The sequence below is a fragment of the Mya arenaria genome, chromosome 16, assembly GCF_026914265.1.
Source record: "Mya arenaria isolate MELC-2E11 chromosome 16, ASM2691426v1".
Classification (NCBI taxonomy): Eukaryota; Metazoa; Mollusca; class Bivalvia; order Myida; family Myidae; genus Mya; species Mya arenaria.
This window is the reverse complement of record NC_069137.1, coordinates 27,882,201-27,933,083: the sequence shown is the minus strand read 5'-3', so window position 1 is coordinate 27,933,083 and position 50,883 is coordinate 27,882,201. Positions and strand designations below refer to the sequence as shown.

The following is a 50,883-nucleotide window of genomic DNA, read 5'->3' as shown; positions in this document are numbered from 1 at the left end:
ATGTCGTACGATTTGGATGACGATGTAACGATGTAGGCGAAGGATGCGGATGACGGAAGCAGATGACTATACGGACCTCGAATGCAGTCGACGATACGGACATTGTATGCAGAGTGCGATGCATACAGTGGATGCGACAGCGTGCATATGCAACATCGGCTTTTAGTAAAATATTGTGTAAAAAAAAAAGGTTTTATAGTACAATATACAAAAACTATGCCTCTAGGCTATGATTTCCATGTGATGCGATGCCATTTGAATGTGTATTGAGCGTAACGTTCCGATTTCATATTCTACGTATCAGGAAAAATACAAAACAAACCAAATTTAATGTCATTTCTCATGCCTCGTTGCCTCATGTAAAATATAATTTTCGTAAAATATTAAGGATCTTAGGTGGGATGCCATTAGATTAAACAATGTTATGCAACGATTTTCTAAAAACAGTTATCAAATAAGGCGAACCTTTGAATTCGACGCCCGAAAAGCATATTTTCATTTATTTTTTGGCGAATGGCTTGAAGCGAATAAGTAGGCCGAAATGAAGTCAATGTTAAGTTATATAAGTTTAACAAATGTTTATTATATCAGAAACTACGCCAGGGCTATTCTTTACGCATGTAGTGTTGAACAACAGGCGGAAACAAAACAGTATAACGTATCCTTATGTTTCAATCCGTTCCAAAATATCATGTATATTACTGTTCAACATATGATATACCGATACAATGTATTTTTTGATTGCAAAAAACTATGTTCAACCATTATATACTTGTTTCATTCGAATATAAGGTTCACACGTCCGTAGTTCGATTCGTGAAACACTTTTTATCTGTACACCAGGCCCGAATTTCTTGAAACTTCTTAAGTCTCTTATAACAGGATAAGCCTAAACCCACTATTTTTGTTTTTCAATATTTTGCGTTTCATATACTCCTATAAATGGTTAAATACTATATATATATATATATTATGCTATGTATAACCGTTACGATTATCAAAATAAACTATTTTTCATTTTGTATCTATAAATATGTATTTTGGCTAATTGAAATAAGCGACTAAAGCTTGTTTAGCTTAAGAAGTTTCGAGAAAGTAGGGCCAGTTCAATATCATTAAGGCCAATTTAAACATTCATTCAAAATCATCGCAGAGAGTCACTTCTGCAATTTCCGATCTCTTAGGTCTCTTCACTCAAACACTTTTACTATCAAAATGACAGTCCTTACTCCAGAAACAAACATCCAGTTTCCTGTACGAGACTTTATTCAAAACAACGCAAGTGTACGTCACGTTCATGCCCACAAAAGGTTGGATCCCCATTGTCCCTACAATCATGTAATGAATGTTCATGGCCATCACAGTCTTGACTCATAACCACTGGTCCCATACTCTGACCAAATGGAATATTAGGCAGGGCCAGCCCTTTTGTGAACCCTGCACCCAGGGTTCTACATGAAACTGTCTCTTCGTCTGCCTCACCGTATGGGTTAGCTGAAGTATCAAAGTTGACATTACACACTGTTCCCCACTCTCCATTCACGTTTACCTCAAGTCGACCCTGAACACCGTTTGTGTCGTAAAGTGTGGCATTGGCAAGCCTTGCCCTGGCGCCTAGTACGTGAAAATGCTTTATACCAATGCCATCAAACCTGTGTAAAAACATCATCTTCTCATTATGGTTGTTAAGACGACCAATTGATTTAACACATTCTAATGAAATATTGTCAAGCCTGATAACGACTTCACCCACTCGATCATCTAACTGTGACGAAATGTTGATCGCGACAGATGACATCTCACTTGACAGTTGCTCCCCGTTTTTGCCAAAGTAATTGAACGTGTCTTGTATTAATTGTGTTGCCTTTAGTGATTCATTATTAACAATCTCTGCGATTTTATCAGAAACCTCGGTCACCAGTGTTCCAATATCGCTTTTTAGTTTTGTTGTTATCTCATTGTGTTTATGTTCAATGCTATCCATGGTATTATTGAAATCTACAAAAATAGCGTCGATGGCTCTCTTTACATTGGCAGTTGTCTCTTTTAGCGCACTTACTTCGTTTAACAACGAAAGTTTTTCTTTTGCAAAACCACGTTTTACTCTGGTTAAAATGTCTGATACAGTTGCCATTTCCGTTCCCATTTCTTTAACGGCATTATGAGTTTTATTAACTTTGTTTTCGAGATCTTCAAGTTTAGCAGCTGATCCTTTTGAAACCCCGGAACCAATGTTTTGGAGATCAATGCGTTCGGAAACCTGTTGAACCACCTAATAACAGATAAAATTAGAGGTTGTGAAGTTTATCCGGTTAGTGCAGTGGTTAGCTTACACTTATCTCACCTTGGTTCGATTTCAGGCCTGGGCGGATATGAGTTTGGTTAGTGGTCACCAAGCAGGACCAGTGGGTTTCCTACGGGTACTTCGGTTTCCCTCACAACACATTACAAGACTCTCACGTAAACTCGAGTCAACAAGAGCGATACATAATATTTTAATAAGTTTTTTCACAATCGATATTAAATAAATCAGTTTGAACTTATCAATAATAGAACGAATATAGTAACATCTCCACTTTATTATTTAAATGAATATTGATGTTCAAGTATTTTACAATGGTTAATTATCTGTGTTATCTGTATTTATCAATTTTATACCCATATATGAATACAGTATAAAAAAAATTTATTACTGCCTTTTTAGGAATGTGTTTGAATGAAGTGGATTTCAGTAAATTCGGAACTACGAAGCGTTAACGGAGTGAAATCATAGTCTGTAAAACTCTACGACATTTATCGCACTATTTTTTAATATTAAGTGTTATGATCGTGACGTCAGCAGTGTGCACTTAGACCAAACTGCACTGGATAAGAATACGGATAATCGAATGAAGCTATATGTGCTGCGTGTGATTTGCGATTGGTATACAATACATAGAGTTTCGTTGATGAGTTTCAATGAGAAATAAAAGCAAAGTTCTTAGCAGGGTATAATTTCAGTAAGATTGGTCTACCAGATATGTTTTTACAATACAAGATGAACAGTCTCGAGAATGGTATATGTACCTTGGCGCTTATTTGTTCTATGTCTCCCTCGGAAATTCCTCCTACACGTTCTGTCGATTGAAGGTTGTCGATTCGATCAAAGAGTTGTTCGAGTTTTCTGTCGGTGTTCGCAAGCTTGCCTTTAATTAATATCATGTCCTGCAACAAATTTAGTCATTAAACAATTCATCTATAAATATATGATCGTTATTATGGAAATACATGATAGAACGCACGTTAAGAATTCTTATTCCCGTTGAAGTGTGACTCTGGAGATGGTCCGACCACCCCTGAGATATGGTATACATTTTGGAGCCGGAATAAAAAAAATCGCTTTGGAAAAAAAAGATTTTGACGGCCTCTTCAAGATACATTTTAATCGAATCTAGTATTGTTAAGCCATAGATCCAAAATATGCGTTAAATGCGTAGCGGTTAGTCAAACTGTATGTTACAATATAAGTCATTTGGTAGATATTAAGTAAGATATGATTTGTTAAGAAGAGGGCTAGTTCGCTACGCTTGAACCGCCTCTTCTTAACATTACTTAATCTATACTAGCTGTTACGTAAATTTCAGGCAGGGTAAAGTACACCGGAATTTTATTATTTTGAGGATGTACGTTCGAGCAATATATTTCCTGGAATTTAATACCCACATTGAACTATACATCTGAATATTAAGTCATCCTTGAATTACAATTATTCTATTATGATAAATAATTTGCGGACAAATGAGTACATACTTGTAGGACGAAAGTCTGCATAGAAGATATCAAGTTCTCCAGGCCTTCTACCTTCATCTCAAGGGAGGTTATATCAGCCTTACTCAACGTGGTTACCGCCGCTAGGATGATTACAAAACGAATGGTGGACATCTTCATCTGTAATACAAGTGTTTTGAGATATAGATGATTCTCAGAAGATTCGAGTCATATCTTCATAAACATATGACTCTTTCTGTTATTACTCGTGTCATTACCACCGAACGTTCAAATTAACCCAGCCACTCATCAACATATGACTCTTGCGGTTTTCACGTTATACAGTTAAATCTATATTTCACTAAATATCACTGAAAAGAACAGTCACGTTGTTTTGTTGAGAATGTTTTTAGTAAATTAAACATCCCTGGCGTAGCTAAAGATAGGCCCAGGCCTGCACATGATGTCCAAAGCTGTAGGGGTAGAGAGTATATGCTTCTGATAAAAATATAAGCCAGTCTATTCTTTGATATTTTTTGTATATATTTAATGATTTAATCCAACTCGAACCTAATCCCATATTGCACAAACATTTATAGTGCTTCATTCCTATCTTCTGATATGCCCAGCCTGTTCTAAATTGATTTACATTCTACTGGTAACTTAACTAGCACACACACACACACACATACATCGGGTCGATGTAGTCGGCATATCGGTTAACCTTGTCGATGTTGAGCATATGTTGGCCATATGTTGTATTGAAATAAGATAATTTCATAATTTTTCCAAATATGGCAGTTTCCACTGTTTTAAGTAATAGTTAGATGACATGAAGATAATTCTTAATGATTAAGAATGGGCGGAGTGAGCGTAGCGAACGAGTCCTTTTGTCGCATATCTAAATACATTTTTACCCCTTTTTATGAAATTGAAGGAAAATAATATGTTGTATATTATGTAATACAAAATTCATACAAAATATATTTTTACTAATTTATGACTGAAGTCTTTTGGAAAACTCGGCATTAAATATTTGGTGTTTAATACCTTACGCCGATTGCAGTGTTACTTTGTTTCCATGTTAAAACAAAAACGTAATATCTTTACTTTAAAGCATTCAACGGTATTTAATGTTTGTTGCAACGTTGGAAACACATCGTCCACATAATTTTATATTGTTATACTGGATATAATAAGATCTTATTAAAAAGCGGTGATCAGTCGGATACATAGCTGTTTCAAGCGGCGAGATAACATAAGCCGATATCGGGCCGAAGTAAAACAAAATGGCTCAATGTCGGCCCGATGTGTGAGTGCTACGTGGGCATCTGCATCTGTTAATTCTAGTCTACTGCACCTCCTTGAAAACCGGGCCTGCATGTAAATTCTGGTATAGATGCGCCTCCTGGCAAACCGGGCCTGCATGTTAATTCTGGTCTACTGCACCTTGAGAACCGGGCCTGTATGTTAATTCTATTTTAGCTGCTCCTCCTGGCAAACCGGGCCTGCATGTTAATTCTATTCTACTGGACCTCCTTAAAAACCCGGCCTGTATGTTAATTCTATTTTAGCTGCACCTCCTGGCAAACCGGCCTGCATGTTAGATCTAGTCTACTGCATCTCCTCGAAAACCGGGCCTGTATGTTAATTCTATTTTAGCTGCGACTCCTGGCAAACCGGGCCTGCATGTTAATTTAAGTCTAGATGCGCCTCCTGGCAAACCGGGCCTGCATGTTAATTCTAGTCTAGATGCGCCATCTGGCGAATCTGGGCTGCATGTTAATTTAAGTCTAGCTGCGCCTCCTAGCAAACCGTGCTTGCACATCAATTTTGGTCTAGCAACGCCCTCGCGATCCCCTAGAAACCGGGCCTGCGCATCAATTCTGGTCAAACTATGCCCTTGCGATCCCTAGCAAACTTTGATTGCACAACAATTCTGGTCTATCTACGCCCCCGCGACCGAAACGTGAACCTGGACTACATATCAATTGTTGTTTAGCTACGCACCTGCGAACTCCTAGCAAGCCGGGCTTGTACATCAATTATTGTCTAGCTACGCCCTGGTGACCTAACAAACCTTCACATAACATCAATTCTGCCCGGTGATGCCTCCGCGATGTCCTAGCAAACCTTTACTGTACATCAGTACTTGGCTAGGTACATCCCCTAAAAAACCCGCACCTGTGCATAAATCATGGTCTAGCTATGCCCTTGCGACCCCCTTAAAAACCTATTCTGGTGATCAATTCTGGTCTATTCTGTCCCCACGACCACTTGGCAAACCTGAATTGTACATCAGTTCTTGTCACCACCTAACAAATTGCACCTGCTAATCGATTCTGGTGCGCCCTTGCGACCTCGAAGCAAACCTAGTTTGCACATTCCTTCTTGACTAGTTATGCCCGCGCGACCCCCTAGCAAACCTGGTCTTCACCCATTTTTTTCTACATTTGCTCTCTCAACCCCTAACAAACCGGACCTGATCTAGCTAAGCCCAAGAAAATGTCGGTATGTTAAAAAAGTTCATTCTGTTGCTTACACAACTGGAAAAAGTTGTATACATTATTTTCATAAAATGTGATACCACGTTTTTTATCCTAAAACTGTAAACCAAAAAATCATCGAGCAATGATGTGCATTTTTTGCATTTATATTTTCTTATAGCAATACAAGCTGAATATGTTATTGATATGATTGCAGGATATGGTGTAATTCTAACATTTGAATGATTAAGGACTGGTGTAAAATACTACTATTACGACAACCCACAAAACACGTCTGTCAAATTATATGTAATGCGGCAATACGAGTTTATTAAAATCATTAAATATAACGAAAATAGCGCGTACGCATAAACAGAGACCTTGACAATAAATAAAAAAAATGATAGAAGACAGACCTACCGTGTGTGTGAATCCAACGAGGAGTTCCAGATTGCTGAAAAATATGGTTCACACAAAACTGTTCTTGTACAACTGAAATTCACCTTTTATCGTGCGTAGTGGCAGATATCTTCTCTGCTCTTCAAGGGATATGACTTTGGAGAATTGTACAGAAGGTCATACGCTCACGCAATATCTGAGTGTTTTGCTGTTTGCTACTTCTGCAAGTTTGCAAGTGTCCTACTTACCGATATATCGCTGCATCTTAACACTTACAGCATAAACAAATTATTACAGACGTGCAGGCGTATTGCAGATTGTGAACCAATGTTTTTTTTGTGTGTGCGGCACTTCAATATCGTTTCTTACAGGAAACAGCCTCTTGCTCAAACATTTATCAAAAATGCATAAATAAAAATAAACTTTTTCAACGAACAGGACAAATCTACGGTGGCGCAGAGGTGACATGTGTATGTTTTTATTTATCTCTTGCGCACGAGATTCTTAAGTCGTGCGCACGAGATACTAAGTCGTGCGCACGAGATTCGTAAGTCGTGCACACGAGATAATATGTCCTGCGCATAATTCACTAAATCGTGCGCACAAGTTAATAAGTCGCGCGCACGAGTTACTATGTCACGCGCACGAGATAATTAAGTCGAGCGCATGATGCTCTATGTTTGATTCAATTATAATATGTATACTTCACCCAAACGCCCACCTGAATAAACCGGCCACCATTACATGTCGGAAGCTTATTTAAATTTCAGTATACGTTTGGGAAAAGTAGACTTTTAAAGGTGTCCGCTTTACTTTGTCACCTTTACCCTACCTCGAGGGTCGAATTTACGACGGATGGTAGCAACGTCGTTGGCCCGACCCCGTAAACTATTGACAATGCAACGTTGATGCATGACTCGGTATCCATGCAGAGGTCCAGAATGTTCATTAGCGTTGCTAATAAATCAAACACAGTACAGAGGGCACCATAGTTCTTCGTCGCAACATTAGCCCACGTAAGACTCTATATAAATGTCTGAGTGATATGTGTATATCATGCTGATCGGCGAAACGAAACCAAATTTCTTCATACGTTAGCCCTGCATTAAAATATAACAGAATAAAGTCGTTTCTGCTATCAGCCGTTTTCAAAAAAAACATTCGTGTATGTAAAGTGTATTCTGATTGGCTAATTATGTCGTGCGGACGACTGAATTATCTCGTGCGCACAACTAAGTAACCCGTGCGTACGACTTAGTAGCTCGTGCTCAGGACTTAGTATCTCTCACGTCTTAACATCTCGTGTTTAGGACTTAATATCACGTGCTCACGACTTAGGTATCTCGTGCGCACGACTTAGTATCTCGTGCTCACAACTTAATCATCTCGTGCGCACGACCTAGCCTCTCGTGCTCACAACTAAGTAGCTTGTGCTCTTAACTTAGTATCTCTCAGGACTTAGTATCTCGTGCTCACGACTAAATATCTCGTACACATGACTTAGTATCTCCTGATCACGAATTAGTATCTTGTGCTCACGACTAAGTATCTTTACACACGACCAAGCATCTCGTGCACACGAATTAGTATCTCGTGCTCACGAATTGGTACCTCGTGCTTACGAATTAGTATATCGTGCTCACGACTAAGTATCTCGTGCACACGACTTAGCATCTCGTGCTAACGGATAAGTATCTCGTGCTTACGACTTAGGAGCTGCTGCTCACGACCTAGTAGGTCGTGCTCTCGACTTAGTATTTATCACGACTTAGTAGCTCGTGCACAGGACTTAGTATTTCGTGCTCAAAACTTAATCATCTCGTGCGCACAACCTAGCCATTCGTGCTCACAACTAAGTAGCTCGTGCTCATGACTTAGTTTTGTCACGACTTAGAAGATCGTGCTCACGACTTAGTAGCTCGTGCGCACAACTTAGTAGCTCGTGCTCACGACTTAAAATCTCTCACGACTAAGTAGCTCGTGCTCACGACTTAGTAGCTCGTGCTCACGACTTAGTATCTCACGCGAATTAGAAGCTCGTGCCCACGACTAAGTATCTCACGCGAATTAGTAGCTCGTGCTCACGACTTAGTATCTCTCACGACTTAGTATCTCTCACGACTAAGTAGCTCTTGCTCACGACTTAGTATCTCGTGCACACGACTTAGTATCACCTGCTCACGAATTAGTATCTCGTGCACACGACTTAGTTTCTCGTGCATACGAATTAGCATCTCGTGCTTACGACTTAGTAGCTCCTGCTCACGACTTAGTAGCTCCTGCTCACGACTTAGAAGCTCCTGCTCACGACTTAGTAGCTCCTGCTCACGAATCGGTATCTCGTGCTTATGACTTAGTAGCTCCTGCTCACGACTTAGTAGCTCCTGCTCACGACTTAGTAGCTCCTGCTCACGAATTAGTATCTCGTGCTTACGACTTAGTAGCTCGTGCTCACGACTAAGTATCTTGTGCACTCGACTTAGTATCTCGTGCTCACGAATTAGTATCTCGTGCTTACGACTTAGGAGCTCCTGCTTACGACTTAGTAGCTCGTGCGCACGTTATAGTATCTCCTGCGCACGATAAGATTAATTAAAACATACACATATCACCGTACAAATCCCCTCACTATTGTATTATTTTAGATACCTATTATGTTTTGGGTTTATGTGGTCTATGTGATACTTGTATCTATCATATGTTTTTGTAAGAGAGGATTAGCCATTGTTTTAAAGCCACAATCTCTCATTTTGGATGCATTCTGCAGCTTATCCTAATTTATAGCTGATAGCTAACAAACAAAACAACAAAACAACTCTAAAAGTGTCTTAAAATCATCGTACAAAGCACAGACATCTTAATGTTGACAACTGTTGCTGCAATGTGTACACATTTTGTCATTATTTAAAGTCATATATATTTGTTCAGTAGGCTTTTGTAAGTATATATCAATGTGATGCCGTGGTTAGGTTTCCTTGTAGATGATGGTTCGGTTCAGTGGATAGAGTACCTGAATGAATGGCTTCATAAAGCCCTGGTTTCGGCATGTAAATGTATATATGGTTCAGTAGATAGAGCTCCTAACCGGTTTCAAAAAGCCCTGGTATAGGCATGTATATGTATATATGGTTCAGTAGATAGAGCTCCTGACTGGTTTAATAAAGCCCTGGTCTAGGCATGTATATGTATATATGGTTCAGTAGATAGAGCTCCTGACTGGTTTCATAAAGCCCTGGTCTAGGCATGTATATGTCTATATGGTTCAGTAGATAGAGCTCCTAACTGGTTTAATAAAGCCCTGGTCTAGACATGTATATGTATATATATGGTCCAGTAGATAGAGCTCCTGACTGGTTTCATAAAGCCCTGATCTAGGCATGTATATGTATATATGGTCCAGTAGATAGAGCTCCTGACTGGTTTCATAAAGCCCTGGTCTAGGCATGTATATGTATATATGGTCCAGTAGATAGAGCTCCTGACTGGTTTAATAAAGCCCTGGTCTTGGCATGTATATGTATATATGGTTCAGTAGATAGAGCTCCTGACTGGTTTCATAAAGCCCTGGTCTAGGCATGTATATGTATATATGGTTCAGTAGATAGAGTTCCTGACTGGTTTCATAAAGCCCTGTTCTAGGCATGTATATGTATATATGGTTCAGTAGATAGAGCTCGTGACTGGTTTCATAAAGCCCTGGTCTAGGCATGTATATGTATATATGGTTCAGTAGATAGAGCTCGTGACTGGTTTCATAAAGCCCTGGTCTAGGCATGTATATGTATATATGGTTCAGTAGATAGAGCTCCTGACTGGTTTCATAAAGCCCTGTTCTAGGCATGTATATGTATATATGGTTCAGTAGATAGAGCTCCTGACTGGTTTCATAAAGCCCTGGTCTAGGCATGTATATGTATATATGGTCCAGTAGATAGAGCTCCTGACTGGTTTCATAAAGCCCTGGTCTAGGCATGTATATGTATATATGGTTCAGTAAATAGAGCTCCTGACTGGTTTCATAAAGCCCTGGTCTAGACATGTATATGTATATATGGTCCAGTAGATAGAGCTCCTAACTGGTTTCATAAAGCCCTGGTCTAGACATGTATATGTATATATGGTCCAGTAGATAGAGCTCCTGACTGGTTTCATAAAGCCCTGGTCTAGGCATGTATATGTATATATGGTTCAGTAAATAGAGCTCCTGACTGGTTTCATAAAGCCCTGGTCTAGGCATGTATATGTATATGTGGTTCAGTAGATAGAGCTCCTGACTGGTTTCATAAAGCCCTGGTCTAGGCATGTATATGTATATATGGTCCAGTAGATAGAGCTCCTGATTGGTTTCATAAAGCCCTGGTCTAGACATGTATATGTATATATGGTTCAGTAGATAGAGCTCCTGACTGGTTTCATAAAGCCCTGGTCTAGGCATGTATATGTATATGTGGTTCAGTAGATAGAGCTCCTGACTGGTTTCATAAAGCCCTGATCTAGGCATGTATATGTATATATGGTTCAGTAGATAGAGCTCCTGACTGGTTTCATAAAGCCCTGGTCTAGGCATGTATATGTATATATGATTCAGTAGATAGAGCTCCTGACTGGTTTCATAAAGCCCTGGTCTAGGCATGTATATGTATATATGGTTCAGTAGATAGAGCTCGTGACTGGTTTCATAAAGCCCTGGTCTAGGCATGTATATGTATATGTCGTTCAGTAGATAGAACTCCTGACTGGTTTCATAAAGCCCTGGTCTAGGCATGTATATGTATATATGGTTCAGTAGATAGAGCTCCTGACTGGTTTCATAAAGCCCTGGTCTAGGCATGTATATGTACATATGGTTCAGTAGATAGAACTCCTGACTGGTTTCATAAAGCCCTGGTCTAGGCATGTATATGTATATATTGTTCAGTAGATAGAGCTCCTGACTGGTTTCATAAAGCCCTGGTCTAGGCATGTATATGTATATATGATTCAGTAGATAGAGCTTCTGACTGGTTTCATAAAGCCCTGGTCTAGGCATGTATATGTATACATGGTTCAGTAGATAGAGCTCCTGACTGGTTTCATAAAGCCCTGGTCTAGGCATGTATATGTATATATGGTTCAGTAGATAGAGCTCCTGACTGGTTTCATAAAGCCCTGGTCTAGGCATGTATATGTATATATGGTTCAATAGATAGAGCTCCTGACTGGTTTAATAAAGCCCTGGTTCAGGGATGTATATGATTCAGTAGACAGAGCTCCTGACTGGTTTCATAAAGCCCTGGTCTTGGCATGTATATGTATATATGGTTCAGTAGATAGAGCTCCTGACTGGTTTCATAAAGCCCTGGTCTAGGCATGTATATGTATATATGGTTCAGTATATAGAGTTCCTGACTGGTTTCATAAAGCCCTGGTCTAGGCATGTATATGTATATATGGTTCAGTAGATAGAGCTCCTGACTGGTTTCATAAAGCCCTGATCTAGGCATGTATATGTATATATGATTCAGTAGATAGAGCTCCTGACTGGTTTCATAAAGCCCTGGTCTAGGCATGTATATGTATATATGGTTCAGTATATAGAGTTCCTGACTGGTTTCATAAAGCCCTGTTCTAGGCATGTATATGTATATATGGTTCAGTAAATAGAGCTCCTGACTGGTTTCATAAAGCCCTGGTCTAGGCATGTATATGTATATATGGTTCAGTAGATAGAGCTCCTGACTGGTTTCATAAAGCCCTGGTCTAGGCATGTATATGTATATATGGTTCAGTAGATAGAGCTCCTGATTGGTTTCATAAAGCCCTGGTCTAGGCATGTATATGTATATATGGTTCAGTAGACAGAGCTCCTGACTGGATTCATAAAGCCCTGGTCAAGGCATGTAAGTGTACATATTGTTCAGTAGATAAAGCTCCTGACTGGTTTCATAAAGCCCTGGTTCAGGCATGTATATGTATATATGGTTCAGTAGATAGAGCTCCTGATTGGTTTCATAAAGCCCTGGTCTAGGCATGTATATGTATATATGGTTCAGTAGATAGAGCTCCTGATTGGTTTCATAAAGCCCTGGTCTAGGCATGTATATGTATACATGGTTCAGTAGATAGAGCCGTTTGACAACAGTTCATGTCAAAATGTTCAGACTTTCAAAAAAACGATAAACTGTGACGAATCGGGGATATCCTTTTATAAAAACTTTTTATATATATTAAAGAAATCTCAGCAATTGCCCAATAAGGAGGGTGCGACTCGCTACTTACGTGCGTGCATGTGCACTTATAGTCTTATTTTTGAGCGCTATGTTTTCAAGATATGGGGACTTGATACAAGTGTAACGCTTTTATTCAATTTTGAGATCACATATTATATGTGTGAAGTACCTTATGTGTAGGCTCGACCAAGGAAATCGGTGATTATATTAACAAAATCACGAGGAAAACATTCTATATAAGCGTCGATCAGCCTTTATGCGTATATGAAAAGACAGTTCTTGTAATTAACTGAAACTTGTACAGGAAGTTACATTTACGCGTACAAGTACTGTATCGCCACTTCTTCAATGTCATACATGTTGGCACATACCACTATTCTTAAACTAAAATCACTTTTGCGTTTGGACGTTAATGTTCCGGTTTCTGTTTTGATTGCCCAAATGTTCATTCAAACAAACAATTATAAATGACATATATATGTATACCATTTAATACAAATCGTTATACCAAATAACATCAATGTCAACAAATAAATATTGATCTGTTATCTAACCTCCGCTGTCGTTACACTTGCTGAACCCTCAAAACATATGTATGGATTGTTTAATGAAACCTGAACCTTTAAATAACACACCACTTGATATTCTGAATCGTTTGTACTTATGTCCTTTAAACCTACTTATGCATTGTGGTGAGTCCTTGAAATGTTTTTCTTAATGTATCTCGCGCGTTGGCATGCAAACATTGTTTTACAAAAACTTATCTTCCTGGCAAAGCTGATAAGGGAAAGGTAAATATATGTCCTCTAAATTGCTGAAGTTCACTTATTTATCCCGCTGGTATAGTGCATCAACTGTTTATAACTGGTAACGTTAGGTAAAAACAATTCTCAGTCATTCTTTTAAATGAGGAGAGAACGTTCGTTGTTTCTATCTGCCTATATTTAATCCCATTTTATATTATAAGCAATGATAAAGACATTGTATTTCCACAATTTATTGTACAAAGGACTCATTATCGGTATAGGTGTATTTTGTAACATGCATTTAAAATTGTAATGATGGCTAGTATTTGAATAAACTTCACATACAGCCTTAATAAATGATAAATTCAACCTGCAAGTTTTTTTTTATTTTGACTATAATGTCTTACTGCTTTTGACCAATACACATCAATTTTATTATATGTTTACGTTGATATATTTTTTATATAGTTTGGACAATTCTAAATGAATTTTCTCTTCTCTTCTGTGCTTAACGTACACGTGTGTAATAAAGAATAGGGTAAACAGTTTTACTTCATATTTCTTTATCAGTCCTAATTAGTTTTAAAGTTTGTAAATAACTCGTACATGTTTGCAGAAACATTTTTCTAAATAAAATGGATGATATAATTGCAAACATATCAAATTATACAATCTGGTTACAAGGTTAACACAAATACCTTGAAACACAAACTGATAATAATATGAGCTGAAATGAAGTTCATCTTATTAGAACAATACACAAAAGCACGAGCATGTGTTGGTTAAGTTAACATTGAATGGAATGAAGTCAAGATGATCATCAAGGGTATATCCACTTACAAACCCATGAAACACAAAGCCTATGATTATATTGTACAACATTAAACTAACTTCTCAAAACTGTCCATGGCATTGTTATATTATATCCAATTTCTAATTGGACGCTTAAAATGTTTATTTTCTTCTGTTTTCAGGGGCCGTATTCAATATGTTTCTTAGTAACAATTTTCAATGTAGTGAAAAACTGTAGTGAAAAACTGCCTTTTTCTTATTTAAATTTTAAGAAAACGAAAAATGTTTGGACTTATGATCACAAAATTACGCTGAATGCAATATTCAGCGTTTCCCTCCCATAATTCTATTTATATATACATGGTTAAACAATAAAAGAATGTACGTACAAAGTGTTTAAATTGTGTGAAAGGAGATATTTCCTTCCGCAATTGAACGAAAGCCACTTAGTACGACATTTTTTTATATCTAATATGAAAGGTTTCCGACTCACAAATGAGTGATTTCGGTAGACTCTGACCCTATATTTTCTCATTCTTTTAAAGAATGTTATGTACAGAAAATGAAAAGGAAAAAAGATCAGTAAAGATAGATTGTTTGACCTTAAACAATTGCAAATATGTAAGTTCACGTCCGATTTCAGTTGATAAAAGAGCAGATATACTCATTAAAATAATTGTATGTTTCAGGTCATTTCATTTACATAATCAATACACGTTTAAGTTATACATGGGGTCACCAGGCATCTACATTTAACATTATGGTTAATGGAGCAACCAGAAGGCTTATTTGTGTGTCGGATTCCTTAAATGCCGAACGGAAACACGCAACAGCTGCGAACAATAGTGGTTGTTTCTGATCTTTCCCGAGGTCCTTGTACTATTTTGATAATTGTGATCATGGCTTTAAGTTTATTTTAACAAACTGTTTTGAAATTGTTGATACATTTCTTAAGTTTTCTCCACATCGTCATGTCATATTTATCTTGTCTCTTAAGCATAATGTTGCGTAAAAATATTGTCCCTCTTTGTTCGGAAATGATACTAGTACAATTGAAGGCAACAAAAACGTTAAGTTAAACCATATTTGTGTTTTTTATGCATTTGTAATGAGTAAGATCACTTTCCTTGTGAAACACATCATTTTAAAGTCCGAGGTAGTCATTATTATAAGACGTTGAGTTGTCAGAAAGTGTTGGTCATGAAAAATGTTAGAAGACATTCATGAACCAGAATATGTTCATGGATAGGCATATATATGATGTCTTAGACATGCATGCTCCCAACTCTGTTGTATACGAAAGACGAAGAAGAAAGTTTATTAAAGGAAATGAATGAGCCTCAATATCTGATCTGTGAAATACGAGAATTTGAATATTTTGTCTGTCACAAGCATAAGCCTCAATATGTCGACTACGATATGCATGATCGTTAATGCATGTTCCTGTATATGTTGTTCAAGACATCCATGTTCCTGGATTTGTTGTCTACGACATGCACGTTCCTGGATATTGTGTCTTAGACATCTTTTTTCCTGGATATGATGTCTAAGACATGCATGTTCTTGGACATCCTTGTTTCTGGATATGTTGTCTTAGACATCCATGTTCCTGGATATGTTGTCTATGACATGCATGTTCCTTGATATGGTGCACGTTCCTGGATATGATGTCTACGACATCCAAGTTTCTCGATATGGTGTCTAAGACATCCATGTTCCTGGATATGGTGTCTAAGACATCCATGTTCCTGGATATGGTGTCTAAGACATGCGTGTTCCTGGATTTGTTGTCTAAGACATCCTTGTTCCTTGATTTGTTGTCAAAGACATCCATGTTCCTGGATATGTTGCCAACGACATGCATGCACGAGTCTGTTGTCTACAACATGCATGAGCCTGATTATGGTATTTAAGATATTCATGTCCCTGATTTTGATATTTAGGACATACATGTGCCTGATTCTGTTTTTTTACCCCTCCTCCATCACCCCAGTCTTTTCACACTATGTCATGACAGTTTTTTATCGGACCAAACATTAAATAACTGGTATACAAATACAGATAACTGCTATCGCTCGAGGACGCCGGGGTACGATTTTAAGCCTCGAGTGATCCGATGTTTCGTTACGACCATTTTTCCATTTTAGTCTGTTATGAATTGTACGATTTGGATGACAATGTGAAGGATGCGGATGACGGAAGCAGATGACGATACGAACCACGCATGCGGTCGACGACGCGGAAATTGGATGCAGAGAGCAAATGCAGAAGGCGGATGCAGACAGAGTGCATATGCAACATCAGCTTTTAGTTAAATATTGTGTAAAATATTTGTTTTATTATAGTACAATATACATAAACATTTAATCACTATCCAAATCACAGTCCTCACTCCAGTAACAAACGTCCAGTTTCCACTCCGAGACTTTATTCAAAACAGCGCAAGTGTACTTCCCTTTCATGCCCACAAATGGTTGAATCGCCCCAGTCCCTACAATAAAATAATGAACTTTCATGGCCATCACAGTCTTTATCCATGATCATTTTCCCCGCACTCTGACCAAAGGGAAATTCGGGCAGGGCCAACCCTTTGGTGAACCCCGCACCCAGGGTTCTACAGGAAACATTTTCTTCCTCTGCCTCACCATTTGGGCTAGTTTTAGTATCAAAGTTCGTATTACACACTGTCCCCCACTCTCCATTCACGTCAACCTCCAGTCGACCCTGAACACCGTTTGTGTCGTACCTTGTGACATTGGCAAGCCTTGCTCTGGCGCCGGGCACGTAGAAATAATACTCAACTGATGGTGAAACAGTGCCACTCAATTCGGTATAACTGTAATACAGGTTATTTCCAATAAACCCATAGTTCATTGTAGTAACTTCATATACCATATTTAACTTGATGCTATCGCTATTCGTGATTAAGTAAATATCATCAAGTCGAGAATGAAGTAGCTGTATTTCCTGTATTTGGGCAATTGTTAAATTGTTGAATTTGGTCTGATACGTTTTCAGTTCTAAGACATTTCCTATCAGATAGTTTCCAGTGTCGTTGATAATTTTGACAACATCTTGAGATATATTATTAACTGTTTCTCTGAAGTCCTCTTTAACAGATACAGCCACAGTTTGAAACTCTAGTTTCATATTATTGACAGAAGTTGCTTGTGTCCTGTTCAACGCTTCGATAGCAGTGATGACATCTGTCATGATGTTTTTGGATACTGTCCTTAACGTTTCTGATGTTTCATGAAGGGAACGAGATTCCTTAGCCAAGATAACCTTTTCGTGCATAAAGGCGTGTTTAATTCTGTTCAACGTCATTTCAAACATCTTATTGTTAGAGTTAATTTTACTATTTTCAAATTTGTGTTCAAGATCTGCAATTGCCTTCGTTTGATTCGACAAAGTCTGTGCTAATCCACCCAGTTTAGTCTCAAACTTGTTTGTGAGTTCTGTGAATCTCTGAAAGGAAATATATGACCGTTATGTATTTATCGAAGGACAATAAAAAATCATTTGAACACGTTTATCAAATTTGAAAGATTTTCGTTATTTGTTGTATTTATTTGTATGTAACTGAGATGTTTGCATAAAGTACGTGATTAAAAATGCCGTGCAGCCATATAGTTCAAATTTAAAGTTTAGACATTAATTCCTCAAACACGTTTAATTGACTGGCACATTCGATGTTGAGACTCACTATAACCGCAAACTAAATATGTTGCATTAACAGTTAAAACATATAAAAAGGAGCTGTCCCTCCGATTGTTTGATTATTTTTTGTACATATGTGTGGACTTTTATTCTTCGATTTTTTATCTGATACGTTAAAACTTGATTAAAACATACTAAAGCAAGGTAATGTCGAATGCTTAGAAACTGTAGTAAATCATAAAAATATATATTATACCATTTGTAGTTCCATGTTAACGTAGGATTCATCGTGCTTTTCGACTAGACGGGGGACACCCTGTGTGTTATCAAGTCGATCGAATATCTGCTCTATTTTCTTGTCCGTCTCAGCTAATTTTGTTTTCATCAGTAACATGTCCTGAATTAGAAATGTCAACATAACGAAAAACAGGAATTAAGGAATTTCCTTACACCGAAAATGGATTTTTACGATGCCACAACACATTTTAACAATACTTTAAGATAGTATATTGGTTTGCGAACTATGCAACTTTTATTACATAATATTAATCTCATTTTGGCTGAAAGAGCATTTGCACTCCCACAGCTTCCACCGTGCTAAAAAAGGTTTGAAGGATCAGTTATTGGCAAGCATGTAACATATGTATCCTCCTGTCATGCATGTGTAGTTTTTTGCGAGCTAAGCAACTTGTGATTAAAAATCGAATGTTTCAAACACTTCTCGTTTTCCGCTTAAATGATTCAATTTTATGAGTGGTCATAGGTCCGACATGTCCAGTCAGCAATCTTTTGTGTCTTTGTGTTGATTTTTTAAACTTAAGAAGAAGATAAGCATTTTTGTCAACTGAAAGCAATATTACGTCACTATTTTCACTATTTGATTGGAAGTACTATTTTTTTTCAAATCCTTATCTACTGTTTTATTATGTTAAGGGTAATAGTACTTTACTAGTTGCTATCACAAAATATTTAAACACTTTCTCACGTGCATAATGAAGGTCTGCATTCCAGAAATGATATTTTCCAAATGTTCCAATTTCTTTTCAACAATTGAATCATTTCCCTCGCATAGCATATACACACAAAATAACAGCGTCACGTACAGGAATAGTCGTATCATCTTGCTTCGGTGTGGGAGCAATATCTACCTGAAATTACATATTAACCGTTCCATGTTGAGTCGGAACACATAAACCGTTCCATGTTGAGAAGGTACACATGAACCGTTCCATGTTGAGACAGTATTGTATGATCCGTTCCCGGTTGGGACAGTACTTTTGAATACTTACATGTTAAGACAGTACATATGAACCGTTCCATGTTGAGACAGTACATATGAACTGTTCCAGGTTGAGACAGTGCATATGAACCGTTCCATGTTGAGACAGTGTCATATTAACCGTTCAATGTTGAGACAGAAGACAGCAACCGTTCCATGTTGAGACAGTGTCATATTAACCTTTCAATGTTGAAACAGAAGACAGCAACCGTTCCATGTTAAGACAGTACATATGGACCGTTCCATGTTGAGACAGTACATATAAACCGTTCCATGTTGAGACAGTACATATGAACCGTTCCATGTTGAGACAGTACATATGAACCGTTCCATGTTGAGACAGTACATATGAACCGTTCCATGTTGAGCCAGTACATATGAACCGCTCCATGTTGAGACAGTACATATGAACTGTTCCATGTTGAGACAGTACATATGAACCGTTCCATGTTGAGACAGTACATATGCACCGTTCCATGTTGAGACAGTACATATGAACCGTTCCATGTTGAGACAGTACATATGAACCGTTCCATGTTGAGACAGTACATATGAACCCTTCCATGTTGAGACAGTACATATGAACCGTTCCATGTTGAGACAGTACATATGAACCGTTCCATGTTGAGACAGTACATATGATCTGTTCCATGTTGAGACAGTACTTATGATCTGTTCCATGTTGAGACAGTGCATATGAACCGTTCCATGTTGAGACAGTGCATATGAACCGTTTCATGTTGAGACAGTACATATGAACCGTTCCATGTTGAGACAGTATATATGAACCGTTCCATGTTGAGACAGTACATATGATCTGTTCCATGTTGAGACAGTACATATGAACCGTTCCATGTTGAGACTGTACATATGAACCGTTCCAGGTTGAGACAGTACATATAAACCGTTCCATGTTGAGAAAGTACATATGAACCGTTCCATGTTGAGACAGTACATATGAACCCTTCCATGTTGAGACAGTACATATGAACCGTTCCATGTTGAGCCAGTACATATGAACCCTTCCATGTTGAGACAGTACATATGAACCGTTCCATGTTGAGACAGTATATATAAACCGTTCCATGTTGAGACAGTACATATGAACCGTTCCATGTTGAGCCAGTACATATGAACCCTTCCATGTTGAGACAGTACATATGAACCGTTCCATGATGAGACAGTATATATAAACCGTTCCATGTTGAGCCAGTACATATGAACCGTTCTATGTTGAGACAGTACATTTGAACCGTTCCATGTTGAGACAGTACATATGAACCCTTCCATGTTGAGACAGTACATATGAACCGTTCCATGTTGAGACAGTACATATGAACCGTTCCATGTTGAGACAGTACATATGAACCGTTCCATGTTGAGCCAGTACATATGAACCGTTCTATGTTTAGACAGTACATATGAACCGTTCCATGTTGAGACAGTACATATGAACCATTCCATGTTGAGCCAGTACATATGAACCGTTCCATGTTGAGCCAGTACATATGAACCGTTCTATGTTGAGACAGTACATATGAACCGTTCCATGTTGAGACAGTACATATGAACCATTCCATGTTGAGCCAGTACATATGAACCGTTCCATGTTGAGCCAGTACATATGAACCGTTCCAGGTTGAGACAGTATATATGAACCCTTCCATGTTGAGCCAGTACATATGAACCGTTCCATGTTGAGACAGTACATATGAACTGTTCCAGGTTGAGACAGTACATATAAACCGTTCCATGTTGAGACAGTATATATAAACCGTTCCATGTTGAGACAGTACATATGAACCGTTCCATCTTGAGACAGTACATATGAACCCTTCCATGTTGAGACAGTACATATGAACCGTTCCATGTTGAGACAGTATATATGAACCGTTCTATGTTGAGACAGTACATATGAACCGTTCCATGTTGAGACAGTACATATGAACCGTTTCATGTTGAGACAGTACATATGAACCGTTCCATGTTGAGACAGTACATATGAATAGTTCCATGTTGAGACAGTGCATATGAACCGTTCCATGTTGAGACAGTACATATGAACCGTTCCATGTTGAGACAGTACATATGAACCGTTCCATGTTGAGACAGTACATATGAACCGTTCCATGTTGAGACAGTACATATGAACCGTTCCATGTTGAGACAGTACATATGAACCGTTTCATGTTGAGACAGTACATATGAACAGTTCCATGTTGAGACAGTACATATGAACCGCTCCATGTTGAGACAGTACATATGAACCGTACCATGTTGAGACAATACATATGAACCGTTTCATGTTGAGACAGTACATATGAACCGTTCCATGTTGAGACAGTACATATGAACCGTTCCAGGTTGAGACAGTGTCATATTAACCGTTCAATGTTGAGACAGAAGACAGCAACCGTTCCATGTTGAGACAGTACATATGAACGTTCCATGTTGAGACAGTACATATGAACCGTTCCATGTTGAGAAAGTACATATGGACTGCTCCATGTTGAGATAGTGCATATGGACCTTTCCGTGTTGAGACAGTACATATGAACCGTTCCATGTTGAGACAGTACATATGAACCGTTCCATGTTGAGACAGTACATATGAACCGTTCCATGTTGAGCCAGTACATATGAACCTTTCCATGTTGAGACAGTATATATGAACCCTTCCATGTTGAGACAGTACATATGAACCGTTCCATGTTGAGACAGTACATATGAACCGTTCCGTGTTGAGACAGTACATATGAACCGTTCCATGTTGAGACAGTACATATGAACCGTTCCGTGTTGAGACAGTACATATGAACTGTTCCATGTTGAGACAGTACATATGAACCGTTCCATGTTGAGACAGAACATATGATCTGTTCCATGTTGAGACAGTACATATGATCTGTTCCATGTTGAGACAGTGCATATGAACCGTTCCATGTTGAGACAGTGCATATGAACCGTTTCATGTTGAGACAGTACATATGAACCGTTCCATGTTGAGACAGTATATATGAACCGTTCCATGTTGAGACAGTACATATGATCTGTTCCATGTTGAGACAGTACATATGAACCGTTCCATGTTGAGACTGTACATATGAACCGTTCCAGGTTGAGACAGTACATATAAACCGTTCCATGTTGAGAAAGTACATATGAACCGTTCCATGTTGAGACAGTACATATGAACCCTTCCATGTTGAGACAGTACATATGAACCGTTCCATGTTGAGCCAGTACATATGAACCCTTCCATGTTGAGACAGTACATATGAACCGTTCCATGTTGAGACAGTATATATAAACCGTTCCATGTTGAGACAGTACATATGAACCGTTCCATGTTGAGCCAGTACATATGAACCCTTCCATGTTGAGACAGTACATATGAACCGTTCCATGTTGAGACAGTATATATAAACCGTTCCATGTTGAGCCAGTACATATGAACCGTTTTATGTTGAGACAGTACATATGAACCGTTCCATGTTGAGACAGTACATATGAACCCTTCCATGTTGAGACAGTACATATGAACCGTTCCATGTTGAGACAGTACATATGAACCGTTCCATGTTGAGACAGTACATATGAACCGTTCTATGTTGAGCCAGTACATATGAACCGTTCTATGTTTAGACAGTACATATGAACCGTTCCATGTTGAGACAGTACATATGAACCGTTCCATGTTGAGACAGTACATATGAACCATTCCATGTTGAGACAGTACATATGAACCGTTCAATGTTGAGCCAGTACATATGAACCGTTCTATGTTGAGACAGTACATATGAACCGTTCCATGTTGAGACAGTACATATGAACCATTCCATGTTGAGCCAGTACATATGAACCGTTCCATGTTGAGCCAGTACATATGAACCGTTCCAGGTTGAGACAGTATATATGAACCCTTCCATGTTGAGCCAGTACATATGAACCGTTCCATGTTGAGACAGTACATATGAACTGTTCCAGGTTGAGACAGTACATATGAACCGTTCCATGTTGAGACAGTATATATAAACCGTTCCATGTTGAGACAGTACATATGAACCGTTCCAGGTTGAGACAGTGTCATATTAACCGTTCAATGTTGAGACAGAAGACAGCAACCGTTCCATGTTGAGACAGTACATATGAACCGTTCCATGTTGAGACAGTACATATGAACCGTTCCATGTTGAGAAAGTACATATGAACTGTTCCATGTTGAGATAGTGCATATGGACCTTTCCGTGTTGAGACAGTACATATGAACCGTTCCATGTTGAGACAGTACATATGGACCGTTCCATGTTGAGACAGTACATATGAACCGCTCCATGTTGAGCCAGTACATATGAACCTTTCCATGTTGAGACAGTATATATGAACCCTTCCATGTTGAGACAGTACATATGAACCGTTCCATGTTGAGACAGTACATATGAACCGTTCCGTGTTGAGACAGTACATATGAACCGTTCCATGTTTAGACAGTACAGATGAACCGTTCCGTGTTGAGACAGTACATATGAACTGTTCCATGTTGAGACAGTACATATGAACCGTTTCATGTTGAGCCAGTACATATGAACCGTTCCATGTTGAGACAGTACATATGAACCGTTCCGTGTTGAGACAGTACATATGAACCGTTCCATGTTGAGACAGTACATATGAACCGTTCCGTGTTGAGACAGTACATATGAACCATTCCATGTTGAGACAGTACATATGAACCGCTCCATGTTCAGAAAGTACATATAAACCGCTCCATGTTGAGACAGTACATATGCACCGTTCCATGTTGAGACAGTACATATGAACTGTTCCATGTTGAGACAGTACATATGAACCGTTTCATTTTTATTTTGCTTTACCATTTTAAATGAATCAAAGGGCACTCTATGCCGCTTAGGGTACTATATGCCGCTTGAAGAGCCCCGCCTTTGTTTTATTACCGGAGTTTTATAAGTTGATTGGTTTCCTCAAACACTTCGATCAACCTGTTTCTAATAAATGTTTTTTTCAGTACTTTCAGGCGGCGGTGTATAGCACTGTCATACGGGATCCCCATTTAACGTCCCTTCCGGACGACGATTAGAATTTTGACTATCTTAATGATACGATGGTGAATCGAACCTGCGATCCCGGGATTGATAGTCAAGTGTGTTACCACTAGACCACGGATACGCCCACCGTTATAGGAGACATTGAAAAAATCATTTATATACGGATGGTTTAGCCTCTAGATTCGACCATATCCAACACAATATGCCTCTACTTTTGTCAAATAATCACCATGCCAGTGTGATAAAGCCATATGAAATTTTGCGTTTGACTGTCTTCTATCAGAGAAATACTGATATTCTCTCCAAAACACTCGTCGCATTTATTTGGAATCGGATGGTGTACGATGTTGGAAATTGGCTATTTCTTGGTCCGATATGGATGACGTTGTTAAGTGACCAGCAGAAGGTGAATTTTGATTATTGTTTCACGTTCACATGAGAGTAGAGACATCAAGTAAACATTCGCTATTCACCTATGAATAAAACTTATAAACTGTTACATTTTAGATTGTCACAATAGATTTAAAACACTGATCATTATCCAATCATTAATGGACAAACATATTATTCTGAGAATCCCTTGAGTAATTTTGAGGGTACGCACAACGCATGCCAAGCTACATAAAAAATATTACACTGACAGCCATATAAGGACCGGTCAATCGGCAAACAAAAGTGTGTATGGACCGAGGGTTAGCCGAGGCTCATTCATCTATGGTTGCTGACTGTCCGGTACTTAAAATGCCTTATGACCCGAAGTGGTGTGTTTTATTTCTTATATTAGACCGAACATTTAATAATACCATTAAAAAATATAAGCGCTTTCGATGTGTTTTATTAAACACAAAAATGTGCGAAAATGTTTCGATGATGTAAAATATGTTTTTTCACATGTGATATTGCCTGCTGACGTCATAAAAAGTGGATTTGTATTAAAATACAGTGATTTACGGGCCGATTGACTTTATAAATATAGAGAAGGGAAACATTTATGTAAGGTTTGATATAACTAGATATGAGGCGGACCCCTTGTGGTTTTAAATTTTTAAGACTGTTTTGCTATGTGAGTTAGATATTTAGTGCATGGCCTTAAATAATATTAAGTCTTCCTATGGAAATAAAGACAAACACATTTCTATCTTCTTCTTTTTCTTCCGTTCTTCTTTTTCTTTAGTAGTATTACGTCGACATGTAAATGAGGTGGTGGTGAGCATCATGATTATGGTACAAACAATACTTCTTAACGGGTTTAGGGTTCTATCTTACACTTTTCATGTTTGCACGCAGGTATTCACATTATGTTACTTACATTACACTTTAGATGTGAAATAACATATTATATTCGAGCAGTTGTTTTCGTCTGTAATGTGTTTGGTGTGAAAGCAAATGTTTGAACATTCAGCTTCAAAGTTAAAGAAAATGTTCCAAAAAAAGGATTACCAGTTTTCTTTTAAATTTCAGAACATTTTGGCAACATTTTCTGGTTCAGAACTGATGGAGTTCATGGTTACTGATGTTACTTTATTGTTAAAACTCTATATTTCATGGAAAAGCATGGAATAATTAATGATTTCATCACGTATTAGGACTGCATTTAACTTCAATGTGCAAAGATATATGCAAAAAATGGCGATTTTTCTAATTACCCAATATGTCGCACATTCACATGTTGGTTTATACTCAATTATGAAAGAATACTTAATAATTAAAATATATCTTGTTCTTATTCTTCTAACTGAAAAATCAATCTCAAAAGTTTTTGGGATGAAAAAAACATTAAACAAGGGCCTTTAAACAAATCATTACTCTGGCGCGACAAGTGAAATTAACTTATAGCTGTTTGTCATCGATCTGTATGTAAACAAGCATACTTTTTCATTTATACGTGTAATTTTGTTGAGAAAAGTGGGATGGACACCATCTCTATGAAATCGCAATTAATGTTAATGTAACCATTAAAGGAACAATGCATTGTATAATGAATTTGAATGTAAATTCGCAGACGTACATTCTTTTACAATCATCTTCATGTTTACCTAGGGCTATTTAGCAGGCTCTGCTTTTCTGGAACTGACATATACGTTTAGAAGACAACATATATTCTCAGCCAATGAAATGGCAGATAGGCAAGCATTACATACTAGGCTTTATCATTAAGAATTTCAACTTCCACCGGTGTTTAAAGGTCGGCTCACTTTCACCCATCCGATACACAACCCGTGTGTCATTGACAATGTAAGCCAATGAGATTTTCTACTAAGTAAGTTTCATGACCTGTTGTTACAGCGTTATGATTAAAAAGTGCTCGGTTGCTACGCTCTAACCGCCCATTCTTAATCATTATGATAATACTTCATGTTATGTAAATATTATTTATATTTATTCTAGTTTTTTAATTTCACTGCAAAATTCCGTGTTATAAACCCGATAAGCTTTAACCAACCTTTTATACAAATACGTGTTGTCTAGTTTAGCTAACGTTATTGCTAAACAAACTCTGAGCAACATTACTGATATTGACTGAAAGTTACTGACATAATTATGATAGCAGCTAAGTTTAACTATTTTTTAAGCAGCCCATGCCGTTTCGTTCATGTTAAAAGAAAAGTTTTCTTATTGGTGACTCACATCGTCTAAGCAGAAGTTAATTTCTGGACAAATGTATTTTACCTATTTAACGTTAGCAATTTCATGCAAATCCTTTATTGATAACATAAATATTTCTCAAATGGATTTATAGTGTACATTTTGAGAGTTGAACTGATACATGGATCGTAATCAATATCGATTTTATTAACCTGCGCGGACAATCATACATGTAGTTTGTACCAGTTGACGACTTTGGTGCTTATCTTTGATCGTAATCGATATAATGGCTCCGTGCAATATTGGTGAAGCCTATTTATGCAACTATCATTTGTTGTACGTAATGTTATTCATGAGGGCCATTTGCCTTAGGAGCTTTGAAGTCTTTATATTTTTTTCAAAAAACAGATCATTGACTATAAAACTTCGTCCCCAAAATAAGTGCAATGCTTACGAAAAAACGTCTTCTGCAAGGTGTAACGCTATTCGTTTAATTCATTTGTACAATAAACATTAAAGAAGAGTTTGTTTCAATCTCCTTGAGTTTGTTTTTAGATTAGATAAAGATACATCAGAAATAAAGAAAGTCTTGATTTTTTTTAATTTTCATAAAAACAATCAAGGTTAAGATTACGAATACATTGACATTTCACGTTCTCTTTTCCTTTCTTCCATTTAGCCATATGCATATGGCTGGCTTGGGGTTTTTAACCCTTCGGTCAGTGTTGTTTTTAAAACAAGTTCCTGAATTATAAATAGGAATTCTATAAATCCGTTCCAGGATCATGGATGCGCCTCCGTCTACCGATTTTATAAATCATACTGGAACGATAACATGACGGTGTATGATAAGCTTTTGGATAGGTTTTAACCCGATATCCCCAGGATGCAAAGCATGTGCTTCGAACGTTCCACTACAGATGTTTATCCCTGTTTTAAGTAGTCATGCTACGGACACTATAAAACTTGGCAAACGACATAATAATTACCTGTATACGTATTAACATGTTTATTTTTGATAAAAACAGTTATTTACGGTTTTCAGAAGGATATTAATTTACTTTTTTGTTGAAACAGCAAACAAAATAAATATATTAAAAAACAAAAACGATTCGTTTGAAAACAAAGCGGCTTTCAAGTGGTATGGTTATATTTATTGTTCCCTCTTAAGGACTGTCAACAAATGGTTTTGATGCAGTTAATGCTAGAGCCCGCATTTCTTCCTGATACTGATTTGAAAGCAGTGGCAAATGAATAGTTACGTTGAAATGCAAAATAAACAAAAACATATAAAGATATATAGTATTTATTTTTTTCCAAACAAACATTCTTACAAACAGAAAACCTCAAACATTCATATTCATACAGGGTTGATACATTTTTTAAAACTAGTTTATTAGTTTAGTAAGGCTTCCTTTAATTACTAACATCGCGTCTATCGTAGTTGACATGTACTCGCTTGCATAAGAACGACATAAATACATTTGATACGGTTTTTAATTCATAAGTTATGCAAGGATTTAGATAGGATGGCAAAGGATTATCGTTTTCATTTACTCTCGAATGACAAACGGTATCGATATTAAGTCACTTTTCACACAGTCGACAATTTCATGTTCAAAAAAACCGAAACCTCTATGTTTTATATCAATACATATAAATTGCTAAATGACAAACAAAACACACGAAAGAGTACATTATCTACTATCGATATCAACAAAATGTGAATAAGTAAAAGCATTAACATTCAGCGTCATTCTTCCATAAAACCGGTATCCTTTTAGTTTTCAACTTAATCATTCTTTAACTGGTCAAGAGTACATTTATGCTATTTTTGTATAAGAAAACCTAATTTAAACAGCTTACAACTGATATCTTGGCAAATAATTATATTTGTCATAAGGACCCCATTGGAAATAAGTTGAATAACTTTAATGGGTTATCCTGTGTTATATATTTGTCACATTGAATTAAATCTTTATTAACGCCATATATATCCAAAGCATTCTAATGATGTTGTGCTTTAGTATAGATATCATCACTAATACTTTGTTAATCAGTCTGTGTTATAACTTTATGAGATATTTGGTTTGTTACTATGACATATATATGCACGAATAAATCTATCTATCTATAACGATCTAATAAATTTGGGAACTGTCTTTTTATATGTAGTGCAGTGTTCTTGTAAGGTCGTTTTGGCGTCATGTTTTGTATAACATACCGACATAATATATAACATACATGTACTCATGGAACACGCTATAATAAATTTAAGCAATCTTCTGGTTTATAATTCGATTTCCTTCACTCTATAAGGATGAATTTATTTTATTAACACGATTTTAATATTACGACATATGGTGTTTGAACACTCATTATAGTGTTTAGTCAAAACAGTTTTAATCTGACACTTCGGTTCTGTATAGAACTAGTAACTTTTTTATAAATGACTCCAATTTGATTACAACTGTATTGACACCACATCCCAATATACTTGCTTTAAACTTGAATTAATTTGAACAGCACATATCCATTGTTTGAAGCTGTATGTTTATTACATACTTGAACATCACGTTCAAAATTGAACATCAAGAGATAGTCTGGTTATTTTTCCAGTTCTTTTATGATGGCTTTCGATTTGAATAGATTCATATCCAAAACTAAACCATATTCCAATATCGTCATACTCTTTCCAGCCCTGTTCACGCCCAACAGATAACGTGCCTAATAACTGACAACTTTCTTCATGTACAAATGTGACTTTTTTTTGATGACGCATATATTACTACAGTTAGAGGGTACTTGTCATCTACTATTTGGAATTCTTTAACCATCCACTGATTAATGTTTACTCGTTCACCCTTTTCAACAAATCGAGCAAATACATCTTTCATGAGAAACTTTCCATTGGAAGCAATGTATAAGAACTCTTCCGGGCAACCGACCACGGCATCTTGCATGACAGCAATACCGTAACTAAGTTTCGATATCCTTTCTGTGATTACTCTTGGTGTATGTCCAAATATGACAGCTCCTTTCAGAACAGCAAGTTCGGCGTCTTCAGGGCAATACATTGGAATATGTGGGAACGCTTCCTGAATAGCATTGCGTACCACTGGTGATTGTGAGAACCCTCCAACTAGAATAAGCTTGTCAACCGAATTATGAACATCTGCGCTGTCCAGAAGGTTCTGTAGGTAACTGGTAATCTTTTCCGTTGATGGTTTGAAAAAATCTAAAAACATCATTCCACTTATTGAAAGCTTTTCACGTTTAAAGCCTATGTCATCTGCAAATCCTGCCTTAACTATCAACAAAGACACAGTGCTGCTTGTGTGTTCTTCCACAACATTTATAAACGAAAAGGGAAGCCTGAGATACACCCTTGTACATGTTTCGTTCAGGGCTCGCTTCTTTTTTTCAAAATCGGCTTGCATTTCAAGAAAGTCTCCCTGTAAACAAAAACTCAAGTTTAATTAAACATACAAACATGACTATGATAATGATACAATTTATAACATTGTTGCCGAATTGCATACCTTGTTGTCATTTTGATAACTTTCGACAATTTCTTTTCCGAAAATACGATACAGCATTTCAATATATCCCTCATTGACCATATTTCCTCCCCAACCTCCACCGCCAGCACTGTGAATTTCACCAAGTGTTCCGTTAGTATTTACTTCGTAGGCTGTAACATCCACGGTACCACCTTAATATACATCGACAGTATTAACATAAATGGTACATACGCAGTGATATATTATATCAATATGATTTATATCCTGCTGCAAAGTTGCATAGTCTATTTTTACATTAAAAACCTTGTATGACTTGAATGATTGTTCAACAGCTAGTGGTCTAACAAACGTTTAGTTGCATTCTTTGACTTTGTATTTTATATTTACGTTTATCTTAATTGTACTGGCGGAACTTAATATTTACTCTTACTAACTTAAACCGTTTACCTCCGATGTCTAGAACAACAAATCGACACCCTGATTTACATAAGTCTATTGCTTTTTTATCCGTCCCTTGCACTGCGAGTGTTTTGCAATAAATACTTCCAGCCTCAGCTTCAATTCCTAATTTCAGATCGCTCGCCCTTATGCCAGCCTAAATTAAGAAATGGTGTGTAATATAGTTGTTTTACATTTACTTTCCCAAACAGTAAAAAATATTGGTTATCGTAATATTGATAGCGTACGTGCCCAACACAATGCATAACTGAAAAGAACAAACGATGCATTTAACTTAAGTGCGTTGCGCAAAACAAACACTTCATTCATATATGTTCAAACAGTCATTATTTCATTATTATTACATGAAGTCATTTGTCCATGAAATTGAAATACAGATGGATTAACATAGTAGTAACGTTTTGTAATTTATTTTTTGAATAACATTGACACACATTTATAAAATTCAACTTATCTTCTTTATATCTGTCATTTAAGGATTGATTCGCATTTTTTGTGCGTTCATGCAGTATCAACGCTCGGCCGCGATTTTGCATATCTATAAACCGCGCTAGCGCAAAATCGCGGTTGAGCGTTCATACTGCATGAACGCACTAAAAAATATTCACTACTTATATCAACATTTTCCCTTTTCATTTGTTTATGTTTTTCGACCAAATAGTGTTTGAGAACAAGTCTTTTATGACAACAAAGGGGAACAAAACGTGTAGCGCGAATGTAAATGGTAAGAACACTTGTCGTCCTTTGAAATTTAGCTGGGCGTTCTTTTTAAAATAGTCCATAGGTAGTTTGCAGAAAGAAATAAATAATCAAAGATTTTTTTAATCATTTGGTAGTTTCTGTAAAATATGTCGAGGTAAGAATGATTGTTTTGTAATATGTTCTCTTTAATTAAGAGAACTTTCGATACATTTTAACTCCTGTTTACATATAAATGACCCATGTGAGTGGGCATAAAAATGTGTTCATGATGATTTAATGGATAACTACCAGTTCAAGGTAATTACAACGTCATAATTTCATTTTTTTGCGGTCTTTTAACTTTTGCAAAGATATTGAAGTATTGCAATATGCTAGTCTTCTTGAATTGTCAATATTAAGACGTTTGTTTGAACTCACAAAAATACATGACACTTTGACAATCTCCAATCATTTCATGCATTTAAATGTAGACGAAGATATCGCCTAATTCTATCGTAGAAAGATATCAATTGACAGAATTCGATTATTGATCATACATTTGTCCTAGAAAGAAATTGCCGAACTCGGAATCATCAGCCATGTTTGTTTTGACAGTTGTTGCAGATGAAGCGTAGTCAACACCGCGTCAATTTTAATTGCTGTTTATTATTTGTTCAATGCGTGTTCTTTTGTTATCGAATGCAAAATCAGCATTTTTCAAATAATATTTCAAGAAAAAAATGTCTTTCATTTAAATTCTTCGTAAAACATCAAAAGAAACATGTACAACAAGCCGGCATTCAACAGAACATATGCCCTGATATATTTAGCAATAAAGTAGGCCGTAGTAAGATCAGTACGCGCGGCGAGTCACCAGCGCCCAATCAGAGCGTTGCTTTCTTGCCAAACTCCGCCTACCAAGGTCACGAAAGTTCGACCGGTTCATACAAAATTAACTCAATTTTTATCGTTCAGAAAATCAAGTATGGATGTAAATATAAGAACATAAGCATTAACGTTCACTACTAAATATGGTATTACTGTATAGAGAAACTCTAACAATAGATAGACAATAGATTGACAAGTTATAAACTTTAATTATACCTAGGTACTAAATTTAAACATTGCTCGTACCCAAAATACATTTTGAAATATCTATACATATCCAAAACAGGTATATTATTTATAATTGCATTAATAATTTCATACAATTCTTGTTAAACGTATATATTAGTATACGCTTTATTTCGAGTATAAAGAGTATCTAGCTCTCTATATAATGTAGCTTTAAATGTATTAATGTTACAATCTTTTACATTTTTTTAATGTAACCGTTTTATATCTTTTGACTTCCTAAAAGCCTTTTCACAGACATAATTCAATAGTGAGGCAACAAAGTCGTCCTTTTATTGACACAATATTTTAGATTCAAGGTCACATTCTTTGCGTGTATATTATAATGTTTTCATAGACTTCAGCGATTTTCCAACCACATGCTCTTGATTCAATGTAAAACTACCAGTGTAATTTATCACAATACCATAAGAGTTAAAATTATTAACAACTGTACATCGAAATTATGGATATTGTGGGTTCAATTCTTATCTTGTAGTATTCTACCCAGTTTACTGGAAATCATTATTTTTGTCTTTGAGCTTTTTACCTTAATGCATAGCGATATAAGTAGTTTGTTTAAATGACAATCGAATTCTTCGGGCGATTTGCCTACCATTTAAACAATCGTTTCTTATATTGTAATGCATTTGGTTTAAAAATTGCAATGTTGCATAGCGACAGCATATGTTTCATATATCATTCTAATCTTGATGGATAGCGTCTACATTTTATACACGGTTTTGTTTTGCAGTTTAAAGCTTTGAAGACATTCTTGGTAAATTATTCGTTATAAAACTTAACTGAATAGTAAGCCGACATATATGACATTTTACAGTTCTTGTTTCGCTCTTCATTGTTAAAATCATACCGATGCATGTCCCGACACATTTAAGAAGATGATTTGAGATAGGTACCTCCATCGCAGCTTCCATCATAAACGCTTTGGCAGAATAATTCCAAACAGCAGGTACTGTTAGTACCCACTCCATTTTTTCATCTGTTATATCAGGCAATCTCTTTTTCAAATCCGCGATTACTTCTTCTTTGAAATATCTGATGACCATCGAAAAAACAGTCATGGCACGCATTGTCTTCCCGGTTGCGTCGACAATTTTCATTGATTTCGGTGTTAATGTAAAACACTAATCACTAGAATAACACATTATGACAACAAACTTTAGAATGGTCTGTTTTCTTCTTACAGAATGAAATTGGAACCTGGGGCCGTATTCAATAAGCATCTTATTGAATATTTTCAACCGAGTGAGAATTTCGTCATTTTTGACAACGATTATTCTACCCGCTACTTTTCATCAGATTTATTCATATGCATATATTGTTTAGACAATGTTCTTGCTTATTTTCATTTTTTTGGTGTACAAACATAGTTCGTTTTCTTTTAAAATTCAATTTAGAAAAAGGCAATGTTTCACTAAGTTGTAAATTGTTACTAAGATGGTTATTGAATACGGGCACTGAACATCATAATACAGGTACTTTATCTTAATTTTACCGGAAGTTTCTCGTTCAACTGCATCTTAATGTCCTCAAAGTAAAACCAGTCTTTGTGTTGTTCTTCTTCCGCTAGTGAGACATATTTATTTTCTGCTTCAAATCCAAACGCGTAAAACGCCTGGTCCGGTGTTAACAATATTTTTGTTGGCGCCTTGTACATAAATTGACCCTAAAACGTTAAATGAAATGTATTAAATAGAAAAAATACACACGGCTGTTTAGACGAAAATATAAGGTTAAAGATGTCGGGTATCCGCTGCCTCACATATCGGAGGTTGTTTATTAGTTTGATTTAATATATCGATCCTTTATATCTTAATTGAATGGTAGAATGACGACCAACGCAATACTTATTGCAATCATCACTTTGTATAACAAAAGTATCCTTTTCAATTGGTCACTTATTTTGCGACATGAGTGTCAATATCATATCATTGTCTTACCGTTGAAGTGGTGATCTTCAAAGGGTTAAACGTAAAGTCATCAATAGAGGAATACGCATATCCCGAATAAGAGGTTCCAATGTCGATAGCAGCAACTATCAGCTTCTTAGAATTACTTCCAACTGAAGACAATCCTTGAACGATAGTAACAATAATTAAAAAAGAATGTACAAACAAATCATTGTATAAATGAATAGGCTTGCCTTTCGCACTTGCATTTGATTAAGATAAGATCGGGTTTTGTTATTTTATTTTATTAAGCTATATGTTTGAATATAGATCTAACAATCTTGAAGATTTCTGAATGCAAGTGGAGCCCTATGTCTGTTGCAGGGTTTAAAGCGAATAGATGATGTTTTATTGTTGACCACAGGAAATCTTAAACTTCTTTTAAGACGTACATAGAACAATTATCATAGACGGTTTGAAAAATTTAAAAGAATAATATAATAAAAATGATATGTCAAGAGCTATATTGAAATATTTCTAATACTCGAAACAGGAAAAAATACAATATACTAGTATAGAGGGGACATATGAAAGAGATGTTATGGCCAATATATGTATACATATTTCTGTTATGGAACTTATCAAAAGAAAAAAAGTATACATATATATGTATGAATTGAACATTTATTGTATAAAATAAAACTCTCTTCTACCTTTTGCTCGGCTTTGTACATTGGAAGAAGAAAGCATGTGAACTGTCGGCTTCTGTTGTTTGTTTGAGTGTGGTGTCTCGGAACGTACATGTTGTTGATTGGTAGTGAAGTAAACCCATGCCATTTGTAGCATAAGAACTTGGAAATTCACCGACAAAATACATATTTCAAGTAAAACGCGAATCGTTTGACTAAGTCAACACATGTGAGACGTTATCACGAGCAAACTATAGTTGTGCAGATCACCCATAGACAAAACACAGAAGATGATTTCTTACGCATGGTAGAAACTAACAATTTATTATTAAACTTGTAAAATTTACTGAATAGTTTGATTAATATAAAACATGCGAGAGAAACTTACGCAGTCCTGATAGTAAGTCATAGAACTGATCATCAGTCATGATGAACTGTAGTTGAAGACGGTCATTTCCAAATTTCTTCCGAAAAATATCTTCTAGTGGTTCGAACAGCTTTTCAAGTTTTCCACTTATAACATCTTCAATGAATTTCAAACAACTTTCAAATGTGTTGAACTTCATTGAAAATTCAAAACATCCCTTTTTAGCCGAAATAACGGTACCTAGAACATTTTAACATATTTCCAGATTTTAATTATGTGTTGTTTTATTTAATATTATTACTAATATGGTAGTGCGATACACTTTCATACAAGTTATGTACAGGTTAATGTCAAGAAATGAAAGAAACCCACCAAATTTGGTAAGTCGATCCATGCATTTTTGCATAATACTTTGAATTGTTCTGAATACACCTTTCTTAGAAGCATTTTGTATAACTGTTTCAGTAACTGCTTCCTCTTCAGCTTCGTTTCGGCAGTTTTGGACGTTAAGTTTTGCACAAGCGTTTTCTAAAAAGAAATCGTCACTAGTTACATTTTCTGTATTCAAGTTACGACTGTTTAATAAATGATCAAAATAACAAGGTTATACTATCCACTTCAAAGTATGCGTAAATCCGTTTGGTCGATTATTTCTACTATTAAAAAGACGGTTAAAGCATTAACAAACGGAGTTTGTAAATGTGTTACATGTACCTGGGCCTGCCAAAGTAGTGTTAAAGGCCTTCTGTTGGTCAGCCCGCATGCCATCAACTTGTTCAACAATGTGTAATAAAAGCTCCCTGTTATCTTCCACCCCTAGTAACCAAACAGGCAAACAGTCAAGTCAGTGATCAACCACAAAAAAAAACTAGATGTAAACAGTAGGATTTCGTACAACACGCTTATCTAAACGAAACAGTTCTTGACTTAAAAACACCTTAAATGGTTTACATTAATGGTGTAAATGTATATTGATATTAATATTTACCATAAAGATGAAAAAAGATCAACAATTCATGAATCTGGTAAGTAGAGTTAATGACCATGGTCACTATTTATATTATTTTTGTATAATAGATACGATAATGTACAAGTATAAGCTTTAATTTTATATGTTGGAAAAAACCAAATAGTCTTCACGTGAACACGAACTCTGAACATGTAAAACTTTATATTAATTATCACTATATATTAATTGTATGGACTTGTTTTAATAATATATAATCATTGTCCAACCCCTATGTACCGCGGAAAGCTTTTGCATTTTGTTGTGTATTTGAGTGTATCACATAAAAAGGCATATTAATACAATATTTTGTTGATGCAAGAGAGGGATACAACGAATTAAATAGAATAATATGACGGTGAGAATCAAGAGATGTTATTTCAGCTGGATTTTGAGCCATTGAAGGTCACAACTATCATTTAATTAATGCAAACTATTGTTTATTTTACACTTAAGTATAGCTAAGAATTATGTTAAACGTCAAAAGGCTATTTCATTTAATACAGGCAATGTGTTTGATACATGCACTATGCAACAGTGCTATTATATTTAATACCAAATTAAGTTGATCTGGATTGAAAAGAACTCTAGAAATCCACGTATGTGAAGCCGCAATGTGATAAATCTAATATATTTGAGCCTAACTATCAGAAAATGTAGTCAGTTTCATACCGTTAGTGACCGAGGTATGCTATAAGTCATTTAAGGAACTAGACACATATTTTTTACCTTAATAGCATCATTAACCTAACGGTTACATTTTAATGAACTCATACAAATTTGGTATCATTGGGGATGCATTTACTTGATAATTACTTATTTGAAAATAAATGACCAAAAGTACATTATAGATAAAGTTATTAAAGTTTTTTTTTTAAATTTGCTCTTCATTTCAACTGAATCGGATGTACAATTGTCAATTTTGAAGGCAAAACAAATGTTTTTTCGTTTCGTTTATTTGAAGTACTTGTTTTGAAATAAAAAAAATGTATTTTATGTTATTTACAATATCATTGATGTTCATATTGTTGTATATTATTAATTTTCTAATAAAATATATTTTATGTTTTGTTTTTATCGCAGAAAACTCTCCATGAATAGTTATAATCGATGTTTTCCATACCTACCCAATTCTTTGGAGGAACGAAACTAAAAGCAAAAATTATAATTATACGCCTAAATACTTTTCCTTTTCTTTCCAAACAACTTTTCCATATGACACCAAACCAATATTAGGCCGCTATGCATCGACTAAACACACATCATTGGATAGGAAAACTTATCAATATAGGAACGAATGATTGTCACTTTAATTATATTGACTACGTAAGAATTACCCAGACAAAATATTTTTAAAAGTTTTATTTTATTTTACTTGTTATAAATGTATGGTTACCCTCTAGAATCGTATGGTTACCCTCTAGAATCGTTTCCAATGTTTCTTTTGCTAAATCACTCTTGTGAACAACCTTTTATGCAAACTGAACCTGCTCTGCAATCGGGAAATCAATTGCGTTAAATTCAGCTCTTATTTCATCCTCTAAATCTTTGTTGCTGATGCATGTAAACATCCACTGGAAAATAGTCTCAACCTTTGCACGAAATGATGAAAGCGCAACTTTGGATACCCTCGGTACACCCAGGTGACACAAATCATTTCTCGTTTTCCTGATAAAATCGATATCTCTGATTTCAGCACTTGATAAATTACACAAATTTGTCAAAACAAAGCAGAGCATGTGGATGTCCCATTCATCAAGGTTAGTGTTGGCAGGTTGGTTCGTGCAATTGACAGGAAAGTAACGTTTACTATATTGTCTGCCTTCCCGACCTTGGCACAAATATGGTCTGTTGTTGGCAAGAAACTGGTCAATGGAAATGGCACCAATCTTCTTTAGTAAGAATACTCTTAAAACCTTGTAACAAGCCTTTTGCATGATTATTTGCATTTTCGTATAATTATCTTCCTCTTCTCTTGTTGTTTCTGACGAACTGATAATCGCTGTTGCCATTTTATAAACGCACAAGACGGATTAAATATACCGCCGCTTGATAAAGTGAAGGAATATAAATACCTAGGTGTGTTGTTTAGTAGAACAGGTTCTTTCTATAAAACAAAATACATGTTGCATCGCAAGCAACTAGAGCAACTTATAGTCTCCTCAGAAACTCTAATAGACTCAATCTACCGATCGATTTTCAAATAGACTTATTCAATAAAACAGTTAAACCAATTTTACTTTACGGCGCAGAAATCTGGGGTTACAGGAATCTTGATATTATAGAAAGAGTTCATCTGAAATTTTTAAAGCATAGTTTCAAATTAAAAAGTTCAACTCATTATTATATGGTTTATGGCGAAACTGGAATAACACCAGTAGCGTTAGATATAGATAAGAAAATGATGTCATACTGGGTACGTTTGTGTATTAATAATAATAATAGTAGTAGTAGTAGTAGTAGTAGTAGTAGTAGTAGTAGTAGTAGTAGTAGTAGTAGTAGTAGTAGTAGTAGTAGTAGTAGTAGCAGCAGCAGCAGCAGCAGCAGCAGCAGCAGCAGGAGCAGCAGCAGCAGCAGCAGTAGCAGTAGCAGTAGCAGTAGCAGTAGAAGAAGTAGTAGTAGTAGTAGTAGTAGTAAATTATCATCGATGATATATAAATGCATATACAAAACAATTCAGACTTTACCAGACATAATAAGAACACGATATCAATGATTCTTCAATATAAAGTCAATACTAACAAAGTGTGGATTTATAGGAACTTTGGAATATCAACAAGATGTAAGTCCTAAATGGCTTAAACTTGCGGCTAAGCGCAAGCTGAAATATCTATTCTTAAAGCGACAGTCCGCAAAAGTAACCGTATTTCAAAAGTTTTTAATAAGTTCCACATTGTTTCAGACCGACTGAACCGCAATTATTTTTTAAAAAATCGCTTTAATAACTTAGATTTAACAAATTGAAAATTGCCGAAAGTTGCTATTTTTAGACGGCAAAAGAGAAAGTAGGTCTACGGTTTTTCCGACTACTCTTGGGGGCGATACTATTTCCCGGTCCCGGTGATCAAAAAGGTGTTAATGACCGCGGGGGGTAATAGGATTACAAAAGATTACAGTTGATTAAAACATTAGATATTTGATGATAATTATGTCACTATTTATTTCAAATTTTATATCAATAAAACATAAAATAAATTTAGGCAAAGATAAAAACATGAAATATGCACATGTACTGAAATTAATGTCATGAATAACAAACACATTGAGTGTGTGTTTTTTTCATATTAAATTCTGCTATTTGTATACTATTGATAATAGTAATACAAAAAATAACAATGCTTGACTACATGTAAATCAAATTTGTAAGTTATCTCAGTACTGCATCGCATCTTTCTCTACACCTTTAACACGAATTGCATAAATAGTGTATACCTATAACAAATTGCATAAATTAAGACATAATGTTTATATATTTTATACCATTTTGTTACATATAAAAACAAATAAGATTGTCAAAATCGTGTTATAAACATCAGCAACACAATCCGTTGCCTGGGGCCATAAGTTATGAACCGGGAATTATGAGACCGGATTTTACGAGGAGAGACCGGGAAATAGTATCGCCCTGCGCATGCGCAAGAACTTTGGAATCCCACTGTTTTTTCTATTTATATAACCGTTAACTCTCGGGGGCCGATAGTTAAGAAGAGATATTGAAAATGGCACGAAAAACTCATTTCTAGGTCGATTTGAACCAAATTTTTTTTGGATTCGTCAGTCAGGAATGCTTATCAACACATAGATGAATTTTTTTTTTTCATGGCTAATTTGCCCGATTTGCGGACTGTCGCTTTAACATCGTGGTACTCCCTTATTGAAAATGCTAGCAACAGTCAATTTTATAAAATTTTCAAAACGTCATTTGGCTATGAAAAGTATCTTCATTCAACACCCAAATCATTATTATATCCACTTATCAAGTTTAGAACAAGAAACCACAGACTACTAATAGAAATGGGCAATTGGAATAGAACAACAGTTAATGAAAGGAAATGCCACACATGTAACAAACTAGGGGATGAATTCCATTTTTTATTCGAGTGTAACATTTTTGATAACGAGCGTAAGAAGTATATAAAACCATATTTTAACAGACATCCAAACATATATAAACTTGAACAGTTGGTAAACACAACTAATAAAAAGGAATTATTAAACATGTGTGAAATGGTATATGTTATTCTTAAACAATTTCGTTAAACATTACTATTCTTATTTATCTTAGACATTTCTGCATATATTAGTTGACTCTCCTATTGTACTTATTCCATTTTGTAACTCGTAAATACTGCTTGAATCCAACGATCCATGTGAAATATTTATCCTGTTAAACGGGACTATCTGGTCTTTAAATAATTGATTCACTTGAATGTATGTTATGTCTTTGAATCCTCAATTTGAGCCTCTGAAATGTATTGTCTTTATCAATGACCTCAATTTTTTCATGTTGTGCATGGATTTGAGTGAATAAATGTGTTGACTTGAGCATTACATTAAAAACTAATAAGCAGTTAAACAAAACATATTTCAAGGTAAATGGGATCAAAAGTGTCTCAGTTACATCAAGGTTTTTGACTTATCCCTCAATACTTCTTAATACATTTCAAAATTCTGTAAAAACACAAATGTATTGTTTCTTTTTTATAGCCACGTGGTTGCTGAAACTCTAGAGGACCTTTATGGACAAAAAAATGCTGTTCAAGATAGTTCTGTCTGGAATTCCGTACCGCCTTTAGAGAATGGAAAATGTCTTCAAGTAAGAAGATATTCTAAGCAAGTGCATTTCTGACTCCTCCAAAATGCTTCTTTGTAGTCAATTACCTTGGAGAGTTAAATACTCATTGCTTGCAAAATATTCAAACATAATATATTTCATCTATTTTGTTTTGATCTTTGAATCCATGAAATTACACTATGTGACTATATCAAATTTATGACTACATATAGAATTGTGTGATTCCTCAAATTGTATTAACTGGCATACCTTCACAGTAGTAGTTAGTTCTTTTATTCTGTTAAAACATTGCATTTATGTTATTTGCAGATGCAGAATGCAGATGTTAGTCACCCTTGTCATACTTGTTTGTGTGTAAATAATACAAAATGTGACATTTAAAGCAAATATGTAATAATTGAGCAACATATAGACAATTGCAAAACTCTGTTCAGTTACTAGTAATTTTGTGCCAAATTTAGCATTTAACACCAGATAATTTCAGTTTTTGCTTTTTTGTTCGGTTTTTGTTTATTGCATGATTTTTTTCAAGAAGCAATCAGTTCAGTATATAGTAGTTATGGTGTTTTGACTGTCAATGAATCACTATTTGTATGTTGTTGAACTGATATGTTAAAAATTTAAGATCCAGTTGTCAGTAAAGAAAACATTGATTGTGCTTCTGAGAACACTGACTTTTATTAACATAATTTGACACTGTACATATTGCAATTATTTTTTCCGATAATTCTATATAGATTAATAGTAGATAACTGTAGCCTTAATTTGTGCATAATAGCATATGTGAATAATTTAATAGCCTCATGAAGGTATTCTGTATAAAAAATATAATATAATCATTTTAATTGTTTCAATTGTTTTCATATATATATAATTGGCTTTGGAAATGGAAATTTGGGCTTGCTCTATTTGCTGGTACACTCAACAGATATATATGAAGTAGTGCTTAGTAAGCTCCGCTGGTAGTTATTCACTGGGTTCTTATTTGGGTGTATTCCAACAAAATCACTGACTTGATTACTTTTTTGTATATACTTTATACGCGCTAAATTTAGAACATATTTTCAGCTCGGTTGAATGTTGATTGTAATTGCAATTTATTATTTCCTTTTAGATCACCTGCGGGTTAAAATATTATTTGATGGTTAGAAGTCACTTGTTTGTAATTACACCTTGATAAGTTTAAACTTCTTTAACATACTTCGAAGAAGAGGGGTATATTACTTTGCACATGTCGGTCGGTCGGTCGGTCGGTAGACCAAAGCTTGTCCGATTGACTCAACAATTCTTGGACGTATGGTCATCAAACTTGACATGAAGGTTGGGCCTGACCAGTAGATGACCACTTTTGATTTAAGGGCTCATCGGCTTTAAGGTCAAGGTCACAATGACCTTTAATGGTAAAATAATTTCAAAGCTTGTCCGAGTGATAACTCAACAATGCCTAGACCTATGGTCATGAAACTTGATATGGACCAATGGCCCTCATAACTGACTTGGAGGTTGGGCCTGACCAGTAGATGACCCCTATTATTGTTTGGGGTCATCGGGCCAAAGGTCAAGGTCACAGTTACGTTGAGTGTTAAAAGGTTGTCCATGTGATAACTCGACAATGCCTGCACACATGGCCCTCAAGCTTGACTTGGAGATTGGGCGTGACCAGTAGATGACCCCTATTGATTTTAAGGGTCATTGGGTCAAAGGTCAAGGTCAAAGTGACCTTGAATGGTAAGAGGTTGTCCGTGTGATAACTCGACAATACCTGCACCTATGGCCCTCAATTTTGACTTGGAGGTTGGGCCTGACCAGTAGATGACCCCTATTGTTTTTGGGGGTCATCGGGCCAAAGGTCAATGATGATAAAAGTTGTCCTAGTGATGCCACAATGCGACAATGCCTGCACCCATGGCCATCAAACTTGGAGTTTAAGCCTGACCAGTAGATGGCCCCTATTTATTTTAGGGGTCATTGGGCCAAAGGTCAAGGTTACAGTGATTTTGAACGATAAAAGGTTGTCCGAGTGATAACTCAATCACGCCTGTACCCATGGCCCTCAAACTTGACTTGGAGATTGGGCCTGACAAGTAGATGACCCCTATTGATTTTAGGGCTCAAAGGTCAAGGTCACAGTGACCTTGAAAGAAAACTCCACAATTCCTGGACCTATGGTCATCAAACTTAACATGATGGTTGGGCCTGACCAGTAGATGGCCCCTCTTGACTTTGGGGTCATTTGGCCAAGGTCAAGGTCACAGTAACCTTTAACGCAAAAAATAAGAAATCTTCTCCCAGTGATATCTCAACAATGCCTGAATCTATGATCATCAAACTTGACATGGAAGATGGGCCTGACCAGGAGATGACCCTTATTTGGTTTAGGAGTCATTGGGTCAAAGGTCAAGTTCACAGTGACCTTGAATGCGAAAATGTTTGAAGTGATAATTCGACAATGCCTGCACCCATTGCCCTCAAACTTGACTTGGAGTTGTGTCTGACCTGTAGGTGACCCCTTTTGATTCTAGGGGTCATCGCGTCAAAAGTCAAGGTTATAGTGACATTGAACGAAAAAGGTTTGTCTGTGTGATAACTTGTCAATGCCTGCACCCATGGCCCTCAAACTTGACATTTAGATTTTTGGTGACCAGCCCAGGTCATAGAATCAAAAGGTCATGGTCAATACACACTCTTTGAATGGTCATAATCTTAAAACTGCCTCAGCGGCATCCAATGTCAGTGACAAATCAGTTGTCATTTCGATCCATGCATATTTCATTCAGTTGTCCTTATAATCCTGACAACATGGCACTCAGGGGAGGCATGATGTTTGACAAACATCTCTTATTTTTAAATAGATTTTTGCCCGTTCAATTCTAGTTAAAATTATAATTAACCCCTGATTGTAATATACCTCAGTGCAACATTATTGGTATGTGATCATTTTTATTTGTTTTCTGTTTATATCATATTCTTCAAATGGATTTGTGTACTTGATCTCAAATGCATAGTAGCTTTATTTAAGTTAAATAAGAAGAATAACTCCAAACTTCATATAACATATATAGTTATGCATTATATAAACTGTATACACTATTATTATTATTGTAGATGGTTGTGTATTTACTAAATAAATTGCTAGCAGCAACATAACTGCTTGTTATTTAAAAAGTTTCATTAACATATACAAAAAAACGTTTCCCTTTGACTCCTAGTATGTTTCACTTAGTCATTAAGTAAACTTATAAGTGTCCGGCAATAACACCTCAAGCCCGTAGAGGCAGCGCCTTATTTCATATTATTTATGCTGTGAGTCCAGCACTCTATATGTTCAGGTTTGATAGAATGAAATAGAACTGGTACCTCTCTTGTAAGTTGAAATTTTAGTTACATAACCGGAACATAACAAGGTAATAATTCATACATTTCTTTAGTTTGGGTAATACTCTCTGTACTTAAAATGAGATAAAGGCAAACATATGCATAACTACTTTATAACACTTGTTTAATTATATTGACAACCCAATGCTCCCCTCTAATAAACCATGTATATTTATATCTGCTTAAAACTATACTTGACCAAAATATGTTTTCAGCTACGTTAAAGCTAATTCAGCAAGTAACTGCAAATCACATGTTTTCCTTACGGTTTATCAAAATTACAACTGATTTAACTTAACCTTGAATGTTTCCTTGCTACTATGAAACTCAGAAGTCTCGCTTTACAGAACATTATAATCAACCATTAAATGCCAAGGCCTTAAGTGATTTATATTCCGATCGTTGGCTTTTGACGGCGAAAAATGATAGTTTGGTTTTAAACAAATTTCAATTGACCAATCATCAAAATACGAACTTTTTCAAATTCCACCAGATTTTGAATTCTGTTTATATACTGTAGATTCTAATTTAGTATATCTCTACAATAACACAATCCCAAAGACTACGAGCTCAACGCCAGGTTCCGACGAAATGGAGGATTATTGATATTTTATTGGTCTAGACCTTCACAACTTTAAAAAAATATTTATACGATTTTATTTTGTCGATAAAGTGCAGACATTCCAGATTTTTGTCAACGAGGGGTTACCGAGGAGGCATAACTGTTTACTTGAACATCTTTGAACCCACTTCGGGTGACACTCTTATTCAAAATCAATACATACACATGTATAACACACATCAATTTTGACTGATAAACCTTTAACTACCTACTAAATAGGGATTTTTTTTACTTAACAACATTGATGCTATGCTCCACCCAATTATCTGCCTTATTAGCATATTGTAAGTCAGTCAACAAGTTTTGAATTTTGTTGATATTTCCCATACATTTTTTTTTTGATAAAGCATTGTCTGGACCACGGGAATTTATAAGACATTATATGAGACTCTATCATAGTGATATACTCACTTTTTAACTCTAATTATATATTTTATCCTAACAGGCACGGAGGCATTAAAAGGATGCCATTCTTTCGTTTCTGATCAACGGTTTCAATACAATTTGTTAAAAAATGGGAGGTAACTGTTCAATAGTTTTATTAAACGTTTTCTAGTAGATATACTTGAGGGAAACCTTGTCTGAAGATAATTAAGGTAAAGGAGTAATATCATTGCAAGACAATTACAAAGACTTCCAAAACCTAGACTATATTGTCATATACCTGAAATGCTCGATGTTTATATTAATTACTTTTTGTGGGTTTTGATTTATACCTAGAACAAACTTTGTCTGAAGGAATTCAAAGCAAAAGAGCCAATGATCTACATTACCTGGTCACTAGAAAAACAAAGAATCAATATTTCTATTTCGATAAACTCAAATGTAATTAAATTTATGAATTAATGGAACGTTTTTGACATATTTTACACAGAGAGCGACTGCATTTGGTCCAATGCCTTTACTTTACGTATAAGTTGTTGTTTTTGAATTAAATTAAAAGCCTTTAGTCAAGGGTCGATTTTCTTCTTAATCGGCGTGACGAGGCCTATATACCTCCGTTTTCACATCCTTTGTTAAGCTATTATCATCACCATTATCTGTTTATCACATTTCAAATGCAAAAGAAAAAACAGACTTAAAAGTATAATAATAATTTGTAAACACTCACGAAAAGGAATTCTAATTAAAACTAAGATATCAAGCTAGATTGTGCAATTATATATTTTAATTTAGGCCATTAAACAAACTGTCTTACCTTTAAACTGTGATATATGTTTTAACCTAAATGTGTCTTCCTATGTAAAGCTATTTTTTACAACAAGGACCACAATGAAAATAAGGGATTTAAAGTACCTTTTTGTGATATCCTTCGTGTACAATGTAGTTTGACATGGACTATTTTGCTTGATGTTTTAATCAGGTATAATGTTACCATGTTTTATGCATTTTATAAAGAACTAAATGTATCTATCCATCTATCCATATCCAGTTGCACGTAAGCATAGACAGTGTATATACAGATTTATGATCGAGGAATATATCGTCTGTATTTTCGGGTATAAGCTCTCATGAGATGAATTTCTTTTTATAACCAGTTAATAGTTCTTACTACGATTGAAGGTCATAATGAAGGACTTTAATTTGTTAAATGTTTAATTTCAGGTAGACGAGTCTTTATTAAATAGAATTATACGCTTCCGGTTATACCTGCCAACTATTGCCGCCGTGCACAGGTGACATTCGGCTATATGCAAATGAGCAGTACAGACAGTAGGTCAATATTCACGTCTGCTGGATACAAAGATATTTTTAACAGACACACAGATATATATATATTCATTTTTCGTGTATATCATCAGTACATTATAAAATCATATGCTTTGTTAGCAACAAATGTGTTTGTGTAATAAGAGATTAAAATGTATTTACCAGGTCTATTCCTTTATTCCCTTGATAAACATATATTTCTACCGTCGTTCGTCCTCAACTGAAAACACATTATCGACTTAAATATAAAGTAGTTTTATAAATCGCGTCATATTTCATCCACCTGCTTCGTGAATCGAGTATCTCTTTCATAAATATTCATACAGTTTTACCACCGAAAAGTCATAAAAACATGAGTGCATGGTTGAACATGGGGCCAATTTTAGAGGTTATATTTTAATCTCTCTCTCTCTCTCTCCTCTCTCTCTCTCTCTCTCGAAGTAGTATTAGTAGTAGTAGTAGTAGTAGTAGTAGTAGTAGTAGTAGTAGTAGTAGTAGTAATGTTAACGTTAATACTAAACATGTAAGTTGTAATGTAACATAATTAAACAGCATTATCAATTTCTTCTTTTGTCTATTTAATTCTATTTTAAGATGAAATTTAGTGTGTTTTTATGATTATCATAATTAAAAAAAAAAAAAACATCATTTATTGATATTTAAAGCTTTTCAGTTTCGTGTGTGGTCTGTTTGATATGTTTGTACATATGTGTCTCTCGTTCAGTGTATAAAAGGCTTTACCATGTTCCGGTAAACAGGCATTCGGAACACCTCGGCAATTATACATCGACTGTTTTATTTTCTTTACCGGCATCGGTTCGCGCCACACTTAAACCAAAATATTTGTTATACTATAACTGTATTTTTTCTGCAAATTCGATATCATAGAGTAAATTAATGTTTAAATAAAATATCATAGAGTAAACTAATGTTTAAATAAATGTTATTACTATTTTATGGGAAAAAATGTTCAAAACAAAAACTACTTAAAATGCAGATTATTAGAATTTAAAGCTACATGGAAATTTAAGCATTGAGAAAATCAAATCACGTGATATGCAAATTTCGTATAGTAATGACGTTGTGCGAGCTAAATTTAGATTATACTTGCATTATATGTTTGGTTATGTTGTTGCATTTTATATAATTCTGGGGTTAAAAGTGTCCAAACAATGAAGAGAAGTAATTTGGATATACATACAAAAAGAAGTTTACATCACTAAAATAATGGGATTTTAATCTTAGAACCTTCACAATTAACAAGTTTTATTGGTGAACTGTGCATGAGTAATAATTATCGGACCAGTTTTTGCAAAGCTATCTCCTATTTCACAACGATTTGCTCCAGACATATTTTGAAAATAATATTACTCGTTAACTAATTGAAGGAAGTTAATAAAAGTTTCATTATTTTGTTGCGATTAGGGCAAGTAACACAAATTCGTAAATGATCTCTCAGTATGACATGTTTTCTTTTCCTTTTTCATAAGTACCTAACACTGAATCAGAAACATTATTATACCATCTGAGACCATTGGCTTCTTTTTGAGTCTGAATGGTTGTGTTTTCAAAAACAGGCTAAAATATTTCATCTACATGATCTTCTTTTTGTTGTTAATTTTTTTTACCATGTGGTCACCTTATCGAATAAGTAAGAAAGAAAAGTAACGTGTTTTCTAACGTTGTTTATTTTAAAGTACACAAATGGAACCTGTATACCATTAAATGGTGTCGGTGGTCGTGAAGCATAAAAAATCAGTCTTATTTTATCTGCAAATTGGTCAATTGTCTATGGAATAGGATATCTATTAAGAATTCTCTGATCTGGCTTTGTCTATTTACTTTGCTTATTTCGGATGCGTGTACCCTTACCTAATACTCACTCACAGCAGTTTTGGAATTCGTGGGTTCGAAAACATCCTTTCTAGTTCACTAAAATTTTCATACGATATATTACACTTTTTACATAAAGATGTTGTTATCAGTTATGTTATAATGGTACTTTTTATATTGCCGTTTTGACTTGATCCTTCGACATATTGACAGAGGCTTCGACTCAACTCAACTCAACTTATCTTTATTTCCACCACTCGTGATGGTATTCATATTATGTACAAATAATAATTAATAATGATAATTCTGTACAAAATAAGCCGATAGGCGTTTCACTTTGACAATAAATACAATTTTACAGTGCAAAAGGCACTATGTCTCTTAAGTGTTTTAAAACATAGCTTTATGTCTTAGACTATCACACACTTATATGTATTTATAATATATGCGGTATAGGATTATAAGAGTACTATTTGGTATAGATTTGGTTACTCGTGCGTAAATTAGTAGTTTTCCTCGTGCTTCTAAAGTATTGAATTGGTCATTCGACGCTCAGACGGGATAGTATAAACGTCTTTCAAATTGTCAAATTACGAGTTCTGCATTTGCGTAATTCACAATACTTCATAGTTTTTATTTTGTGAAGATGTCATTTGATTCTGTGGCAAGTAATGACCAATATCAGTTAGACTTTAGTCATCGGCAGCTTATTGCGAACTCCTTGGGTCAGTATTTTCAGTCGGAAGATCGTCGTAGTAGGAAGCCGGAAGAACCACGTGGCAAGGAGCATGACTGCACACCATGTGGCAGAGACTTTTCGTAGTAGAGAGACTGAAGGAAGCTACAGTAGTGACAAAGGTAGGCCGGGGCCCTCGGGGGATAGAGAAGGGGATTTGTTTAAAGCGTATGGCATGTTTAGAAACTATTTTGACAATAAATTATCAACTTTAAAACAAGATCTTACGAACAGTGCATCCAAACGACTTATATTCCTTATTTCAAGAGTACCGCCTGCAAAATTCAGTTGCAGTTCAATATATTGCAATTCTGTTGCATGAAATTGTTGACTCTGACAGCCTTGATTTAAGCTATGTAAAAGCAAAAGAAGCTTTGAGAAAAAATAAACATCGAAATAAACTCATCCGATCGGCTGATAATTCCCCTGGGGGCTGGGCCACTGTATAAGAATACGATACCCCAGAATTGGGGTCAGATAGCGATGACTAAAGAAAAATCAAAAGGACAGAAGCCAAGGCTGTCAGAAAACTTAAAAATGGTGGTCAAACCAGTTCTAATTCTCTCCCTTGTTTTTCTGAACGCATGGAGCGGAGAGCAGTACCCGTGGCAATCTTCGCCTATCCGGGACGCCTTTCCGGTGTAGGACTCATATTCACCTCGCGGCCCATGGTGACGGGCATGCGGGATGTTTTCGGCCCTACGGTCCCTATCAGAATTCGGCCCAGCAGCAGTATCCAAGAACGCCCGATAAAGTCATCTGTTTCGCATGTAGAAAGAGGGGCCACTTCCGGCGCGAGTGCGAATGGCTCCCCAGGTTCCAGCAGTCAGCCAACCGAGATGATAAGACTAGCGCAGCAATCCCTGCCGCTAAATGATGAGTATTTTTTTTCAATTTTTGTAATGAAGAACATTTTTTTGAGTTTGAATCTGATTCTCTCAATAAAACATCTTTTGTTAAAGGTAGTCTCAAAAATCAATATTAAAAGACTATTGGAACTAATCCTGATATAATAGATATTATTGAAAATGGATATAAAGTTCCTTTGTTTTCAATACCCGATAAATCGTTTTTAAAAAATAATCAGTCCGCT

The 50,883-nt window shown here is 35.8% G+C and overlaps 4 protein-coding genes across 5 annotated transcripts; all 4 read right to left on the bottom strand.

Annotated features, from left to right (window-relative positions):
- Positions 1–563: 563 nt before the first annotated feature.
- LOC128221081 (uncharacterized) lies at positions 564–6,939 on the bottom strand. Of its 2 annotated transcripts, none has more exons than XM_052929525.1 (4): positions 6,650–6,939; positions 3,790–3,927; positions 3,067–3,204; positions 564–2,272 (listed from the first exon to the last, which is right to left on the bottom strand). In XM_052929525.1, exons 2-4 carry the CDS (start codon positions 3,925–3,927, stop codon positions 1,265–1,267), a joined length of 1,284 nt encoding a protein of 427 aa, XP_052785485.1. In that variant the 5' UTR covers positions 6,650–6,939; the 3' UTR covers positions 564–1,264. The 2 variants fall into 2 exon arrangements, with proteins under 2 accessions (XP_052785485.1, XP_052785484.1); XM_052929524.1 differs by having other exon boundaries at positions 6,654–6,936.
- A 1,798-nt stretch (positions 6,940–8,737) lies between these two features.
- LOC128221533 (reticulocyte-binding protein homolog 2a-like) lies at positions 8,738–9,660 on the bottom strand. Its single transcript, XM_052930137.1, has 2 exons — positions 9,643–9,660; positions 8,738–9,037 (listed from the first exon to the last, which is right to left on the bottom strand). Exons 1-2 carry the CDS (start codon positions 9,658–9,660, stop codon positions 8,738–8,740), a joined length of 318 nt encoding a protein of 105 aa, XP_052786097.1.
- A 4,154-nt stretch (positions 9,661–13,814) lies between these two features.
- LOC128222248 (uncharacterized) lies at positions 13,815–19,195 on the bottom strand. The gene is made up of 3 exons (XM_052931202.1): positions 19,025–19,195; positions 18,296–18,436; positions 13,815–17,847 (listed from the first exon to the last, which is right to left on the bottom strand). Exons 1-3 carry the CDS (start codon positions 19,157–19,159, stop codon positions 16,807–16,809), a joined length of 1,317 nt encoding a protein of 438 aa, XP_052787162.1. The 5' UTR covers positions 19,160–19,195; the 3' UTR covers positions 13,815–16,806.
- A 9,083-nt stretch (positions 19,196–28,278) lies between these two features.
- Positions 28,279–37,852, bottom strand: LOC128222128 (heat shock 70 kDa protein 12B-like). The gene is made up of 10 exons (XM_052930999.1): positions 37,847–37,852; positions 36,428–36,529; positions 36,086–36,241; positions 35,735–35,953; positions 35,371–35,508; positions 34,709–34,842; positions 34,264–34,434; positions 30,942–31,089; positions 30,513–30,685; positions 28,279–30,425 (listed from the first exon to the last, which is right to left on the bottom strand). Exons 2-10 carry the CDS (start codon positions 36,474–36,476, stop codon positions 29,718–29,720), a joined length of 1,896 nt encoding a protein of 631 aa, XP_052786959.1. The 5' UTR covers positions 36,477–36,529; positions 37,847–37,852; the 3' UTR covers positions 28,279–29,717.
- Positions 37,853–50,883: the final 13,031 nt, after the last annotated feature.

Bases quoted from the DNA above. Each gene is read 5' to 3' on its own strand.
- LOC128222248 (XM_052931202.1), bottom strand. From the start codon at position 19,159: ATGATACGACTATTCCTGTACGTGACGCTGTTATTTTGTGTGTATATG. The intron at 18,437-19,024 runs GTGAGAAAGTGT...TTTCTAATTCAG, and splicing joins TGCAGACCTTCATTATGCAC to GACATGTTACTGATGAAAAC. The intron at 17,848-18,295 runs GTATAATATATA...ATTTCCTTTCAG, and splicing joins TTAACATGGAACTACAAATG to AGATTCACAGAACTCACAAA.
- LOC128221081 (XM_052929525.1), bottom strand. From the start codon at position 3,927: ATGAAGATGTCCACCATTCGTTTTGTAATCATCCTAGCGGCGGTAACC. The intron at 3,205-3,789 runs GTATGTACTCAT...AATTTGTTGCAG, and splicing joins TGCAGACTTTCGTCCTACAA to GACATGATATTAATTAAAGG. The intron at 2,273-3,066 runs GTACATATACCA...ATCTGTTATTAG, and splicing joins TAGAACAAATAAGCGCCAAG to GTGGTTCAACAGGTTTCCGA.
- LOC128222128 (XM_052930999.1), bottom strand. From the start codon at position 36,476: ATGCGGGCTGACCAACAGAAGGCCTTTAACACTACTTTGGCAGGCCCA. The intron at 34,435-34,708 runs GTAAGACAATGA...TTAACGTTTTAG, and splicing joins TGAAGATCACCACTTCAACG to GGTCAATTTATGTACAAGGC. The intron at 30,686-30,941 runs GTAAACGGTTTA...ATGTATATTAAG, and splicing joins TGTTGTTCTAGACATCGGAG to GTGGTACCGTGGATGTTACA.